The sequence below is a fragment of the Xenopus laevis genome, chromosome 9_10L (genome assembly GCF_017654675.1).
Source record: "Xenopus laevis strain J_2021 chromosome 9_10L, Xenopus_laevis_v10.1, whole genome shotgun sequence".
NCBI classification, from domain to species: domain Eukaryota; kingdom Metazoa; phylum Chordata; class Amphibia; order Anura; family Pipidae; genus Xenopus; species Xenopus laevis.
The window spans coordinates 39,922,999-39,995,087 of NC_054387.1; the positions used below are offsets into that span (position 1 = coordinate 39,922,999).

General features: G+C 40.9%; 2 long non-coding RNA genes and 1 pseudogene across 3 annotated transcripts in view; 2 read left to right on the plus strand and 1 right to left on the minus strand.

Moving 5' to 3' along the window:
• The window catches only part of LOC121398260, a 10,040-nt gene extending 8,648 nt beyond the window's left edge, over nt 1-1,392 (plus strand). The window contains exon 3 of the long non-coding RNA XR_005964213.1: nt 1,005-1,392. This is a non-coding gene — a long non-coding RNA (uncharacterized LOC121398260). The remainder of the gene's footprint in view (nt 1-1,004) is intronic.
• A 29,425-nt stretch (nt 1,393-30,817) lies between these two features.
• LOC121398258 lies at nt 30,818-46,197 on the minus strand. 2 transcript variants are annotated; one of them, XR_005964211.1, is made up of 6 exons: nt 46,062-46,197; nt 36,933-37,082; nt 34,766-34,909; nt 33,187-33,321; nt 31,814-31,944; nt 30,818-31,071 (listed from the first exon to the last, which is right to left on the minus strand). It is a non-coding gene; the product is annotated as an uncharacterized LOC121398258 (long non-coding RNA). The 2 variants fall into 2 exon arrangements; XR_005964210.1 differs by having other exon boundaries at nt 30,819-31,071; nt 34,766-34,912; nt 46,062-46,189.
• Nucleotides 46,198-54,011: 7,814 nt separating this feature from the next.
• On the plus strand, nt 54,012-63,818 carry LOC108705766 (annotated as a pseudogene).
• Nucleotides 63,819-72,089: the final 8,271 nt, after the last annotated feature.

Sequence of the window (72,089 nt, forward strand, 5' to 3'; positions counted from 1 at the left end):
AAAAAGTTTTTGGCAGGTGAATTAACATTTTTTGACTGAGAGACAATTGTGGTTGGTGGGTATAGATAGAAGCAAGACCCCTAGGTCAGTTGGGGATAGAGAATTACTCCTTAAATGAGAAGGAAAGGCATATTTAACTTGGGGTGCCAAAAGTTAAGCACCCCCATGTGATTATATATACCTACCTCACACCCTGGGCCGCTGCACAGATCAGGAGAAAACTGCCCCAGTCCAGGGGTTCTTCTAGCGAGCCCCACAAAGCAATTGGCCTAATTTCTTCAAATTTCCTGGGGCAGGCACAGTAGAACAAAATGGCCGACTTCTTTGCTAAAGTTTGGCACTACTGCGCATGCACACCTGTGCGAAGAAAGCCCGGAAGCCGATCGCTCCATGGTGCTCTCTGGAAGAACCCCCCGGCAGGCCCAGGGTGTGAGGTAAGTATATACAATAATTTTGGCACCCCCAAGTAAAGAACTCCTTTCCTTCTCCTTTAAACAGAGAGATTTTGAATGGGGTTATACATTGGATACTTTAGAGCCTATGGGGTATCAATGGGGTATCCCATTTCTTCTGAAAGATTTCTCCTGGGACTTAACTTATAACCCTTATAACCCCACATTTGTTGTGTATGTACATTTAATTCTGATGTATTTGTTGTTTTTTTGTATTTATGTAGCACGCTCTAAATTTACTGATACTAGAGTGACAAAAATGAACAATTTGGTAAAAGGGGCATTCATCTTCAGTCAGCACATTGAATGTCACCATTCTGAACATATTCATCACTGGATATACTTGAGATATATATATACTTGACGCTCTGCCACTTTAATACTGTTATAAGTTATAAATTCTATATTGTCCTGTCTGTGTAGGATAACTCTGTCCTTCATCTAAAGATGGAATTAGATAAACAAATGTGATTAGAAAAAGAAATCAGATCTAGTTCATATGAAATGGTTAATGTGTTTTCTTATAGGCCTTTGCTTCTTTGTGATTGGCAGGATAAAGTTTACACATGAAATGGCCAATGAAACCCACACTTGGATTCCCAGCTACTATCCTGGTTCACACCTCACATGAAGAAAGGAACAGAGAAACGACCAAAACAAACCAACCCTGGAAACCTGGGCCCCCACTGCACTCGTGTTTTTCTCTTTCTCATACTAACACTGCAGTTTAAAGGGTAATGGATCCTAGACAAGTCCTTCATGCTAAATCTCCTCTTTTGTCGGTGACTAGTTTCCTCTGAATTCTTCCCCACCAGCAATATTGTGAATTGCAGTAAGGAAAACACTTGCGTTGCTTCCGCTTTCTGAAGTTGCCTGAAATTGCCTCTCAAGGATGATACAATAAAGATAAACAATCTAGCAGAAATAAAAAGAAAACAATTCAAGAAAAAATGTAAGAGTTTAGCTAGGAAAAAAAAAATTACTAGTAACCATGCATTGATTTGAATAAGAGACTGGAATATTAATAGGAGAGGCCTGAACAGAAATAAAAGTAAAAAAAAAAATAAGTAATGAAAAGTAGCAGTAACTGTACCTTTGAAGCCTTACAGAGCATTTGAAAGCTTGAAAAGTGTCTGAAGAAGAAGGCAAATAATTTAAATAAAAACTGTAAAAAAGAAAAAATGAAGGTTAATTGAAAGGTTGCTTAGTAGTAGCCATTCTATAACAACATACATGTTAACTTAAAGGTGAACCGCCCCTTTAAGGCGAGAGGTAGGTGTACTAGTATGCTTTCTGCTCTAAACTTGCCAAATTTCTCAAGTATAAGAAGGATAAGGACAAAAAGTTGGTGTGTGACCATTTTTTCGATCAAATTGTTTGATCCACAATTCTGTTGGTTTCTCCATGAGGAAGATCACAAACTTAACCCTCCCTTCAGTGAAATGGTGTCAAAAATCAATACATAAGTGAAAAAACGTGAGATAAAAACAAATATTAATAATACTATGAGTTTATGCCAGCATGGTTTTATGCATAAAAGATATTGCCAGAATAATTTAATTTTTTTTTATGAGAAGGTGAGCAGAGACCTTGATGCTGGGATGGCAGTGGATAGGATCTACTTAGACTTTGCGAAAGCAATTGATATAGTGCCACACAGAAGCTTATTGGTTAAATTAAGGAATGTTGGCCTGGAACATAGTACAGGTATGGACCTGTTATCCAGAATGCTCAGGGCCTATGGGGTATTCCAGTTCAGGGGCTCTTTCCTTAATTTGGATCTCCATACCATATCTGCTTAAAAATCATGTAAACCTTAAATAAACCCAGTAGGATTGCTTCTAATAAGGATTAATTATATCTTAGTTTATACCAGGTACAAGGTACTGTTTTATTTTTACAGAGAAAAGGGAAATCATTATTAACAATTTGAAATATTTGCTTAAAATGGAGACTGGGAGATGGCAATATGACTATGAAGATTTTCATTCATCCAGGTCATGGTATATCTAGTATAAGTAAATGTAAAAACTCAGCAACTCACCAGTTGTTTTTAGATTTACTTATACTAGATATGGGAGATGGCCTTCCCATAATTTGGGGCTTTCTGGATAACTGGGTTTCTGGATAATGGAGCCCATAACTCTATTTGTACTTGGGTAGAGAACTGGCTAAAAGATAGATTACAAAGAGTTATGGTAAATAGAACAGTTTCTAATTGGATCAGTGTTAGTGGAATATCGCAGGGCTCTGCAGAACTATAGGTTCCATGCAGGATGCTGCCACTTTGCAGAGTGGTCAAAATTGGAAAACTGGGCAGCAAACTGGAAAATAAGGTTCAATGTTGATAAATGCAAGGTTATGCACTTTGGCAAAAATAATATACATGCCAGTTATACACAAAATGGCAGTGTGTTGGGGGGGGTGGCCTTAACTGAGAAGGGTCTCGAGTTTTGTAGATGTTATCTAAAGCCGGGCAGTGTTATTCTGTGGCTACTCAAGCAAATAAAGTACTTTCTTCAATAAAAAAAGGTCATGAACTCAAGAGATGAAAACATAATTCTGCATTTTTATAGGTCCCTGGTAAGGTCTCACCTGTCACCTGGAGCATGTGGTGCAGTTTTGGACCCCAGTCCTTAAGGTTATTAATGAGCTGGAGAAAGAGCAGAGATATACAACCAAACTGCTGCAAACAATGGAAGAATTGATCTATGAGGAAAGCCTGCCAAGGTTGGGGTTGTTTTTTCTGGAAAACTTGTAAGGGGACCTGATTACACTTCACATGTACATTAGAGGACATTATAGACAAATAGCAGGGGACCTTTTTACCCATAAAGTGGATCACCGTACCAGAGGCCTCCCCTTCAGACTAGAAGAAAAGAACTTTCATTTGAAGCAACGTAGAGGGTTCTTCACAGTCAGGACAGTGAGGTTGTGGAATGAACTGCCGGGTGATGTGATGGCTGATTCAGTTAATGCCTTTAAGAATGGCTTGGGTGATTTCTTCTTGGACAGACATAATATCAAAATCTATTGTGATACAAAAAATCTACAATTAATATAGATTTTGGTTTATGTTAATGTGTGGTGGGGTCGGAGTGTGTGTATGTTTGGATGCTGGGTTTCATTTAGGGGGGGGGTTTGGACTTGATGGACTTTGGGCTTTCTTCAATCTGTTTTTACTATGTAGTTATCACATCAGAGTTGTGTAACTTAAGATAGCATATCATGCAAACCAAAATGTGGTGCTAGCTAAAACAATGGCAGTTAATGCATGGGTAAGGAATGGCAGGTTGCACCAGGTTCACAGATGCATTATAGTGTACACATAACATAAATGGGGGACCACAGGTGCCTACTCATGATTAGGTAGAGCTGGGTTTAGAACTGGAAAAGTTGTCTGCTAATTTGAAAGTCTAAATAGTAAACATACAGTATCAAGGGTCTGGATGCAAACAATGCACCACTCGTGCAGCAGATGCCTGGTGCAAGGAGATAACCTCCAGTTCATGACTCTGACAATAGACCAGAGTGCAACACCTACAGCACATCAACAGAAACATCAGAAACAATATTTATATAGTGTACATTTGGTATACAGTGATTGATATACCAAATGTAAAGATGTATGGAATGTGGACTTGCGGCAACACACGGTATTCCCCAAAGTATGGACCAATACTAAATAGAGTAATCATACAGTATGTTAAACACACACACATTTCAAATAACTCGCCCAAGACTGCAACACTTACTGAGTCATTGATTCCAATCTTCACTAAATACATAGCATAAATGGCCTATATTAGGACACTGTATTAAAGCAGTAAATGTATATAATAAGGCAATGGGTCACTAGTATGTGCTGCTATCTTGCAGGTCTTGGCTTCTGAATGTTATTCCCATTGTGTAAAGGTCTGTCTAACCATGTTTTCTCTATATCAGTGATCCCCAACCAATGGCTCTTGAGCAACATGTTGCTCTCTGACCCCTTGGATGTTGCTCCCAGTAAGCAGGTGCTTATTTTTGAATTCCCGATTTAAAGGCAGGTTTTGGTTGGATAAAAACCATGTGTACTGCCAAACAGACCCTCCTGTTGGCTTTTAGTCCACATAGGAGCTACCAATACCCAAGCACAACTTTTATTTGGAAGCCCCAGGAACTTTTTGCATGCTTCTGTTGCTCTCCGACATTATTTTATACTTGAATGTGGCTCACAAGTAAAAAAGGTTGGGGACCCCTGTATATAAATGTGTTTTGAATGTTCATCAAAGGTAGAGTGACACAATGGCTTGCTGTTTTTGATCCTTGGTGTAATTCCAACCTCAGCACTCATTGGAGTGAGGATTTTAGCATTATTTGTATGTGGATACTCTGCACACGTGTATAACGCTTAATCCCTTCAATTAGATAACTCTAACATTATATATATTACATATCTATAGTAAAGCTTTTTTACTTAATCTGTGGGGTAGTTCACTTCTGGCATCCAACGGAGGTTAGTATTGAACTTTGGACTTTGGCAATGCAAGGCAGCAGCCCTAACAATCACACCATTGTGTCGCTGCCTGTGCTTTGCGTAATCTTTTTCAAGCTCTATTTAAGCAAATTAACTCTAGATGTCTGTATAAAATAAGCAGCTTTTTGACATCAGAAAAAATTCAGGACACAGGGGTTGTAATACAATGACATTTACCTCTACACCATTACATTACTCCATCTTCTGTCATTATTATCTATATATATATATATATATTAGATCAAATAATGTTAACATGCTGAGAAGGGAATCAAACTCTGGACACAGAAGCTGAAAAGCTGAAAGGCAGGAGTGCTAACCACCAAGCCATCACTCTCACTTCCATCTCTGTTACCTCAGCAGCTTCCTTTGTATCCAGCAGCTGGTGAACTTGTTGCTGTATTCATTCTGAAAACCAGTCAGTACAGGCTAAGAGGGAGGCTTGAGTTTCTGTTGGTGGATCAGGGCTTAGAGCGTCTGTGTTAGAATGCTGGGGTCTGGAGTTCAATTCCCGTGTTGGCATAGTTTGAATGCATGTTTTATGTTCTAAATGAACTCGTGATACTCTATAGATAAAGGATTACAACTAAAGTCTGCGCAGCTGGGTGGCGCATTGGATAGCGCTGCTGCGTAGTAGTCATTGAGTCCTGAGTTCAATTCCAGTCTGAGCACTATCTGCGAGTTGTGCGATACATGGGTTAGGCTTGAGTTCATTCCACAAACCAAATAACAGCTGGTTGCTGTGTGATGCGGTGCCTTAATCAGGTAGCAGGGCTTGGTTTCCGATCTGAGCCCTCTACCTGCCAGGAGTTTGCATGTTCTCCGTGTGTGTGTGGGTGGGCTCCGGCCCACCCTCCAAAAACATGCTTTCTAATTGGCCCCGCCCCCCTCATTTGAGAAAAAAAACCATTGCAGATCATGCTCAGGTTAGAATTGAACTCAGGACCCAGTGCTGCAGTTAGGGCCTTATACACCTGGCCCTGACATAAGCATGGGCAATACTAAAGACAACAAACCCTGACATGAGCATGGGCAATACTAAAGGCAACTAACCCTGACATGAGCTTGGGCAATACTAAAGGCAACTAACCCTGACATGAGCTTGGGCAATACAACAGACCCTGACATGAGCATGGGCAATACGAAAGACAACAGACCCCTGACATGAACTTGGGCAATCCTAAAGGCAACTGACCCCTAAGAAGAAAGAAGAAATTTTTTTTTTAAGAATTTTTTTTTTCGAAAGATTCTCAAGAATCTTTCTTAAGAAAGAAAGATTCTTAAGAATCTTTTGAAAGATTCTTTAAGAATCTTTTTTCTAGATTCTTTCTTTGAAAGATTCTTTAAGAATCTTTTCTAGATTCTTTCTTTGAAAGAATCTAGAAAAAAGATTCTTAAGAATCTTTTCTAGATTCTTTCTTTGAAAGAATCTTAAAGAATCTTTTTCTAGATTCTTTCTTTGAAAGAATCTAGAAAAAAGATTCTTAAGAATCTTTCTTTCTTAAGAAAGATTCTTAAGATCTTTCTTTCTTAAGAAAGAAAGATTCTTAAGAATCTTTCTTTCTTAAGAATCTTTCTTTCTTAAAAAAGATTCTTAAGAATCTTCTTTCTTAAAAAAGATTCTTAAGAATCTTTCGAAAAAAAATTTCTTAAAAAAAAAAAAAATAATAATTTTTTTTCTTTCTTCTTAGGGGTCAGTTGCCTTTAGGATTGCCCAAGTTCATGTCAGGGTTTGTTGTCTTTTTTTTTTTGCCCATGCCAGGGTTTGTTGTCTTTCGTATTGCCCATGCTCATGTCAGGGTTTGTTGCCTTTAGTATTGCCCATGCTCATGTCAGGGTTTGTTGCCTTTAGTATTGCCCATGCTCATGTCAGGGTTTGTTGCCTTTAGTATTGCCCATGCTCATGTCAGGGTTTGTTGTCTTTAGTATTGCCCATGCTCATGTCAGGGCCAGGTGTATAAGGCCCTAACTGCAGCACTGGGTCCTGAGTTCAATTCTAACCTGAGCATGATCTGCAATGGTTTTTTTTCTCAAATGAGGGGGGCGGGCCAATTAGAAAGCATGTTTTTGGAGGGTGGGCCGGAGCCCACCCACCACACACGGAGAACATGCAACTCCTGGCAGGTAGAGGGCTCAGAGCGGAATCCAAGCCCTGCTACCTGATTGAGGCACCGCATTACACAGCATCCAGCTGTTATTGTTTTTGGAACAATCACTGCCAACCCATGGACCGCACAACTTTAAGCAACTTGCAGATAGTGCTCAGACTGGAATTGAACTCAGGACTCAATGACTACTACGCAGCAGCGCTATCCAATGCGCCACCCAGCTGCGCAGGTTTTAGGTGTAATCCTTTATCTATAGAGTATCAACGAGTTCATTTAGAACATAAAACATGCATTCAAACCATGCCAACACAGGAATTGAACTCCAGACCCCAGCATTCTAACACTGGTGGCTCTAAGCCCTGATCCACCACAGAACTCAAGCCTCCCTCCTAGCCTGTAACTGACTGGTTTTCAGAATGAATACAGCCAACAAGTTCACCAGCTGCCTGATAGAAAGGGGAGCTGCTGAGGTAACAGAGATGGAAGTGAGACTGATGGCTTGTGGTTAGCACTCCTGCTGTTCAGCTTTTGTGTCCAGAGTTCGATTCTCTCCTCAGCACTATGTTAACATTATTTATCTAATATATATACTGTGTGTGTATATGTGTGTGTGTGTGTGTATATATATATATATATATATATATATATATATATATATATATATATATATTTTATATATATATATATATATATATATATATATATATATATATATATATATATATATATATATATATATATATATATAAAAATAATGACAGAAGATGGAGGAATGTAATGGTGTAGAGGTAATTGTCATTGAATGTCCTGAATTTGATTCTGATGTCAAATTTGATTCTGAGCTGCATAATCTTTTTCAGGCTCTGTTTAAGCAAGTTAACACACTAGATGTCTGTATAAAATAAGCAAAGCACAGGCAGAGACACAATGGCGTGATTGTTAGGGCTGCTGCCTTGCATTGCCAAGGGCGCAAATTCAATACTGACTCCAGTTGGATGCAAGGAGTGAATTACCCCTCAGATTAATCAAAGAGATTAATATTACATATCTATATAGAAAGAGTTATATATGTGTGCAGGGAACCCATGCAAATAGTGCTAAAATACTAACTCCAACTTTAAAAAGAGATAACTCTTAACTGTTTGTACAGTGCAAGGAAAACAGCAAGCCATTGCAAACCTCTTGTTGAACATTCTACGCATATTTATAAAGTAGTAACATGCTTACACAGACCTTAAAGAACGGGCATCAAACTCAAACCTGCACGATAGCAAGCACTTACTAGTGACCCATTGCCCTTATTATACTGTATACATTTACTGCTTTAATGCAGTGGCTAGATCACTTATCCTTTGTGTATGATGGAGATTGGAATCAGACCTACCCAAGACAGCAATATTTATAAAGCCATTGGCTTACTCTATAATTCTATATATAATATATATATATATATATATATATATATATATAAATATATTAGTGATGGACGGGCAGACATGACACCTATAGTGACCCGACACCCCACTCAAGACCTTCCTGTTCTGGCTTTTGACACTAGTGTGTGCCTTTTATAGAATTTCCACCTGCTTGACCCGGCCCCTTCAGTGACATCACAGCAGGGCACAGATTTATAAAGTCAGACTCACGCCAGGGTAAGGTTGGGTGTGGGTGGAGGAGCAGCGGATTAGGGTTGGGTGCGGGTTGAGGTTTTTCTCGACCCACACATCACTAATACTGTATATATAAATTGTTTACATGTTCTGTCCTTTCCCAAGTTTCTAATCTACAATAGTTACACACTGTCTCTTGAATGCCTGTCCTGTCCCTAGCACAGACTACATTCTATACTCACTGCGCCACACTCTCCAAACTTCTGTCCTTATCCCTCTCTTACACTTGGGGTAGGAGGAGGGAAAGCAGCATTGTTGGGGAGCAAACAGTGTGCTTTCTGCTCTAAACTTGCCAACTTTTTCTAACTGCCAGACTGTCCAAAGCTCCGCCTCTTCTTGTTACCTTTATCCCCAAACTTGTGGAGTAGAATAAATGGAGGAGAATTGTGCTCAGAATGGAATCCATCAACAGTTTGCATGACTGTTTTGTTGACAGCCCCCCCATACCACCCCCCATTGTGCTGCACCATACAATGTTTGTAAGTTTGGAGCAGAACCAATTGACTAAGGAGAAGGAAAGCACTTGCTGGCAGCAAGAGAAAATAGTGCAGGAAACAGGGAAGGGACTGAATGGCAGATATTGGTTTGTTGCTGGAAGAAATGCATCACAAGGTGGCTAGAGATGAAAATGTAGAATTACAATAGATGGAGGAGCAGAGATAGAAAATCAATATATGGAGCTGAATATATATGTGACGAATAGGGGTTTGGGCAGGGGAAAATAGAGAGGGGACTCAGGGACTTGGAAGAGAAAGATGTGACTATCAGTTCAAATGGAGGGTGACCGGGAAAAGAAAGTGTCATTCTTTAAACAAAGAGCTTGGATCTTGTTTTTCAAAAACAAATTCGCCTCTAGTATTTATATTGTAAATATTGTAAGAACATCTTTTATTTTGGTTGATTCTGGGGGCTGTAAGGCACTGGAGCCTTTTGAGAATCTGAAGTAATCCATAGGAGAGAGGGGGCTTTACTACTCCCAGGGTGAGTTGTACAAATCTGTGGAGGGTCTGTTTAATGGATAAAAGCTGAATGGATACCCTCTCGTTCACTAGGATCTATTGTGGAGTAACACATTATTATTATTATTATTGTATATGTACGATAGATGGGTATATACACTGAAACATACAAAAACATATCAAATGCCACACCTGTGAGTCAAAAACAACAGTGTATGGGGAAAGGGTCCTTATAGAAATTCATGTACACTGGAAGATGGAAAACTATGAAAAATATAACTGTATTCACCAGCACTCAGTCTGCACTGCCACAGCCTTCTTGATCTCCCATCTCATCCATTCGCTCACTCCCTTTCCCGTCAATGCCCCCCTCCCCAAATCAACTGCACCCAAAGTATGTGCCTTGTTTGCCCTTCTTCTGGTCTCGTAGTCCAGCAAAGCAATGCACCCCCTATACAGGAAAATATGTTGCAAATGCAATCTCTTGCTGTTGATATAACCTCAAGGGTCCGTTGCGCAGGGTGATCCTGGCCCCTCCGCCGCCTGAGGCAGCAGCAGTTGCTGCCGGCCCTCCCGTCGCTAACCTTTCAGGGCAGCAGAGAGGGCAGTGCAACTAGCGGAGAAGCCTAGAACTTGTGCTCTCGTGCGCTAGAAGAGCGCGAATTTCCGGTTTGAAAATTTTGGCGCTCTTAAAGTACCAGGAGCACTGCATTTTTGCCTCCCGCTGGTACCTAGTGGGTGCTGCGCCTGGGCCACAGTCCTCAAGTTGCCTCATTGGTGAGACGACCATCTGCCGGTGGCGGTAGAACATACATTGTGAGCCCAGTTAGGTTAAATAAACTGGTGCCGTGATTTTGGCCATAGGAAGAGGCAGCTGCTACCTATAATCTCTATCAGTGGAGGAGAAGCAGGTAAGTGGCACTCGATCCTGTAAGTAGAGAGCTAAGTGTCCCTGGTAGACCTGTAGGATGAGTATTTTGCAGGAGTGGACCTATGAAGTGCAGGCATGTTCCTTCCCTTTGAGCTCTAGTTGAAGTCCTGAGACGAAACAAGAGAGGAAAGAGGTGAAATGCAGGATTTACATTAATCCCTGCCGTACTTTTTCCGCAGTCGTGACACAGCAACAGATGGGCCCAAAACCTAATATGTTCTATCTATAGCAAATAAAAGTTTTTCCATGCGTTACCGTTCCTTAAATTGCAAAGTGTTAGGAGCGCAAAAGATGTTGCTTGAGAGCTCCGAAATATCCAGCTGCATTATCCTGCTAAAGATCAAGGTGTAGGTAGTAAATAGATTTCCAAGATAATAAAGCATGGTGTTACTTCTGGATAAGTAAACGGTTGTAAAAGTATGATGTCTCTTAGTCCGTCAGTTCATGCTAGGGGTTTATGTGGAAATTGCCGTTAATTCAACTACACTCCTTCCTGCCCATGTTGGGTCCATTGCTTCTTATGGAAGTTATTGCTGTTGATAATAATCTGTCTTTGATGCCATCTAAACTGGTGCAGTATTAAGTGTTCATTTTAAATAGTAACTAAATTGTATTTGCTAATTTCAGTTGTTAAGCATTGGGGGTTCAGTATAAACAGTTAGAAAATAAATGTGCAAATAAGTCAGCCAGGGTATTGGGGGCACTGGAATTTACCGTAAATATTTCAGAAGTTCAGTGGCCTGCACCTGTTAAGTGTCTATGCATGTGTCTTTTGCTTCATACGAACAATTTACTTAAGTTTCTCTAGGCAATGGGAAAGTTAACTAATTGGCCAAAAGTTTTTGAATGTAACTTTATGCATAACCTTTGTGACGTGGCCCGGGATATCAGGTAAGCTTTTAGAAGCAGTAGGGGTCAGAGTGCGGACTGGAACTTGGAGGCCCACCGGGGCTGAAAAGGAAGGGCCCTGCTGGAGTACCATGGGGCCCACTCCTGACACTCATATAATTTCCCATCCCCAAGATGCAACATATGGTGAAAAGAAGACAGTGTGCACAATGCCACAGAGCTTTTTTGGGGCAGCCAAGTCTGGGCCAGCCCGATTCTTTTCCAGGTGTCAGGTCCAGCGCCAGTCTGATATCGTCGCAGGGGGTGCCCTAATATTTGATGTGATTTTAACTTTTAGATTTCTCTTTAATGCAATAAGTTGGTAAAAGTAACTACTTACCTGCTAACCAATATTAAGGTATCAAGTGATAATCCAAGAGCACAGCCTGGCACAGCAAATACAGAATATGTTGACTGCAGCAGACTAGGGTTTAGAGCATTAAACCTGCACATAAAAATATTTATATTTCTGTCCAAATGAGAGTTTTGGCTGTGTCAGGTTGAATAAGTACTATATACAAGGTAGCAGTAGAAACCAATGCTTATAAATCTCTACACTGCCCTATAGTTTAGGCCGTGGTAGCATTTTTCCACAATGTTACAACCGAGCCCACGTGCGATTAATGACTGAGTAGTCGCAGATCTGGTGGAAGATCTTCTGAATCATCAATTGACTGCTCTCAGTTGAAACATTTTGCTAGAGGAACATTCATTTTTTCAATCATTTTTTTATTGTGCATTTTAATAACTAAAACAACAGAGCGAAGGAACATCACAACTCAGTGTAAATGGTTGGCACACATTGATATAGAGTATACAGTATATAGACTACAGAGTAATCTGAAGGTTGCAGGTTACCAGGACAGGTTCATTCTGTGTGGATTCAATTTAGAATGTTCATATAATTTAGAACACTGGCAATATTATTTCAAAGAGGGGTTGTCAGTGAAGTACAGGGCCTCTTGGAAACGTTTGATCTTTGTACTCTGCACCAATAAAATATTGGAGATTTTTTGGGTAGCAAACAAGTCTATCCGCACTCGAATTGGATGAGCGGCATGTTCTTTTTTTCTACATTTTTGGTTTCTCTCACGTTGAGATCACGTGACCAAAGGTAAAGCGTCGTCAAGGAAGTGTTTAAGTTTTGACACCAAACCAAAGTGTATTGACTCCGCATTCTCTAGCCAGATGAAGTTAATAGACTGTTTGGGGAGTTTCCCGATGGTGCAGTTCTGAGGGGAATAGTGAGGCTGTGGAGGGAATTTGTATATGTTCTCCTGTAAGGCTTAAACAGATGCTTATTTTTACTTTTGGTTTTTGGAAATCCGATCCCCCTTCCTTTAACAGAACAGACAGTCACGACAAAGCAGCCTAACGGCGAAGAAAAGGAATGGAGCTGACAGCAGCAAGGAACCTAGCTTCATTATTGACCTGCTGCTTCCCCAGTAAATTTCTGTAAAAATATTTTACTCAAGTTCAAATAGTGATCACAATGGGAATCTGGGGTATATTTACATGGAAATTTATCCACTATTATCATTTTGGCTAATGCACTTTTCTAGGGGTATTATACATGAAACTGCATGTTGTCATTTTCTATGAGTTCTGGGGGTAGTGTACATGAAATTAGATACGATAGGAGCCGGTACATGGCCGAAAGAGGGGCATGCCTGCAAGTAAAGGGGGAAAGAAGGCAGGAAGTACAGTTTAGGAAAGAGGTAATGGGAAAGTAGCAGGCTAGTGAGGACTTATCTTATAATACACAAAAAGCCTGAATATCCTGTAAATTAATATCCTTATAAACGGTGAGTTCTGATGTCATCAGTTATAAACGGTGAGTTCGATGTACATTTCTGTCACATGATCAATTGAAAATTTGTGTATTTAATAAATAAGTAATCCCATTGCAAATAATGAGGATATTAGAAGTTACCGTCTGAGTCCATGACCTGTATAAAACACTGCGGCCTTCGGCGGACGCTCGTGTTTTATATGGTCATGAAACTACTCGGTAACTTATAATAATCCACTTATATTTTACAAGAGGGGGTATCTTTATTCACTATATTCTATCTATCTATATATATATATAAATAATATATATATATATATATATATATAAAATCCAAAAAAGTGAGGTGCACATGGGAATATTTGTTTAGTTTAAAAAAGTTCATTTTATTAAATATAAAGTTAAAAAATAGGTTCAACACGTTTCGGTTCTGGTTCCTGAGACTTTATGCAAAGACCATTTAACAAGCCTTATGAGTCATGGCCATGTAAAAATATTGTCCATAAATAAGTAAAACCAATTAGCACTGCACCACAACCGCCGTATCGCCCCCTTGGGAACATGTGATGTGTAGTCTGGCCCCTCGTAGGGGTTAAACCTGTCACCAATACTGAACCACATAAAAAGAAAGAAACAAGATTCAATACAAATTGTCATTAATAACTAATATAGGCTAAATCGCAGAATTTTTACTCTCACACCAGGAATATATTGCACTGTAACAAGAAGAAGTGTAACAGTGTAACCCCTAAAGAGAGCAATACTCATTAAGCATCAAGCACAAACCCTGCTGGTGCTAAAGTTGTTTCAATTTCTTGATCCAAAATTACTCAACAAGTTGTAGCATTTTAGATCTATCGCACCCCTTGCTAGGAGAGGGGAGATATGAATCAAGTCGAATAAGTATTTAAAAGTGGTACCTATGACCAACGTCAGAAATGATTAGCCACCGGTTTATTAGTATCTGTGCCATCACGAAATGCTGTACTTATTTGCAGAAACGATGTCCGTCCATCATCGCACGTAAGTTTTTGATGGTTTTGCCCACATAATGATAACCCACACGGCAGTAATGCATAATAGAATTACATGGGGTTGTGGTAACATGTAATGTGATGTCTTATTCAATCGTTTTACGGCTGTTTGCGGATGTAGGAAGCTGCTGCCTGGTGTCATTAAATCTACATGAACAGTAAAGCAGGGGCACTGTAAAACAACCTGGTTTGTTTTGTTACTCACACACAACCGATGTATCTATTGGCGTGTTGATAACATTTTTACTGGAATGACTTTTTGACCAAGGAAGGTCTTCAGGTTTTGGTGAACCTCTCTGATAACAGATTCAATAAGGTCTTTAGAACACCTTACTAAGAGAATCAATCAGCCTGGATAATAGCCCCAGTGGTTTCTAAATAGTCTATTCGTAAATTGGACCATGAGGTAAATTTAAGTGCTATAGACAAAATGGGACTTTTTAAATGTCACAATAGGGACTGTCACGATGTCTAGCTGACTCTAATGCCCTTTCAAAGTCACATAGTCCGGATAGCCTCGTTCCGTTTAATCTATCCTACATCTCAGTAGCTGATTCTCTGCCACTAGATGTCATTTGAGTTGTTCCTTAAAAACTCCTACAAGAACTGTGAAATGGTAGTGATTTAATCCTAGTACTTTCGGATGGCAACTATTATAAGGAAGAAGAACATTTTTGTCCGTCTTTTTTACGGTAGCAACAAGTGAAATCAATATGTTCATTTTCTTTCTTCAAAAGTTCCACATCCAAAAAAAATAGTAGCATTCAGTGTGAATTTCATAATTAATTTTAACAGGGCTCGTCAAGTGTATTCAATAACTTGACCAATCAAAGTGGAACTCTTCCTCCGTACCCACACACAAACGATAAATGATATTGTCACGATAGTAAGCGACGGAAGAAAGAGTATATTACTGCCATATACCTGAAGGCATAATTTGCGGTCTGTTCAAACTGGTGCATAAACAGTTAGCGTATTGAAGGTGCATGGCTGCCCCCATTCGGCCAGTCCCTGCAACCGTAGAAAATAATTATTTTCAAACGAAAATAATTCAGTTGTTTAAAGGACAGTGATTAAAGAATTTCCATATAAATGCAATCGGTGGGTCCCTCCATACGAATCACACAGCTTCCAGGAGCGTTTTGATCGCTTCTTTAAATGTTAGTGAGGTGGATGTGGCTGCTTTGCTACCTTGTGCTGAGTAACTCGTAGCACACCCCACTAGAAGGTGTGTAATACATTCATAACATTGGTTTGTGTCGGATTAGTGTACGCAAAATAAAAAAAAGGGGATCTAAAGTAGGGTGATAGATAACTTAGACGAGGTAGTCAGGATGATATCATGTAATGTAGGTGTTCCTTTATTTTTGGTTGTTTTAAACATTGTTATCCCGTGGCATGTATGCAACTTACTGGCGTGCCTGGTCAACACTGATATGGTCCTGATCATGTTTAGTTAGTGGGGTGATACCTTTAAGATAGGCGGGATGGGTATTATAGATAGTCAATTGGAGGGGATTGAGTGGGGCTATGAGTTCATAAGATATCCCGTGGAATATAGAGAATCTTAGGTCATAGTAAGGAGCAATAGAGATAAGTGATGGAGAGATAGGGGGGTGTCTCGCGCATGTGTACTAAATATGAAGGGTAGATTACTAATGTGGGCCCTTGTACGTCTTCTCAAATTCGAGATCGTAGAGAGATATGAGAGAAACTAAGAAGTGAAACAGAGTACTATCTGCTTACGCCATCCCGCTTCATGTAAGGGATGCGCTAAGTAGTGATCAATTAACACTTTTCCATTACAGAGTAGGCGGAAATGACTCTTTTGAGATCGCTAAATAGTTATTGTGCAGTAAAAATGGACACATGCATATCTGTGATAAGGATGCTATTTATGAAGGATTTAGTGTTGTAGCCATAGCGTGCTTTAGCACCTTTAGCGGGCTTCGAGCACTTATTAATTTGCTTGACCTACCTTACTGAGGTGATAGTGTTTTGTCGTCCTAGAGAGAAACGATCTATAATAGGCAAATAAGGTCCACCACATATAATACATACGACTGACTAGCATGTATGATTGAATGTTAGAGCCTACATTCGAGTACACTACGCAGTGGCTAATAACATGTGTGTATGGGCCCTAGAGGGGACAAGGTGTATATGTATCAACTACCTATGTGACCCTGTATTCGATGACTGACCTAGAAAGTCCTGTAAAGCGGTTTATTGTGTCCTTTAGAGTAGAATTCAAATGAAATGGGGAGATGAAATAGCGAAGTGGCTTCCGCCTGAAGTCCACGTCAAATTTACAGATAGAGATAGCATGCAGCACTTATAGTTTAAAAAAAACAAAAACCTGAGCATGCATCCACGCAGACCACAGCAATCTTAACTATTTAGTGACAGGAACTCCAATTAACATGTCTTTCTGTTCTTGCACTATCATAGAGATAACAAAATAAATTACAAAGAATCACCCCTGGAACAGACCTTTTTGAAACACTTAGGTGGCAGAACGCAGCACGTGCGCGTGGAATAGGTCTTGTGTCTCAACTCCATTATAGTTCGAAACATTAACCTCGGCAGGTTATGAACTGCATGGGCACAACTCCAGTGAGATTTGTGCGTTCGCATCGTCTACATAGTGTTAATAGATGGCTGAAGGTGTTGTGTCTTGAGAGTAACCTCGTTCGTCCGTTTATTTTTGAGTTCGCTCCTGGGATCCTCAGTGGTGTAGTCGATTGCTATAAAGTTCAGATCTGGTGGTTTTCGAATAGCAATACCATTCAGTTGAGTCCTTGTCATTTTCGGTTCCATCATCTGACGCTCATCAGTATCATCGACCTGAAACCATCCAATGCTCGCAATCCATCGACCGCTTTTATAAATCGAACGAACCTCTTCCCAAAGCCATCATCGATAAACGATTGGTAGCAGCATTTCGTATCGAAATGAAAAAGCATATAGATCGAATGAAAAGACATTCGAATCGAAATGAACCAGCGCTGCGGCATCCCACACCCACTCCGCCATGAAAAGCAATCGATGAATGCTTGAATCGTAGTATGAATCGATTCGAATGGAAATCCTTTGATCGAATTATTAAAATCTCGATTTCGGTCAGATCGACATCGAGAATATTTAAGCGGTGTTCGAGAAAGTTCGCCGAACACCAATCGGCAGTATCGCTACATCGCCTAGTGTTTCTAATAGGGCTTGTATGAGTAAATACAATTAGGTATAAATAGATAGATATGGGGGAGAGACTGGGATAGGCAGAGTAAAAGAAAGAAATATTTAGAGGCGCATATTGGGGGGGAAACGGCCCACATATTACGGGGATTCTTTTCTCTCTTCTTTTCCATTATTATAAATTGCTTGGCCTTTATAGTATTACTAATAACGTAATATCTGAAATAGTATACTAGATAGCATTACGAAATTGAATACAACTGTGGGGTGGAAATCCACCTCACACCACTGCCACCCCCGTGTACCCTCGACCACTTTAGTGCGGCGAGTAGTAGTACTTTTCTATTGAACATGCTGCAGTGCGACGCATCAACAGTAAGGTGGCAGCGCCGTGCGTGCATGGTTGTGTGCAATGTACATCGATGAAACGGACTGGGCAGCGGAGAGAGCGCAGCAGTGTTGGTGATAGGGCCTCTACACCAAAGACGCCCAAAATTGTAGAGGCAGAGAAAATGCCTGGAGCTAGTTTTTTCTGACATTCGGCTGACAACAAGGTAAAGATGGGGAATACGATGTCTCGATGGAGCTTGCTGGCAAGGTACTATGGGGGGGGGCGTAGTATGATGGCTTAACTGGGCCTATCCGGCTGGTCAACACGATGGGGAGTAGTGATGCTACTGGGCTTGCCTGGCAGCAGGCGGGGCAGTTGATGGAGTTATCTGGGCTTGTGCTGATTCAGGGGGGGCAGTATGGAATTGTGGTATGGGTAGGGGGCAGTATAGATGACTACTGGGGCTTGCTGCACAGGCGACAGGGGGGCAGTATGATGGCTACTGGCTTGCTGATACAGGGGCGAGTATGATGGGCTACCTATGGGCTTGCTAGGCACAGGTAACAGGGGGGCAAGTATGCAATGATCTGGGATTGCTGGCGACAGGGTATAGAAGGGAGAGTTAGATGGCTACTGGCGGGCTTGCTGTATACAGGGGGGGAGTATGATGGCTAGCTGGGTATTGCTTGCACCGGTACAGGGAGGGCAGTATCATGGCTACTAGGGATGTCTGGGCACAGGTACAGGCGGGGCAGTATGATGGCTTCGGGCTTGGCTGGCACAAGTAAGGGCAGTATGCATGGTTACTGGGTTGTGGACAGGCACAGGCAGGGCATTATGAATGGTACATGGGATTTAGTTGGCACAGGTACAGGGTGGCGGTATTATGGCTTCTGGGCTTCGCTTGGTTTACGGTAGGGAGGGCAAGTATGATGGCTATGGGATGCTGAGTACAGGGGGGAGGGCAGTATGATGCTACTGGGATTTGGTTGGCGACAGGTACAAGGGTGAGGGCGGTAATGATGGCTTTTTGGGGCTTGCGTGGTCTTAGGCGGGGATGCAGTATAAATGGCCTTTCTCGGGCTTCGCTGGTACAAAGGGTGGCAGTATGATGGCTACTGCGGTTGTTGGAACAGAGTACAAGGGTGGCAGTATGGATGGCTACTGGCTGTGCTGGACAGGGAGGCGCAAAGTATGATGGACTGGGGATTGTTGGGCACGGTACGACGGGGGGGGGGCAATATGATGGATATAGGACCTTGCTGCACAGGTAATGGGGCAGCCATGATGGCTTACTGGCTTGCTGGACAGTACAGTATGATGCTTACTGGGCTTGCTGGACAGGTAACACAGGGGGGGGCAATATTGATTTACTAAGGGCTTGCCTGCACAGGTACAAGGGGGCAGCATGTGATGGCTATGGGCTTCGCTGGACAGACAGTATGATTGCTACTGGGCTGGCTGGCAAAGGTTACAGAGGGGCAGTATGGTGGCTACTGGCTTGGCTGGCACAGGTCACAAGATTGGGGGATATTGATGGTACTGGGCTTGCTGGAAGGTACGAATGGGGGCAATATGATGACTGCTTCGCACAGTTACATGAAGGCTGCAATATGGTGGCTTATGCACATGTACAAGATTGGGGGCACATATGGAGGGGCTGGTGCTGGCCATAAGGGAAACAGATTTGGGCGGTAATGAGGTTGGATGCGGTTGTCATGCTGGCGACTTACAGGGTTTACCGCAAGATTGACATGGGGACAAAAATGAATAAGATTTGTGGCTGCTGCGACAGCCTGGAACAGATAGCAAGGTTTGGGGGCAATATGAGGGATTGGCTCTGTTTAGGGCATAGATACAGATGGGGGCAATATGAGTTGCTAGCCACTGGTATAATGGGGCAATGAAGAGGAGGGGAGCTATTTTTATGTGGGCTAAATGAATGGCCAGTTCATGACATGTTGGTGGACCGCATATCCGATATGGTGTTAAAGATGAAGCCTTTATCCTACTGAAAATGGGGTGGTTTTGATTGTTTTTACAGTTTTTATTGAGTACCTTATTTTGTTTGCTTAACATTACAATTTATTTATATAAATGAAACTTTCATTCATTGTCTTGATAAGTATTTCTTTATTAAAATGGAACTTAATGGTTGTGGGGAAATGGTAACCGCTGAACGGGGGGATGGGAGGCTGATTGCAAGCCATTTGCCTAGGGTGCCGAAATACCCTTGGCCAGGCCCTGTGTTCTAGGAGGGCTGTTAGGGAGTAAGATTTTATTTGAGGGCTCGTGATTGTGTTAGATAAAAGGATCGTGATTGTATTATTTGAGGGGGGTGTGTTTATAACGAGTGGTTATAAATGGGGGTTGAACTTAGTCTGACATGAAAAAGTATTCTGAACAGAATTGTGGTATTGGTTTTCTATTTTCTCTTTTTCCGTGGTTATTAGAATATTTTAAAAAACGCCATTGCTCTCATCGTTCTTGTATTTTTTTCAAAACATAATTGTTCCCACACGGGAATACGAAATGGTCCTGTTATGTTCCTGGGTTTATTAAAACGGACATTGTAAAATAATAAAAAAACATTTAATGGAGGCTTAAAGTTAAGATCTCTTCCTATTCTTCATAACCTCCTGACTCAAACCAGACCAAAGTCCTGAAATTTAAAGATTGGCCTAAAGCTAACAGGTTGTCTTTTTCGCACTATTAAAGGTATGATGGGCAGAAAACTGAAATAATGATAACAGAATATATATCGTGCTGGATTTAATGTCTGCAGTAAGCACAGGCTTACAGCTGATGCAAATACAACAGTAAATTAGTCCACTTAAACATCATTTGAGTGTATTGCTGCTATCGGTCAGTATACCGAGAATGCAAGGAAATATCTACTAATATACAGATTCTAATGGAATGATAGGGAATACCTTCTAGTACGTGTAGATTCCGTTAAAAGTGTGAACAGGAACTAGGTGATACATTTACAGATTGGCAGCTCGGACTCGGGTATAAATAAAGCGTAAATACTCTTGTGCAAATTTCAAGAACTAACTTTAAGATAACTTTCAACATTGATATAGAGTTCCATCGTTTCTGCGTAAAATGAAGGAGAATACAAACAGATAATTGTCTGGGAGATGCCACCTCATGCAGAGGAGGAGCCGAAGAGTGGTATAAGTTTGCTCATTGGCAATTGTTTATGGGGTCAGTGCCACATAGAACCAAGGTCTTATTGGGCTTGGAACTACAATGTTTTACTTAAACAAATTTAGGATATGGCATGAGGAATGCATCTGCTTTTTTTTTGCATAAAATACATTGACTAGACAGCTATACAAAACAAACTGGTGGCATCTATTTCTTATCGAATGCAGCCACAGAATCCTTCATCTCGCAAAATACTGGAAATCTCCAATATTTCAACATTAGAGATATGGCTACTTAAGTACAGGCAAAAGATTGCCAGTTTTGTAAAAGCACGTTAAAAAACAGTAAAGTACATCGGAACCGATCACAACAATGACTACCAGTTCTCACTGCCGTAAAATGGCCCATCATGGTCTCCGTTTTTATGCATTTACACAATGAGGATATCATAATTATTACATACCGTAATTAGTAGCTTCCTTAGGCACACATCTTGCCCTAGGTTTAATCATGAAGAGCTCATTGTGGGACATGTCAATCATTTGATGTGTTAACTTGTTCTTGAGTTATGATATTTTGTAAGAGAATATTAGCGAAGTCACCTGAATGTTCTTAAAATTGGAAGCTTTTAAATGAATTAAAAAAACAAAAAAAAAAAGATTCTCGTCAAAAGTGAACAACCCTTTTAAGTAAGATGGTTGGAAAGTGGGGAACGTAGTTTTGATATCATTGATACGACTTTTTGCAAACGCAATTTTGATAAGTGCCCTACAAACGACTTGCTTTCTAATCTAAAGGCTTAATGAAAGTTGTTTGCAATGGATAGGAAACCTGGCTAGCAGGCTAGGTACAGAGGGGGTTGTTATGGAGGACATTCTCGGAGCACTTGGAGTAAGTTCTTCAGTTAGGGGTCGCCTCAGGTCTCTGTATTGGGTCCATTTTGCTAATTTAATATTGTTCATTAATGACTTAAGAGAAGGGTATTGAAAGTAAATGTATTAAGTACTACAACAATTCCAAATGGCTAACAACAACCTACCAAGGCTCACGTTCCAGCATGTATCACAGGGCAGCAGGAATACTGGACACAGGGATAATTAGGGCAGGCAGAAGTTGGCACACAAGGGAACACAGAAAGCATAGGAAAGGAAAATACAGTAGGCAAGAAAAAACAGGGTAACATATAGGACCACTCTAAGATGAACGTTCGATCATGAGCTACAATACCGTGACATCTGGTGCCCTGCTATCAGTTTGTATGAGTGTGGAAAGGTGAACAGTGCTGGGCACTTTCAAGTCTAGGTCTGAGATGTGAACAGTACAGGCACTTTAGGGTGTGAACAGCAGAAGTGTGACAGGTGTGATCAGTGCAGGTGGGATAGCCAGATACCAATGTTGAACACTGCAACAATGCAAGGGCCAGTTACTCTCAGTACTGATATATGTTAAAGTTTACACCAAGGTAAGGGGGGCCTCACAAGGTGGGGCTTGGCAGGCCACAAGTTGGATGGCTTTGATATATATTTTGTTATATATTGTTTTGTGTGAGTGTATGAGGGTCAAGTGTCAGTGTGATGTGTCCTGTGGCTGGGTTTTCATTGGAGGGTTGAACTTGTTGGTCTTCTTTACTACCAATATGATGAAGTTGGAGAGCAGTTCTATGCTCACCAAGGAGTGTGAAGTTAAATTCTTGAGGGTAATTGCCAAGAGTAAAGGGCTCAATTGATAAGAGACCAAGGTTATATTTATTGACAGGAGGTCTTCCATGGACGGTGACCAGTACAGAGCTAATCATACCTGTACGAGAGACTACACTTCCATCTTGCTTCCAACAGTCAAATTACTTTGCTGGATCCATGTTTTTGCCTCATCAGCATTGGATACTACACGAAGGATTTTTCCTTTCATTTGTTGGAGTTCAAAAAAAACCGTCACCTAAGAACTGCCGTCATTTTCTTCTATATTTCTACTAGCACAGTATCAAAAGTCAGTTGAGAAAGAGGGGTCACAAAGCAACAATGAACTGCTGATCAGAGTGGGGTGTGGTCAAAGTAGAAAAACATTTGAAGGCCCCTTTTATCAGGTATCTCAGGACAGTGGGAGTATGGTATGGTAAAGCAGTATATAAAAGCAATGGAATTGCCTGAGCAAGAGCCGTAATAGCATGGTTAGGAGCATTTTGAGAAAAAACAAGTACATAAGCAAGTTTCTTACCTTTTACAGAAGGCAGGTAGGTTTGTTCCACATTATGTCGCGAGCATTGATCCTTAGGCGCAATTCGCTGTCTGAGGTGCAAGAATCAGACTAGAACGTGATGGACGAACGTGGTATCAGGGAGACAGGTGCCGGCCTTTCTAATCAGTATACACATAGAGAGGAGACGTGTTAGTGATTTGGGGAAGGTTACATTCACTGTCTCTATCATAGAGAGTTCACACAAACTGTACGCTGCAAATTTGATTACATACTGGAGAGTGACAAGTTGCTGTCTTATTCGCTATATGAGTAGACTCCCATGTAATGAATGCAACCGGTCTGAGACATGTCGAGACTCAAGGTGTTTACTGCCCACTGTGTTCGGGGCTAATTAGAGAGCAGAAGGCTCTGTGGCCATCAGTTGCAGAATGTATGTGCAAAGTGCACACATGAATCCAGTCATATGTGAATGAACCCCAATAGATGATTGACCGACACTAGTTTTCTCTTTTAAGTTGTTTAAGTCAAAATTGACCACATTAGTCATATATGTCCTTCCCTTGATGCTGGGGGAAAAATATATTGATGTGCCTGGTGTAGCCAAGAATTCGCATTTCCACAAAAGTCTTTGCACCTTCTATGATTCCATTGCACATATCTCTGTACTCATGCACAGTAAAAAACATCATTCTATATGTAGAGTGCTCTACAGGTGTAACCTGTCATAGATTGCGTTGTGGGTAAATCCCCTAATGCCATCATAGACAGATCATTAAGCAAACGCTTTTCAGAACTTAAAGAGTTGTGAGTCAGTGTGACTGTACTAAACCTGGGTGACAGTCTTGTAATACAAAGACAAAAATGTAAACCTCAGAGTCTGTTGGATCCCAGAGATCTTAAAGGGGAACTCCACAAAAACATAAGCCTTTTTGAAAATAAACAATTTCAGGCAACTTTGGCAATATATATATCATTTAAAAATATGCTGACTTTTCATGATTTTTAATGGGCGTCTGACCATTCCCTAAGCCTAGCCTGCTCTTCTGCTGATCACTCTGACTACCTTTTCCGAGTTGGCTTGACTACCGTTACTTGTATCACAGCCAGCTGTCCTCAGCCTGCATCCTCCAAACCCCACAATTCCCTGCACACAGTTACACAGTTAAATCAGGTTGGAAAAAAGACAAAGTCCATCAAGTTACAACCCCTCCAAATCAAAACCCAGCATCCATACACACACCCTCCTACTTTCACACAAATTATATATACCATACCTATACTCACTATAGAGTTTAGTATCACAATAGCCTTGATATTATGTGTCAAGAAATCATACGTTGCTTGTATAGTAGAATCAGCTCCCAGACTTTGTTATTTGTGGGTCCTGGTGCACGTACCCTGACTGGCCACATTCCAATCCTTTCACAAGTATTGATTGAAGTACAGCACACAAGCTTGGAAAACGGCTCTGTGTAGCCTGAAACGTCGCTTATCCAGGTCCTGCCAGTATTCCAATAAAGGCATTTTATCTATAGAAAAATTTTTTGGGTGCTGTACTTCAATCAATACTTGTCCAAGAAATCATCCAAGCATTCTTAAAGGCATTAATTGAATCAGCATCACAAACATCACCCGGCATGGCATTCCACACCTCACGTCCCCCCCCCCTGACTGAAGAACCCCCTACGTTGCTTCAAATTAAAGTTCTTTTCTTCTAGTCGAAAGGGGTGACCTCTGGTACAGTGAACCACTTTATGGGTAAAAGGTCCCCTGCATTTGTCTATAATATCCTCTAATGTACTTGTAAATGTAATCATGTCCCTCGCAAGCGCCTTTTTTCCCCCAGAGAAACAACCCCACCTTGACTAGTCTACGCTCATAATTTAAGTAATTCCGTCCCTCTAACCAGTTTAGTTGCACTTAGTCTCTGCACTCTCTCCAGCTCATTTATATCCCTCTTAAGGACTGGTGATTTCAATAAGGAAAGGAACATCACAGTGCAACATACTTTTGGATTATGTAGTTCCTGCATGCTGTCTGTAAGCTGTGGAGTACAAGTTGTTACCGTGTTTTAGTCCCCCTGCCAGGATTTCAAATGATGTCGAAAGAGAATAAAGCTCCCCCATAGACGGCAAAGATTTCTCTTGCCGAACGACCGATTTTAGCTGGCCGGCCAATCCTCGAAATTATCGTGTGGTTAGTGGGATTCGACGATCGACATCTTACTATTTTTTGGCCGACATCAGTCAGGAAATTGATCGACCAGGTTAAAAAAATCTTTGTCGGCCCCAGTGCAATCTATCTATGTTTGCAGGGCTAAGCAGGCAACTCCCCTTTGTTTTCCTGGCAAATTGGTCTTTTTAGTTGATAACTAGACAAATCGTACGATCGTTCCGAGATAATCAGTCTCACGATGATCGGATCTTTTAAAAATCTCAACATCTATGGCCATCTTAACTGTTAAACAGCTGGATTCAGCATAGAAAATGGCATTTGTTTATACTTTTTGAAGAAACAGGTAACTGATGGATATATTAGGGGTTTGTGTGGTTATGTGGGCCTCCTCAAATCACATGATAAGAATAGTCTAATGCAATCGCATTGGCATGACCAGGTATTTAACACAATACATTCCTCAAGAAGCATCCTTGACTGCACCTTTGAGAATGCTCCTTTATAAAGATATTGTGTGACAATGGGGGCCAGAGCAGGACAAAGCCCTAAATTCACTAAAGAGCAGCCTGACACAAGCTCCAGCTCTCACCTACTTTGATCCAGCCAAACAACTGGAAATAAAAGCTAATGCATCAAAAGATGGACTCGAAACCAGTCATTTATGCTACGAGAGCACTATCATATGAAGAACAAAATTATGCACAAATTGAAAAAGAACTGCAAGCAATTGTGCTTGCAACAAAGAAATGTCATTAGTACATCTATGGGGCCAATGTGAAAGTAGTCAGATCACAAGCCTCTGCAAGCCATTCTCTCAAGGTCTATAGGATAAGTATGTTACTGCAGTTGTAAAAATATAACATATCTGTATCATACACTAGGAAAACTGATGGCTATTGCTGATACACTATTCAGAGTTGTGATATCAAAAGGCTCTCGAGCAGAAATGCTAAAACAACTTTATAGTGCTCACCAAGACATACAACACTCCAAAGCAAGAATGATAATGTGTTGGCCCAGTATGTCCAAGGTCATTGAAAAGATGGTGGAAAACTGTGCAGTCTGTCAAGAAAATAGACCACCCAACTACAAAGAGACTATTATAACATGAATATACCAGAACTTCCATGGCTAAAACTAGCAGTTGACATTTTTGACTATAGAGGTCAAGCATTTTTTTTTTTGAATGTGGACTTCTTTCCCGAATATCCAGAAATCCTAAAACTTCTGGATAAAACTTCACACTCCATCATTGCAAAACTTAAATCTGTGTTTGCCAGACATGACATCCCAAGGGAGATGGTTTCAGACAACATGCCTTTCTCCAGCAGAGAGATAGATAATTTTGCATCCCAGTGGGGAATTCAACTGACTCACTCTAGTCCTGGACATCTAAAGGTCAAGCTGAGATATTGTTTTACTTTTCAAAAAATCGTTCAGGCACTGGAGCTGATCCACATTGAGCACTTCTATATTTAAGGAATACTCCTATCTCAGGTACCAACATCACTCCTGCTCAACTACTAATGGGAAAAGTCCCGGAGAAAGCTCACAAAAATGAAGCTACAAAAATCTCAAGGACAATACAATAACAGAAATGCTAAAGATTTACCAATCTTTCAGAGGGGAGAGTGAGGATTCAGACTTCCTAAGGATGGAAACCGACAGCAGAATCAAGATCATATACGGTAATGACACCAGGCGAAGTTCGATTCCGCAGAAATAGACATCATTTGAGAGGTGACACTACTATTCCAATAGCTGAAGATGAGGTGCATCTACCGGCAGATATGAACAATACATTTGCCATAAATCCAGTGGAATCTCCAATAGCACCAACTGTGACTGATGACTCTACAGCTAATGAGCCAATCTCATCAGGTCACCAGCCAACAGGAGAACAAAGAAGCACTTGCTTTGGAAGGACTGTAATAAAGCCTGCTAAGTTACAGGACTATTTTCTGAGTTAGAGTTCCCTAGCAAAGTCCTTTACAACAATCATTTTATAATAAAGACATAGATTGTATTCTCACATGTTCTCTCTTCTTCCTCTTCCTGTACTGAGAGTGTGTTGAAGACTAAGCCACCATTTTGCAGTGTGCAGTTATATGTTGCTGCGTTAACCCTTAGTAAAAGTTATTCTCTACAAGACCAGTTCATGTGTGTGCCTGTGCTCTGGTTCACGGTCTTATCCACATGCTTCAGAGTTTCCTGCAAAGCCAGTGTAAGGAGCCTGAACAGATTTAATGAGGGACAAGACATAGAAGAAAGAAGCCGGCCTCTTACTCTACTGCGCATGCACTATAGTTCTGCCGCGGGTCAGGTCCCCGCGGGATACCTGCAAAAACCTGTGGAACCACACGATTTTTACTCCTGTTTTCTGATCACACCTACTTCCGATGATGTCACTTCTTGATGGTCAGCGAGTCGCAGATAAGGTACTTGCAGGTTGGGTCGGGTAGCAGGTCCAAGTGGGTAAAAATGCGGATTGTGGGTCCGGGTTGCGGATTACAGGTTGTGGGTTCCAAAAAAATGGACCCGCACAGGACTCTAGCAAGCACACTGGCCAGGGGCCAAACCCAAGGCCTAAGAAAACAAGATCAAGATGTGGCATTCCTATAGAAGTATCTAAACCAGTGCAGTTTTCAGCTATCAAGAGCACCAGCCCGGAGTCTCATATGTGATTATAATCACTGGGGAGTGCCTAACATTTTAGCACCTCACAGCAATTATAACTATTATGTAATGTCTATTTATCAGTAGCAAAGTTATGTTTTCTCTCTATTGATATTTATCTTAGCATTGAACATAAGCATCTAGCTCCTGGCCCAGGCTGGTTGTACATACCTGGTACTGATGTGATTAATACAGCTGTGCAGAGCAGCAGCCCAAAAACACAGATTTGTCCTGTGATCATCAGGAGATCAGTCTGTGCTGCACTAGGATGGTTCAACTTAATTTATATCCTGGTTCTAAACAGTACATTAGGCAAGAGCTATGAATTTTAATATACACCCAGGCCTAACTTCACTCCACAGGGTGCTAGTGCCTGCCAACTTCAAGCGCAATGCCCTGCCCCCCCCCCCAGGATTGTGTGCATGCTTAGAATGAGCTTCTGATGAAGTGGCAGGACGCCACGAAACACATTAAGCGGGCAGCATAGGCTCACTGCTGCTGTAATTTGTTTTTATATGTATACTAAATAAAATTTCATTTTTTATACTTTTACTGGACTCCACAGTGCTCCGCTGTTTTTGCTTTTTCTTGGAATGAATTGACCGCATGGGATGGCGGCAGGGTGTGCAGCACGATGAGTCCAGTGTCCGGTAAGTGCTCCCACTAAAGTACAACAATTTTTCTGGAATGCTTAGAATGTGGCTGGACAGCATGCTGCCCCTACAGTCTTGCTGCCATAGGCCCAGGCCTTTGTGGCATCACCACAAATCCCAGCCTGTATACGCCAAAAACAATCATAAAGCTTGTACCAAAATAAAAATTCCAAGGTTGCATCTTTATTGACTGGTTTTAAAGGACTTTCAAACTAAAATTTGATAAAGAGGCAACACAACACAGACACCCCTAATATACCCATCACAATGTTTCGTCAAAAAGTAAGAATAAATGCAATTTTTCTATGCTGAAAACAGTTCTTCTCTTTCTGCATCATTTGAAATCCTGGCAGGGAATGAGAGACTAAGACACTGATGTTATAAATTGGAACAACTACTCAACAGCTTACAGACAGCATGCAGGAACTACACAATGCATTGCACTGTGATGGTTCAATCCTTGTTGAAATCACGTGTGAAAGGAATTGTGGGGTTTGGAGGATGCAGTCTAAGGACAGCTGGCTGTTGATACAAAGTAACAGTAGTCAGTCAGCTCAGCAAAGTAGTCAGAGAGATCAGCAGGAGAGCAGGAGGCTAGTCTTAACTGTCAGAAACCATTAAAAATCATGAAAAATCTGCATATTTTTTGATTGATGTATGTTGCATGTATGTTGCAAAGTTGCTTGAAATTATGTTTACTTTTAAAAAAGCCTAAGTTATGTTTTTGTGGCATTTCCCTTTAAGCAATCTCAGGTAAATCAGCAACCTACTGCTTTGAAGTCACCTGGTGAATGCAAGAAAAGGACAGGAGCATCCAATTTTGAATTTGGAAATCTAATTGCTCCCTAATGGGACCAAACATCTGTGTTTTATAATATTGTAGCAGTCATATCTTTAATTGTGTTAGCTTATTCTTCCCTACAGCTGATATTAATAGGGGCTGTTTGTGTTAGCAGTAGATTTTAAAGTGGTTCCCAAACTATCCAGGCCATTGCTCAGTGAATCAAGGCTAAATGCCTAGGTAGAAGATATTTTGGCAAATGTATATTTTTTGTATATTTTCTCACTAGGACATGTCTTTCCATGGGATGCATCAGCTTTTTTCCGCATGGGGACACCGGTAAACATATGGTGATTCATTGCGATGCCATGGGTACAGGCATAGTAGAAAAGAATTGGTTGTATTGACTCCTGTGTTTATTTGTGGTGGAATGCAAAAAAAAATAAGCCACCAAGCAGGAAACACATGAAATAACGTGTGTGTAAGAGCTCATAGATACTTGCATGTATATTTGCAAATTTTCTTGGAACTATAACTGAACAGCTGAAAACATGTCTGTGAGATGAATTAAAGGAAAACTATACCCCCAAATTAATACTTAAGCAACAGATCATATCATATTATTATAGATCTATGATCTTTACAGCATACTCTTTTATGCAATATCTACTATTTATATGGTAAAATGTAAAGGGGAAACAATTTCCATTGGCACTGGTTATTCTCCATCTCTGGTTTCTTCTCTCTTTACACTTTGGCTTTTGTTCTGCTGGGGGGGGAGTTATGGTGAGACAGGGAGTGCTGGTTGGCCAATGTACTTTGCCAGACCCAATATGACCGACTTGTGATGTCACAGACTGTAGATCATAATATTTGTATATCGTTAAACTCCCATGTTCCACATTTTATTTGTGCAAGTGGGTACTATTCATACTAGCTGAAGATGAGGTACACTAAACCTTTCCCTTTAAATTTATCTGCCTGGTGGAAGATTGCCTTCATTGAGTGCCTGCTTCCTAAAAGTTTTTCTGGTTTGTCCGCTCCCCGTGCTGAGGGCTCAGGGAGGTGCACCTGGGCCTCTTCCACAGTGTGGTGAGTAATCAATTTCTACTTGCAGACCCTAAACTACAGATTTACTATAAAAATTAAAACTTTAAAGTTATCTGCTCTGGAAATTTGTCACCTTTGTTGGGGCATGTGACCAATAATGTATAAATGTTTTTAAATTTGTTTAAGAACTGAAGTGGGACCCTAACATTTTTTCTATTTCTACTTTACAGAGTACAAAATATTTTGTTTTTCACATAATAAGCCAGAGAACTTATTGTTTACACTTCAGAACTTTATTTTTCATTGACGTACCCCAAACGCAGAATAATACATATGGGGACTGTAAGTTTACCCAGAAACCCACAGAAGCAAGAACTTTACAACATGTAAATGCACCCACAGAAACATCCTTTATATGTGATCAGTGACATGATTCTTATTACAGGAACTAGATCATGTTCTAGAGGCAAGTAAAAAGATGGATATTCTGGTGTTATTATACCGCTTTCTAGAAGGAAAAGAAAGAAAAGAACACAATAATGAACATCTACATATTTCTTTGTAGTATGCGTCTAGGTAATAAGAGATATACTTCCTTTACATAAATGACATCTTATTCCTATTACATTTACACCATGACTACTGCCAAAGTTAGCCTTATTTATCCTTTTATTGTCCTCTGGATTTTTGATCTGGGGCACAAATGCTTGATAAGGGAGCACTAAAGGGTGAGTGCTTAAATCCCAGGGAATGAAAAATTACCTCTGTATCCTTAAAAGTTGGAGCTCAGACATATTCTTTAATAAACTGACAACAAGTGCTATTTTCCATATATTTTGTAATACTGTATAGCTGATTAACTGTACCCTTGTTGGTGTTCTTGTCAGGACTTCTTTACAAACACAAAAGTATGCCATCCCATATTTCTAACACTGTGTATCATAGACTTTTGTGGAATGCCAGGAGGTGACGCTAGTATACAGACAACAGGTGTAGTTCTGTGTGCCACTCTCATTTCTATAATGGTTACTCTACCACTGGTAGGCATTATTATACATATAACCCTATCCTGCACATTATCTAACAGCAGTAAGGTCTAGTCTGGGTTAGAGGAGGCAAAATTAATACACCGAGTGATGTGCCATCATGGCATGCTGCACAACATTTATATATGAGCCCCTACGTTTCCTATATGATCTTTACTGAAGTATGCATTCACTTTATTTTATTCTTCCATCTGAACTACATACCAGGCATTCTCTGTGACATCCAGATGGACAGCATTTATAATCTCCAGGACACGTGGAGTCAGATGTACAAGTGTTCCTCACCGGAACAAAGCAATAGATTATATTTCTAGGAGGACAGGAGCCCATCTTTTCTGCAATACATTAATGGATGTAAGAAAGGCAGTGAATATAAAAGTAATTCAGAGAAGAAGGCATAGCCTATAAAGGGGAATTAACTGAATGATCGCAGATATTTAAATCAATACTGGGACCCTTCAGAGCCTATCTATTATACGTCTATATCTATTTATATAGTAAAACAAAAACCAGCAGCAAGGGTGCTTTGCTATATCAAAAAGCAAAATATTGTTACATACAGTAGTATGTACAACCGACGTTTCAATGGGGAACAACACATCGTTGTACATACTATGTAACAATACATTCTCTTTTTTTGATATAGAAAGACCCTTGGTTCTGGTGTTTATTTTTGTGTACATATATATATATATATATATATATATATATATATATATATATATATATATATATATATATATATATATATATATATATATATATATATATATATATATATATATATATAATAACAAGGGAAAGTTGTGCTCACCACTAATTTTTAAAACCATTAGGCGGGGGTGCAATGAGGCCGTGACCACAAAATACCTATAGACAAATACAAGAGTCCTCTGCACTCAACCCATTATCAATATAAATAAGACAGAGACATTTTGTGCATACTGCTACTGAAAAATGCCTTACCCTTTAAACAAAACAGGGATTGTTTGTCCATATATTGCAATATATTTAAGATGGCCAACTACGTCAAAGTCATCCCATATCTGGCAAGTGCTACTTTCAATTTTCATCTGATTCATTAAGAATTCTATTGCTTCATTATACATTTTACAAAAGGGACTAAGTTTTACCTGCAACTTACAAAAATGGGGGGGGGGGGGGTGTGGAATGGACTGTATAATGGAAGTGCTAGTTTTAATGCACATTTCCTGGTCCCCTGTCTCAAAAGTAAGTTTACAAAACAGGGGGTTTTAGTTACAAAGTTATGATCATAAAGTTGAAAAGCCAGGGGTTTTTAGTTACAAAGTTATGATCATAAAGTTGAAAAGCCACCATACCACGTCAAAGTAAACCCTTGACGTGGTATTCAAACTTTATGATCGTAACTTTGTAACTAAAAACTCCTGTTTTGTAAACTTGCTTTTGAGACAGGGGACCAGGGAATGTGCACATCCCCCCATTTTTGTACATTACCTGCAACTTACTTGCTGCTTTCATAGTAAAACTCCCACATCTGGTAAGGGCAATTGAGGAGAGACAAACATTTTTGTTTAAAGCATTTTTAGGTTTCTTACCTTTTACAAAAGGCAGACAGGTCTTTCCACCATCATTGAAGCAGCATTTGGATCCATCAGCGCATTCACTGTCTCAGGTACAGAAATCAGTAGCACGTGGCAGATTTGTACCATAGGGACAGGTGCCAGGCCTCTCTGTCAGTTACACATGGACAGTTAGTGACTTTGGGGAAGCTGCACTGGCTGTTTCTGTGACACAGTCATAGAGAATTAATGCAAATTGTACTGCAAATTTAGATTATCACTGACAATGACTAGTTGCTCTTATTCTTATGAGCAGTCTTCCAATGTAATAACACATCTCACACAAGACTGTAATTAATGGGGCATCTACAGCTGACAATTGAGCCCCAGGGCATGCTGCTCTCTGCACCAAGTGGAGAATCAAAAATCCAGTACTGTACAGGTATGGGATGTGTTATCTGGAAACCCATTATCCAGAAAGCTCCACAGTATAGAAAAACTGCCTCCCATAGACTGCATTTTATACAAATTTTTAAAAGTGATTTATTTTTTCTCTGTAATAATAAAACAGCACTGTACCTTATATTTGATCCAAACCAAGATCCAATGAATACTTATTGGAAGCAAAGCCAGCCTATTGGATGTAATAATACATGATTGTCTAGTAGACTTAAGGCATGAAGACACAAATTATGGAAAAAACCTTATCTGGCAAATTCCAGGTCCCGACCATTTTGGATAACGGGTCCCATACCTGTACAATCTTCTGCAGAGAGCAGCATTAGGAGTTACAGCACAGCTTTGTCCTTATAGAAGGAGAGGGCCCTGGTAGGTTGTGTCACATGAAGCTCCACAAATTGCATGTCAAAATGGAGCACAGTTAAGTGTGCATGTAGTGCATTGGCAGCAGCAGGAGAGGGGGGCTACATGCAAGGCTCAGTTTCCCACAATGGCTTGCAGCAAGACGCAATTTCCCACAATGGCTTGCACACTTCTGTGACTCCTGTTGTCACAAGTGCTGTACTCACAGAACATGCTTAGTAATATGGAAATTGTAATCTTCTCTGGAGTGATGCCGACTAGCGCTACATTGTTCCATTGGTACATGTGGTCAGGAACAGCAATGGAAAAAACCTATACTGTATTCAACAGAAGTAACATTTGGTTTAAATGCTAGACAGGAATATAAACCTATGGTCTACTTTTTAGGGTCAATGATAATAGCAACCATGTACCAGTTTGAATATGACTAATGCACATCATCTAATAATGTATCTCAGGCTGCAGAAGCTCTTCTGGTCCCAAAGCAGTAAAAACTCTTATAATCCTAGCCACAGGTGGCTGCTTTGATTTCTTTAAAGCCATAAAAAGAGGTCCATAGCAAACAGTCTCTAGATAAAGTGAAGAAACCTCTACAATACGGACGGATACATTTTTATCGTGCCACGGTTCTCAGTAGTTGGAAACTCCCTGCAAATTTTCCAAAGTTAGTTATTCCTGAGCAAGCCTCTAAGAAGAAAAAAAATCAGGGGGACATGTCTGTAGGTCCAGCAGGTGAAGAAAAGATGTACTGCAGGAAAATTCCCCCAAGACTTTCTATATGCCACAAACTTACCTTGTGCTGGAGATTTGCAGAATTTATCACCATTGTCCATGCAACATTTCTGCTTTCCCTCACAATTACTATCAGATTCACATATTTTACCGAAAAAATATGTTTCTGCCAAGAACCTCTCAGGTGGGCAATGTCCTGGTTTACCTGCTGTTACAAATGTAAATATTATTATAAATGCACCATGAATGCTCTGTAAAATATATTTTTGGTGCTGTCTAAACTGTGCTTAGTAAGGTCACCAAGGTCAGTAATGCACTTGAATTCCAATATCTCTGTATTTTAATCTTCAAATTTTATGAGCACCTCAATAACACCACCACCACATTTTGATAGCAGTCTAATGGTGTTTGCCAACGTCCACTTATTTTATACTTCATCTCTTTTCTCTATCAAATATATGCATCTTCCACCCAGGCTGGTGGTACATACCTGCTACTGATGTGCTTAATACAGCTGTGCAGAGCAGCAGCAGCCAAAAAACAGATTTGTCCTGTGATTATCATGAGATCAGTCTGTGCTGCTCTGGAAAGGTTGTTAATTTATATCCTGGTTCTAACCAGTACAGTGGGTAAGAGCTGTACATTTCGAAATCCACCTAAGGGAAATCGTAAAACTTGCGTGAATGTAATAATTTCCAGGCTACACCTTATTTAAAGGTTTTAGGTAAAGTTCATACTAAACTATGAAATCTTAGTGTAAGCTATTATTTTGTAGTCACCTGGTGATTGCATCAAAAAAGACAGGCACATCCAGTTTTGTGTTGTAGAAAATCAAATTACTCCCTAAAAGGAACCCCCACTTTTATGTTTGATAAAGTTTTTTAGTCTTTCCACTTTAACATCACCCTCACCTAATCGAAGGTAGGCCCTGTTAGATTAAGAAAACCAACCCAAGGTTCAGATAACCAATCCCTTTAGCAAGATCGGTAGGCAAGCTGCCGAGAGATGGATGTCCTGCCAGATTGGCTGATGGTAATTACTAGTCTGGCAAGACTGAACACAGCATAGGACAGGCAGAGTATGGCACAAACATGGAGCACAGGGCAGGCAGAATAGGGCACACACAGGGAACATAGGGCAGACAGAGTATGTAACACACAGGGAGCATAGGAAAGGTAGAATATGGTACACACTAGGAGCATAGAGAAGGCAGAATACAGCAGGAGACAGGGAAACCTATCAGGACCACTCTAAGATGAACATTTCATACTGCACTTCATAGAGTGACACAATGCTGGTGTCCCTCCAACAGTTTGTTTGAGGTGTGAACAGGTGAACAATGTGGGCACTTTCAGTCTGGGTATGAGATGTCAACAGTACAGGGCTTTAGGGTTGTGAACAATAGAGGTGTTACAGGTGTGAACAATACAGGGGGCTTACAGTTTGAATTTGAGGTTTAAACATAACATTTTACATAAGGAAAGAAAATGGTTTTCTAAGTAACTTTCCATGAAAATGGAAGGGAATGCCAAACAACTTTCCAATATACATACATTTTTTTTTATTGATTTTAAAATAATTAGTAAACAGAATTGCAATTGAAAGCAGTAAATACATGTATACCTGCTGGTCCTTAGTACATATATGGATGCCCTCAAGCCAAGATTACATTTCCCACAAAGTCTTGCACACTTACGTCATCACACATACTTTACTCACATGAACTGCACAGTAATGTGGGAATTGTAGACTTCTCTGGAGGGATGCCAACTAGTTCAGATGGTACATAGTTGCATAGGGCAAGGATACCAGACACACGATGGCTAGTGAAGCGGGGATAACCCCTGCGTGTTTATTGCGTCAAATGTAACGTTTAGAACATGCAGGGGTTATCCCCGCTTCACTAGCCATCGTGTGTCTGGTATCCTTGCTGTATTCAAGTAGGAGAGGCGCCGACCGCTCCAACCAACACCGGGCTGTTACTTTAAAAGAGAGGTGTGGAAAGAGGATCATTGTGTAACATAGTTGCATAGGTACATGTAGTCAGAAACAGCAGTGCGGTGAAGTACAAAGGACAGACCATGTGCTGCATTCAGCAGTACTGCAACACAACATTGTTGTTGTACCATAGGAGGCAGTACATGGACAGCTTTCCCAGTTCAAGCAGATGAAGAAGAGATGCACTGCAGGAAAAGACCCCCAAGACTTTCTATATGCCCCAAACTCACCTTGCGCTGGAGGTTTGCAGATTTTTTTGCCATTGTCCATGCAACATTTCTTGTTTCCCTCACAATTATAGTCAGATTCACATCTTTTAGATTTGGAGAAATCATTATGTGCCAATAACCTCTCAGGTGGGCATTTTCCTGGTCTGCCTGCTGTTACAAATACACAATATATATTATTATAAAAGCACCATAAACATCTTGTAAAAAATGTTCTTTGTCGTGTCTTAAGTTCAAAACGGTGCCATGTGAGTGTTACGATTTAACACCACACTTTAAAATTTGAAGTAAATAGAAGAAATTTGTATTTTCCTAGCAAGTCTATACCACCAATACCATGTTTGTTTGTTTGTTTGTTTTTTACATTTTAATAAGAAGCAATATACATTATAATAGTTTGCGTTTCAAAAATCTGTTTTGAATTGCTATTAAAAGACAGATTGCTACAATAATATACATTCAAGATGAAGTGATAGGAGATCCATGTGCATTACAGTTAGATTCCAATTAAATGTAAAGAAAGTGGGGTTTGTTTAAGAAGACAGAAAGGGCATATCAGTGGGGGTGCCAAAATGTTAGTTACATTGCAATAATTACAATTCTTTAATTGATATCCCTAGACCCTTCTGTTCACCAAAATGGCACCAGCCCTAGGAACTACTACAAGAGCTCCAGGCCACTATCTTCATTTTCTTCTGTTCTGGTCCGGGTGCTCATTTGCCATAGAGAGGAAAGAAGCCGGCTTCATACTCTACTGCGCATGGGCACTGGTCTGGGGCCAAAGGCAAGATCTAAGAAAACAAATAAGATCACTATGTGACGCTCCTAAAGAACTATCCCAAACCAGTTTTCAGCTCTCGAGAGATGGTGCTGGTGCCTGGGGTCTCAGATATGTGATTATAATCAGTGGGGATTGCCTAACATTTTGGCACCTCCCAGTAATAATACATTTTCTTTAATGTCTATATCAGTAGCAACATAATCAAATCAGTAAAGGTGCCACACTTACACTGGATCGCCTTTTGCAGTGTCGGGTGCACAGCTGTGTTCCTCTCTGCCAAGGAATAACTCCACTGTAAAGCAATAAATCCAGCAGCACTCCGATATGTGAATCAATGATTAGCAGAGCGACGTTTTGGGCTATTCCAGCCCTTTATCAAGCTTGATAAAGGGCTGGAATAGCCCGAAACGTCGCTCTGCTAATGGCATGAATAGATAATCATTGATTCACATATCAGAGTTAGAGATGTCGCGAACTGTTCGCCGGCGAACTTGTTCGCGCGAACATCGGGTGTTCGCGCTCGCCGGAAGTTCGCGAACGTCGCGCGACGTTCGCCATTTTGGGTTCGCCATTGTTGGCGCTTTTTTTTGCCCTCTCACCCCAGACCAGCAGGTACATGGCAGCCAATCAGGAAGCTCTCCCCTGGACCACTCCCCTTCCCTATAAAAACCGAAGCCCTGCAGCGTTTTTTCACTCTGCCTGTGTGTGCTGAAGAGATAGTGTAGGGAGAGAGCTGCTGCCTGTTAGTGATTTCAGGGACAGTTGAAAGTTTGCTGGCTAGTAATCGTTTTGATACTGCTCTGTTATTGGAGGGACAGAAGTCTGCAGGGGTTTGAGGGACATTTAAGCTTAGGTAGCTTTGCTGGCTAGTAATCTACCTTCTACTGCAGTGCTCTGTATGTAGCTGCAGTGGGCAGCTGTCCTGCTTCTGATCTCATCTGCTGACTGCTGCAATAACAGTAGTCCTTGTAAGGACTGCTTTTATTTATTTTTTTGTTGTTTTACTACTACTACTACTACTACTACTATAAGAGCCCAGTGCTATTAGTCTAGCAGTGTTGGGGAGTGGGACTGGTGTGCTAATCTGCTGCTCCTAGTAGTTCAGCAGCACCAACTTTAATTTTTTTTTTTTAATATTCATTTTTTTTTTATTTTACTTTTTTTATTTTACTACCGCTGTAGTAGTGTATAAGTTGACCTTTTAGGCATTATTTGCCCTGTAGGCATTATTTGCACACTGTTTTCTTCAACCCGCCATCGAGCTGTGTGACCTTGTTCACATTCTGTCTAAATATCCATAATATTACCGTCTCCAGAAAAACACCGGAGTCACTTTTTTCAAGCAGCCATAATATATTTTACGTAATCCGTATCCACCGCTGTAGTAGTGTATACGTTGGCCTTGTAGGCATTATTTGCACACTGTTTTCTTCAACCCGCCATCGAGCTGTGTGACCTTGTTCCCATTCTGTCTAAATATCCATAATATTACCGTCTCCAGAAAAAACACCGGAGTCACTTTTTTCAAGCAGCATTCATATATTTTACGTAATCCGTATCCACCGCTGTAGTAGTGTATACGTTGGCCTTGTAGGCATTATTTGCACACTGTTTTCTTCAACCCGCCATCGAGCTGTGTGACCTTGTTCCCATTCTGTCTAAATATCCATAATATTACCGTCTCCAGAAAAAACACCGGAGTCACTTTTTCAAGCAGCATTCATATATTTTACGTAATCCGTATCCACCGCTGTAGTAGTGTATACGTTGGCCTTGTAGGCATTATTTGCACACTGTTTTCTTCAACCCGCCATCGAGCTGTGTGACCTTGTTCCCATTCTGTCTAAATATCCATAATATTACCGTCTCCAGAAAAAACACCGGAGTCACTTTTTTCAAGCAGCATTCATATATTTTACGTAATCCGTATCCACCGCTGTAGTAGTGTATACGTTGGCCTTGTAGGCATTATTTGCACAGTGTTTTCTTCAACCCGCCATCGAGCTGTGTGAGCTTGTTCACATTTTGTCTAAATATTGATAATATTATCGTCTCTAGAAAAACCACTTGAGTTACTTTTTTTCAAGCAGCATTCATATATTTTACGTAATCCGTATCCACCGCTGTAGTAGTGTATACGTTGACCTTGTAGGCATTATTTGCACACTGTTTTCTTCAACCCGCCATCGAGCTGTGTGACCTTGTTCCCATTCTGTCTAAATATCCATAATATTACCGTCTCCAGAAAAAACACCGGAGTCACTTTTTTCAAGCAGCATTCATATATTTTACGTAATCCGTATCCACCGCTGTAGTAGTGTATACGTTGGCCTTGTAGGCATTATTTGCACACTGTTTTCTTCAACCCGCCATCGAGCTGTGTGACCTTGTTCCCATTCTGTCTAAATATCCATAATATTACCGTCTCCAGAAAAAACACCGGAGTCACTTTTTTCAAGCAGCATTCATATATTTTACGTAATCCGTATCCACCGCTGTAGTAGTGTATACGTTGGCCTTGTAGGCATTATTTGCACACTGTTTTCTTCAACCCGCCATCGAGCTGTGTGACCTTGTTCCCATTCTGTCTAAATATCCATAATATTACCGTCTCCAGAAAAAACACCGGAGTCACTTTTTTCAAGCAGCATTCATATATTTTACGTAATCCGTATCCACCGCTGTAGTAGTGTATACGTTGGCCTTGTAGGCATTATTTGCACAGTGTTTTCTTCAACCCGCCATCGAGCTGTGTGAGCTTGTTCACATTTTGTCTAAATATTGATAATATTATCGTCTCTAGAAAAACCACTTGAGTTACTTTTTTTCAAGCAGCATTCATATATTTTACGTAATCCGTATCCACCGCTGTAGTAGTGTATACGTTGACCTTGTAGGCATTATTTGCACACTGTTTTCTTCAACCCGCCATCGAGCTGTGTGAGCTTGTTCACATTTTGTCTAAATATTGATAATATTATCGTCTCTAGAAAAACCACTTGAGTTACTTTTTTTCAAGCAGCATTCATATATTTTACGTAATCCGTATCCACCGCTGTAGTAGTGTATACGTTGACTTTGTAGGCATTATTTGCACAGTGTTTTCTTCAACCCGCCATCTAGCTGTGTGTATTATCGTTTCCAGAAAAACCAACTGAGTTTTTGTTGTTGTTGTTGTTTTTTTAAAAATAATGCCAGGCAAAGGCAGGCCGCCACGCAGAGGCCGTGCTAGGGGCCGTGCTGCTATGCAATCCTGTGGCCCTAGCAAATTGCCCAGTTTTAAAAAGCCAATGACCCTGAACTCCCAAAATGCTGAAGAGGTAGTTGACTGGCTTACACAGCACACCCCATCCTCTACCGTTTCTAACTTTACCACAACATCCTCCTCATCCTCCACTGCTATGGCCACCCCACGTAACACTTCCTCCACCACCGGTGCCCCTTCTTCACTGGGGTCAGAGGAGTTATTTTCCAATGAGTTTCTTGAACTGAGTAATGCGCAACCATTATTGCCAGAAGAAGATGAAGGAGATGAGGACCTTACACCAGATTTAATTCTGGCAGAGAACACGATAGAGATGGACATAATGAGTGATGAGGAGGAGGTCCCCGCTGCTGCTTCCTTCTGTGATGTGTCAGAAGAAATTGATGCATCTGAGGAGAATGATGATGAGGAGATTGATGTTTTGTGGGTGCCTAGTAGAAGAGAGCAAGAGGAGGGTAGTTCAGATGGAGAGACGGAGAGTCAGAGAGGCAGTAGGAGAATAAGACTTAGAAGAAGCAGGGAGGACAGCCCGCAGGGATCAGCAGGGCAACAACATGTATCGGCACCTGTGTTCAGCCGGCCAACGCACCCGCCATTGCCGCCAATACCGCCAACTCCGCCAACTTCTACTGTTACCGCCAGATCGCACACTTCCAAAAAGTCAGCAGTGTGGGATTTTTTTAATGTGTGTGCCTCTGACAAAAGCATTGTAATTTGCAATGAGTGCAGTCAGAAACTGAGCCTTGGTAAGCCCAACAGCCACATAGGCACAACTTCTATGCGAAGGCACATGAGCGGCAAGCACAAAGCACTTTGGGAGCAACACCTCAAAGGCAACAGGCAAACTAAAAGCCACACTCCTTCTGGTCCAGCATCTTACTGCTCTACCTCTGCTCTCCTTGACCCGTCTGAACCACCCTCCACTCCGCCTTCCACCTTGACCACCTGTTCCCATTCCCAGTCATCTGCCACCAGCCAAGTTTCTGTGAAGGCCATGTTTGAGCGTAAGAAGCCAATGTCTGACTGTCACCCCCTTGCCCGGCGTCTGACAGCTGGCTTGTCTGCACTCTTAGCCCGCCAGCTTTTACCATACCAGCTGGTGGACTCTGAGGCCTTCCGCAAATTTGTAGCAATTGGGACACCGCAGTGGAAGGTACCCAGCCGCAATTTTTTTTCTAAAAAGGGAATACCACACCTGTACCAACATGTGCAGAGCCAAGTTACCGCATCTCTGTCACTTAGTGTTGGGCCAAAGGTCCATATGACTACTGACGCATGGTCCTCCAAGCATGGTCAGGGCAGGTATGTCACCTACACTGCCCACTGGGTGAACTTGGTAATGGCTGGGAAGCAGGGAATGGGTAGCTCAACAACAACAGTGGAGTTGGTGTCACCGCCACGGATTGCACGCGGTTCTGCCACCACCTCTACTCCTCCATCGCTCTCTACCTCGTCTTCTTCTTCTTCTTACTCTGCTGCTGGGTCCTCCTTCTCCTCCTCCACACCTGTGCACCCCCAGCTCCCCCTAGGCTATTCGACGTGCCAGGTACGCCGTTGTCACGCTGTCTTGGGGATGACGTGCCTGGAAAGCAAAAACCATACCGGATCTGTACTCCTGTCATCTCTGCAGTCACAGGCCGATCGGTGGCTGACCCCACACCAACTGCAGATCGGAAAAGTGGTGTGTGACAATGGAAGCAATCTGTTGGCAGCGTTGAGACTAGGCAATTTAACACATGTGCCCTGCATGGCACATGTGTTAAATTTAATAGTCCAACGTTTTGTCTCCAAGTACCCAGGATTCCAGGACGTTCTCACCCAGTCCAGAAAGGTGTCGGCCCATTTCAGACGTTCCTACACAGCCATGGCACGCCTTGCTGACATTCAGCAGCGCTACAACATGCCAGTCAGGCGTTTGATTTCTGACAGCCAGACTCGCTGGAATTCAACGCTCCTTATGTTGGAACGTCTGCTGCAGCAACAAAGGGCCGTCAACGAGTACCTTTTTGAACTGAGTGGTAGGACTGGATCTGCACAGCTGGGGATTTTTTTCCCCCGTTACTGGGTGCTTATGCGCGATGCCTGCAGGCTCATGCGACCTTTTGAAGAGGTGACAAATATGGTCAGTCGCACCGAAGGCACCATCAGCGACCTAATACCCTTCGCTTTCTTCCTGGAGCGTGCCGTGCGACGAGTGACAGATGAGGCTGTAGACCAGCGTGACGAGGAGCTGGAAGCGCACGATTTCTGGTCGGAATCACCAGAACGAACCCAGGCACCTGCTGCAACGCAGGGAGAGGTGCCAGAAGTGGAGTCAGAGGAGGAAGGTGGCTTTGTGGAGGAGGAGGAGGAGGACCAACAGGAGCAGGCTTCCCAGGGGGCTAGTGGTGACCTTTTGGGGACCCCTGGTCTTGTACGTGGCTGGGGGGAGGAGACCGTGGATGATGCAGTCCTTGATAATGAGGAAGCGGAGATGGATAGCTCTGCATCCAACCTTGTGAGAATGGGGTCTTTCATGCTGTCATGCCTGTTGAAGGACCCCCGTATCAAGAGGCTTAAGGAGAAGGACCTGTACTGGGTCGCAACGCTACTAGACCCTCGGTACAAGCATAAAGTGTCAGAAATGTTACCAACATACCACAAGTCCGAAAAGATGCGGCATTTACAAACCAGCCTGCAAAACATGTTGTACAATGCTTTTAAGGGTGATGTCACTTCAGGAACTCATCAACATTCCAGGGGCAGAGGTGCCAGTAATCCTGCCACGAGCACACCTGCAAGGACAAAGCCCTTTGGCCAGTCTGTAACGTCAGACATGCAAATGTTTTTCTGTCCAAGGCAGCGCCACAACCCTTCTGGATCCACCCTCAAAGAACGCCTCGACCGGCAGGTAGCGGACTACCTGGCATTAACTGCAGATATCGACACTCTGAGGAGCGATGAACCCCTGGACTACTGGGTGCGCAGGCTTGATCTGTGGCCAGAGCTGTCACAATTTGCCATGAACCTCTTGTCTTGCCCAGCCTCAAGTGTGCTCTCAGAAAGGACCTTCAGTGCAGCAGGAGGGATTGTAACTGAGAAGAGAACTCGCCTAGGTCACAAAAGTGTCGATTACCTGACCTTTATTAAAATGAATGAGGGGTGGATCTCGGAGGGTTACTGCACGCCGGAAGACTTGTTCTGACTTCTATGCAGCTGTCCTTCTCTTCAAGCCTCATGACTCCACACACAGCTGTCCTTTAGCGTCCTCCTCCTCCCTCCGCCACCGTTACAAACTAGGGTGCAAACCCTACTGGTTTAATTTTTTCTGGCCTCTGTGCTTCAGTGGCTGCAACCAAAAAAACTGGGCAAACAATGTCTACAAGGTCAACGTATGGCAAAAAATGACTATTTTCAGCATTTATATGGCATATTTTTTCTGGCAACTGTGCTTCAGTGGCTGCATCCAAAAAAATGCATATTTTCTGCATTTATATGGCATAATTTTTCTGGCCTCTGTGCTTCAGTGGCTGCAACCAAAAAAATGCATATTTTCTGCATTTATATGGCATAATTTTTCTGGCCTCTGTGCTTCAGTGGCTGCAACCAAAAAAATTTATATTTTCAGCATTTATATGGCATAATTTTTCTGGCAACTGTGCTTCAGTGGCTGCGACCAAAAAAATGACTATTTTCAGCATTTATATGGCATATTTTTCTGGCCTCTGTGCTTCAGTGGCTGCGGCCAAAAAAACTGGGCAAACAATGCCTACAAGGTCAACGACGTTGACCTTGTAGGCATTGTTTGCCCAGTTTTTTTGGCCGCAGCCACTGAAGCACAGAGGCCAGAAAAAATATGCCATATAAATGCTGAAAATAGTCATTTTTTGCCATACGTTGACTCAACGTATATGGCAAAAAATGACTATTTTCAGCATTTATATGGCATATTTTTTCTGGCAACTGTGCTTCAGTGGCTGCGACCAAAAAAATGCATATTTTCTGCATTTATATGGCATAATTTTTCTGGCCTCTGTGCTTCAGTGGCTGCAACCAAAAAAATTTATATTTTCAGCATTTATATGGCATAATTTTTCTGTCAACTGTGCTTCAGTGGCTGCGACCAAAAAAATGCATGTTTTCTGCATTTATATGGCATAATTTTTCTGGCCTCTGTGCTTCAGTGGCTGCAACCAAAAAAGTTTATATTTTCAGCATTTATATGGCATAATTTTTCTGTCAACTGTGCTTCAGTGGCTGCGACCAAAAAAATGCATATTTTCTGCATTTATATGGCATAATTTTTCTGGCCTCTGTGCTTCAGTGGCTGCAACCAAAAAAATTTATATTTTCAGCATTTATATGGCATAATTTTTCTGGCAACTGTGCTTCAGTGGCTGCGTCCAAAAAAACTGGGCAAACAATGTCTACAAGGTCAACGTATGGCGAAAAATGACTATTTTCAGCATTTATATGGCATATTTTTTCTGGCAACTGTGCTTCAGTGGCTGCGTCCAAAAAAAACTGGGCAAACAATGCCTACAAGGTCAACGTATGGCAGTTGTTTAAAGAGAACAGTAGATTACTAGCCAGCAAAGCTACCTAAGCTAAAATGTCCCTCAAATCCCTGCAGACTTCTGTCCCTCCAATACAGAGCAGTATCAAGCAGATTACTAGCCAGCAAACTTACTATCATCTGTCCCTGAAATCACTAACAGCTCTCCCCCTACACTATCTCTTCCAAGCACACACAGGCAGATTTTTCAGATACATTTTTGCCCTTGATCCCCCTCTGGCATGCCACTGTCCAGGTCGTTGCACCCTTTAAACAACTTTAAAATCATTTTTCTGGCCAGAAATGTCTTTTCTAGATGTTAAAGTTCGCCTTCCCATTGAAGTCTATGGGGTTCGCGAACCGCTCGCGTTTTTGCGCAAGTTCGCGAATATGTTCGCGAACTTTTTTTCCGACGTTCGCTACATCCCTAATCAGAGTGCGGCTGGATTTATTGCTTTATATCAGTAGCAACGTTATGCTTTCTCTCTATTGATATTTATCTTAGCATTGAACATAAGCATCTAAATCCTGGCCCAGTCTGGTGGTACATACCTGGTACTGATGTGCTTAATACAGCTGTGCAGAGCAGCAGCCCAAAAACACAGATTTGTCCTGCAATCATTATGAGATCAGTCTGTGCTGTACTAGGATGGTTCATCTTAATTTATACCCTGGTTCTAAACAGTACATTGGGCAAGAGCTATCAATTTTACTATACCGCCCAAAGAAAGCATAAAGCTCACACCATAATAAAAATTCCCAGGTTGCATGTTTAATGACTGGTTGTGGAATGTTAGAGCAACCCTTTGCTTTGTAGTCACCTGGTGATTGCAAGAAAGAGACAGAGCATCCAATGCACATAAAAATATGAGTTTAGAAATCGAATTGCTCATTAATGGAACCCACCCTTTGTGTTTCATAATATTGTAGCAGTCATATCTTTAATGGTTTACTCACTCTTCCCAACAGCTGACATTAATAGGGGCTGCTTAAGCTAGCAGTAGATTTTAAAGTAAAGTCCTAGCAGATGTGTCCTTTCATCCATTTAAACTAGTGGTTTCCAAATTGTCCAGGCCAGAACCTTGTCTTGCTTTCTTGCATGTACTGTATATTTGCAAATTTTCTTAGAACTATGACTGAATGGCTGATAACATATGTCCGTAGCTTTGTGATGAATTAAGCAGTTTCTTGGCCTGAAAATATGTGGAAATTGCTGCTTTAAAGGGGTTGTTCATCTTTAAATTAACTTTTAGTATGATGTAAAGAGTGATATCCGAGACAATTTTCAATTCATTTTTATTCAAGTAGCTCTCCAGTTTGCAATTTCAGCAATCTGGTTGCTAGGATCCCAAATTACCCTAACAACCTAGCAAAGATTGCATTGATTTAATAAGAGGAGTAATAAAAAAGCGGCAATACCATGTGTAACGTGTAGCATTACAGAGTATTTGTTTTTAGATGGGGTCAGTGACCCCATTTTTAAGCTGGAAAAGAGTCAGAAGAAATAATTCAATTCCTGTAAAAAAGAAAAAACTGAAGGCCAATTGAAAAGAATGAAATAACATACTAAAAGTTCACAAAAGTGAAACACCCCTTTAACTCTTTAAGTGCCAGCAGAATTTCACACACATTGTTTGAACATTTTGTGCTCTCTCATTTTAGGTACATTTCCTTGGTGGGGCCGGGTGTTAACTAGGAAAACTATACATTGTTTTGTTTTGGGAGAACATGAGCTGTTTGTGTATTTCATATTGTTTCTGGCAACTGTGCTTCAGTTGGCTGCGACCAAAAAAAATGCATATTTTCTGCATTTATATGGCATAATTTTTCTGGCCTCTGTGCTTCAGTGGCTGCAACCCAAAAAAATTTTATTTTCTGCATTTATATGGCATAATTTTTCTGTCAACTGTGCTTCAGTGGCTGCGACCAAAAAAATGCATGTTTTTCTGCATTTATATGGCATAATTTTTCTGGCCTCTGTGCTTCAGTGGCTGCAACCAAAAAAGTTTATATTTTCAGCATTTATTATGGCATAATTTTTCTGTCAACTGTGCTTCAGTGGCTGCGACCAAATAAATGCATATTTTCTGCATTTATATGGCCATAATTTTTCTGGCCTCTGTGCTTCAGTGGCTGCAACCAAAAAATTTATATTTTCAGCATTTATATGGCATAATTTTTCTGGCAACTGTGCTTCAGTGGCTGCGTCCAAAAAAACTGGGCAAACAATGTCTACAAGGTCAACGTATGGCGAAAAATGACTATTTTCAGCATTTATATGGCATATTTTTTCTGGCAACTGTGCTTCAGTGGCTGCGTCCAAAAAAACTGGGCAAACAATGCCTACCAAGGTCAACGTATGGCAGTTGTTTAAAGAGAACAGTAGATTACTAGCCAGCAAAGCTACCTAAGCTAAAATGTCCCTCAAATCCCTGCAGACTTCTGTCCCTCCAATACAGAGCAGTATCAAGCAGATTACTAGCCAGCAAACTTACTATCATCTGTCCCTGAAATCACTAACAGCTCTCCCCCTACACTATCTCTTCCAAGCACACACAGGCAGATTTTTCAGGTACATTTTTGCCCTTGATCCCCCTCTGGCATGCCACTGTCCAGGTCGTTGCACCCTTTAAACAACTTTAAAATCATTTTTCTGGCCAGAAATGTCTTTTCTAGATGTTAAAGTTCGCCTTCCCATTGAAGTCTATGGGGTTCGCGAACCGTTCGCGAACCGCTCGCGTTTTTGCGCAAGTTCGCGAATATGTTCGCGAACTTTTTTTCCGACGTTCGCTACATCCCTAATATAGACAGAGAGATATAGACAGAGAGATATAGACAGAGAGATATAGACAGAGAGATATAGACAGAGAGATATAGACAGAGAGATATAGACAGAGAGATATAGACAGAGAGATATAGACAGAGAGATAGATAGATAGACAGATGATAGACAGATAGATAGACAGAGAGAGAGAGATATAGATAGACAGAGAGCTAGACAGATAGATGACAGAGAGATAGATAGATATAGACAGAGAGATAGACAGATGATAGAATAGATAGACAGACAGAGAGAGAGAGAGATAGACAGAGAGCTAGACAGACAGATAGACAGATGATAGATAGACAGACAGAGAGAGATATAGATAGACAGACAGACAGACAGAGCGCTAGACAGACAGACAGAGAGAGCGCTAGACAGACAGATAGGTAGACAGATAGAGATATAGACAGACAGACAAACAGATGGATAGACAGATAGATAGACAGACAGATAGACAGACAGAGATAGACAGCGAGATAGATAGACAGACAGAGATAGACAGCCAGACAAATAGATAGAGAGATAGATATAGACAGAGAGATAGATAGAGAGCTAGACAGACAGACATCCAAATAGACAGACAGATAGTGAGATAGACAGATTGATTACAGGAGCAGGCTGCAGAGGCAAAAAGTGTAAACTTGGCAGTGGGAATCGGATCATCAGCAGTGCTAGGAAGAGAACCCTGTCATCCCTGGTGGTAAGCGCAGACAAGCAATATACAGAAGTAGACGGCTGAAAAAATCTAACTGACAGTTTTACTGCAGGCTTGCCCACTTCCCATTTCTCTGCCTGTGCACTTCTGCCCTCCTCCATACTGGCTGCCTGCCAGAGCCAAGGAGCTATTTGTTAATATATGGCCCACCCACTCCCCATCCATCCAATAGGCTGTTGCTTCATTTGGAGCTCTGTAATGACTGGACAGAGCATCTATCAATCATGAAAAACAGCGTGACTGCGCGAGAAAAAAAAAAATGCTCCACTCCGTTCCGGTATTGTTAAACTTTGCATCCCGCCCACAGGGATGGAAACTAGCCCTTTTAAAAAAGTAACGGCATGCCATCCCGCCGCATCCCGCCCCAATTCAAGCACTGCTGTATACATTAACTGTATGTTTTAAATTTTTGTATATTTTTATTTGCTGGTTTACACTTGTCTACTTGTGCACTCACATACATTGGCCCACTTGCACACACTTATACACACAAACATCTTTACAAGTGGACACACATACATATTTTTTACTTTGCCTATATTTTTAATTTTCCAGTTTCTGCCTTGCTTTTGACATAAAAAAACTGTTATTGTACAGTTTTTTTTTTTGTGATTGTATTGAGTTTTCAGTTCTTGTGTTTTCTGTTTTAGTGCATTCTCAGTGATTTTATATCATTTTATATTTTGCATTTATTGCTGTTTGCTTATTCTTGCAGTTTCTTGATTGTTCTTGATTGTAGACGCCATAATCTCTTTTTCTGTTTTATCGCATATTCAGTTATTGCATTACATTTTTAGTTGTCTGTTGCTGTTTATTTATTGGCTTTTGCTTGTTCTGGATTGTTCTTTATCTTGCTTGATATTGATCTCTTGATTGTATTTACTGAATTTTCAGTTCTGTGTGGCTCTTTATTATTTTTTTTTTATTGCTTGCTTTAGTTATATTTCGCTAGTGATCAGCATTTTACAGCATATTCAGTTTGCTATTGCAGTTGATTTTTTTTGCCCATGAAATTGATGTTGCATATTGTGCGTTATACTGATCAGATATTCACAAATCACACTGAATGATCACTGCTCAATCTGTTGGTTTTATATTGAAGTTGTTGGTTGATAAGTTTTATTAGGTAGTGATTGGTGGTTGATAGGAGTTGTATGTAGTATTTATTGTAAGTGCTATAGTGAGATAGGTTTGTGTTCCAGAAAGTTCTAGGGAGTTCAGGGTGTTGGGCTTTTTTTTTTTTCTTTCCCAGAATTGTTTATTTTCATTAGTTCTAGTCTCCGCCTTGCTTGCCTGGGTTACAGTAGTTTTACAAGTGTGTGCATAGCTGTCCGCTACTGACTACACTGAAATCAGTGATTGTCAGCTCTTTGGACTAGTGTGTGTGCGCATATATTTTGTTGGCAGCATGGCCAAAAGGTTTTCTTCTGTTTAAGAGGTGGCTGCTCTTTGCATAGCATCTAGCTCAGAGAAGTTTAGTGACTCTGATTCTAAGTATGTGCCCCCTGCATCAGATAGTGACTAGGGATGGGTGAATTTTTCACCTTGTTTCACAAAATGATGCCCATAGACTTGTATGGCGTTGTGCGTCAAAACATACGAAACAGGCCAAACGATACGAAACAGGTCAAATTCGCCCATCCCTAATAGTGACTGTCTGCGGATGAGTCACTGGGTGGTAGTAGCAACACTCTTACTACCCTTGAGGAGCCCATGGAGCTTGAGCAGGATGTGGATGATCAGGGTGTTGAAGAACAGGAAGCAGGTGATAGGGCTGATGCTGGAGGAGAGCCTACATGGGGGCCTCCTGGTAATTTTCTCCCTGAAATCCCCCCCATTTACTGCAGTCTCAGGTGTAAAAGTGGGCACCAGAAATTTTGACCCAATTTATTTTTTCCAATTATTTATGACTGAGGCCATCCTACAGGATGTGGTCCTCTATACAATTTGTATGCCAAGCAAATATCTTGCCCAAAATCCCCTACCCAGATATGCTCTAGCACATGTATAGCAACCCGCAGATATTAAAAAATGAAGAGGTTTGTGGGCCTTGCTTGTCTTGACTGGGTCTTTTAAAAACAAATTATTTTAAGTCCTACAAACTACGATTACAGTGTTGTCTATCCCTGTTTTTTCAGCCACGATGCCTAGAAACCAGTATCAGCTACTGCTCCAGTTTCTTCATTTTAACAATAATGACACGGCTGTACCGTCTAATGAGCCAGGACATGACCAGCTTCATAAATTGAGGCCTCTTATAGATGGCCTGTCAGAGCGCTTTTGAGAAGTGTACACCCCCTCCAAAAATATTTGTTTAGATGAATCACTTCTCCTTCTCAAAGGGCGCATAAAATTCTGGCAATACATCCCAATCAAATGTGCCTTAAATGGGATCAAATTTTATAAGCACTGCGAAAGCAGCTCAGGGTACACCAGCATTTCCATGATATATGAGGGCAAGGACTCCCAATTAGACCTGGTTGTCCCCTTGATTTGACTTGTCGGTGGCAAAATTGTATGGGAGCTCATCACTCCACTTCTGGGCCAAGGTTACCACTTATATATGGATAACTTTTACGTAAGCATCCCCTTATTCAAAACCTTACATTGTTTGGACACCCCAGCCTGTGGCATCATAAATCATAACCGAAAAGCATTGCCCAGGGATCTTGTAAGCAAAAAATTGAGTAGTGGAAAAATGTATGTCCTGAGACATGATGAGCTCCTTGACATCAAATACTGTGACACAAAAAATGTATTCATGCTAACCTCAATCCACAACGAGTCCGTAATTGCAGTATAGCGACCTGGTAGGCCCCCTTAAAATAAACCTCTGTTGCAAGGAGTACAGTAAGTACATGGGTGATGTTTATAGAACTGACCAACTGTAACAATGCCACCAGGCAAACAAAGGCCTGGTACAAGAAAGTTGGCATTTATTTGATTCAAATGGCCCTTCGAAATTCATATGTTGTATATAAGGCAGCAGTACCAAGCCCCAAATTGTCCTATTATAAATATCAGCTGTAGATTCTCCCTGCCCTGTTGTTTGGTGGCTCTGAGATTCCCTAGATGCTTGCTAGCAACAATTTGGCTTGTTTGATGGGGAACCATTTTATAGACACACTTCCACCCACTCCTGGCAAGCGATTCATCCAAAAAGCTTGCAAAGTGTGCCAAAAAAAAGGGGTGTCAGATGAGCTACACATTACTTTTGCCCAAAGTGCCCTCACAACTCTGGGTTATGTTTCAAACCATGTTTTGAAATATACCACACGCAGCTACACTATTGAAATAGTTTTGTGCACTGATTTGATTTATAAGAATTGGTATCCCGATTTGCAAAATTTATATTGTGCTTATGCTTTATGTGTTCAGGGCAATAATACATTTTTTATGTTAGTGTTTAGTTTGGATTTTTCTTTCCCCGCTGCATTGGGAGGTGTAAGCAATTGAGGTGTAGGTGAAGGACAAAGGCACCTAAAAATCTTGGCGCATTCAGGGTTTGCAGTTGTGCAACGAAAGTTATGGTTTACTGGTAGATTGGGACAGTTTGCATTTCAAACTTTTAGACTAGGTTTAGGATTAGCTTCCTCGATTGCATCTTTACTCTTTACTTAAGCACTTTGTTACATCACTTTTGGAGAGAAATTATACTTACTCTGAAAACTCAATATCTCCGCTTTCTGTGCAGTTACTGACACTATTTTTATTTCTGGGCAATATATATTTTGTTCTTTGTATAGGCATTCAGCTTTTTTTATAGAATTGAGATTGACACAGCTATGATTTTTTTGTTCTTAGACCACAGCCTATCGAGGTAGGTTGCTTTGTGTTGACCATATGAATATTTGGTGGCAAAATATTTTTCCCATAAATGTGCAGATTTTCTATTTAGTGTTCAAAAACTAAAAAAAAAAAATAAGAAAAAGCAGCACTGCCCGAGGACATGAGTGCGGATGAAACAAAAGGGTCCAAAGAAGCTCCACTATACAGATATAGGTAAGTAGAATATTCAGTACGTTTTTACTTGTCTTTGGGGAATTGGCTAGAAATGTAATGTTGAATCTGTTTTTTTCACCTGTTCAGCTTTGGAAACAATTCTTCACAGAAATGCACATTTCCTAAGCGAAGCTCTATATGTTCAGTACTTGTCCAATTTGTGGGTTATTTCACAGGTAAAAGGGGAAAATCTGCAGGGTGTGATCTGAGCCTCAAATGTACCTATTGCACCTGTTTTAGAGTGTTTGGTGGCTGCATCTTTAGGTGCACCCATACATGCAGGGTATCATAGTGTTCTGGAGAATTTGCAGATTGATATTTAGCAGATTTTCTTTAGTTGTCATGGCAATTTTGTGTAGAAATATAACTTTGGAGCTTTTTGTTTCCTTGTTCAGGCCAAACTGCAAATTTCTATGGAGAACTGCGCCCACAGATCTGGATGCAGGAAAGCAAGGATGACGCTGTTGAATAGCTGCAGTTGTGCACTTTCAAGGAATATATCATTTTTGAGGGTATTTCAGGTAAGGGGGTGTTTATACTGAAGAACTGCAAGGTGTGCACCTAGAGCACAGCTCCAAACTTTCCACCTGAAATTTCCCTTATGTATTGCCCCTGCTTTGTGGTGTTTGGGGGCCGCATCTTTAGGTGCACCCATACATGCGGGGTATAGTTTTACTCGGGAGAACTTGTTCTGTCATATTGGGGTTCATTTGAATATTTTTATTGAAGTAATTTTGTCAAATTCACTTCTGACTTTATGACTGTGATATTGTTTCAGAAAAAGAAAATCCCCAAAAATATTGCTGTGTTTTAGGGTGATCTGTATGATGTAAATTAGTAGCAGCAGGCAAACCAGAAGAATGCCCACCTGAGAGGTTCTTGGCAGAGACATTTTTGTCCTACAATAATAGATGTGAATCTGATGAAAATTGTGAGGGAAACAAGAAATGTTGCATGGACAATGGTGAAAAAGTCTGCAAACCTCCAGCACAAGGTGAGTTTGGGGCATATAGAAAGTCTTTGGGGTCTTTTCCTGCAGTGCATCTCTTCTTCACCTGCTGGACCTACAGACATTTGGCAATGTCCCCCTGATTTTTTTCTTCTTAGAGGCCTGGGAGTATTGGTGATTTCCAACTATTGAGAACATTGGCCCGGTAATGTATCGGTCCGTATTGTAGAGGTTTCTTCACTTCCAGAGACTGTTTGCCATGGACCTCTTTTTAGGGCTTTAAAGCAATCACAGCAGCCATCTGTGGCTGGGATTATAAGAGTTTTGGTACTCTAAGAATACACTCATGACATCAGGAGTCACAGAAGTGTGCAAGCCATTGTGAGAAATGTAGTCTTGTTCTAATGCATTGGGGAGGCATGTAAGCCCCCCTCCTGCTGCTGCCTACACCCTACATGTACCCTTAATTGTGCACCATTTTGACATGCAAGTTTATGGAGCATCATAAGGCACAATCTACAACAGGGCCCTCTTCTTCTATAAGGACAAAGCTGTGCTGTGCCCTCTGCAGAAGATTGTACAGGTATGGGACCTATTATACAAAATGGTCCGGACCTGGGGTTTGCCAGATTAGGTTTTTCAACAATTTGAATCTTCATGCCTTAAGTCTACTAGACAATCATGTATTATTACATCCAATAGGCTGGCTTTGCTTCCAATAAGTATTCATTAGATCTTGGTGTGGATGAAGTAATAAAGTATAGTGCTGTTTTATTGGAAAGGAAATCCATTTTAAAAATTTGGAAAAAATCCTATGGGAGTCGGCCTTTCTGGATGATGGGTTTCTGGATAACGGACCCCATACCTGTACAGAACTGGATTTTTGATTTGAGGCTTGGTGCAGAGAGCAGCATGTCTGGGGTGCAAGTGCTAGAGGACCCCCCTTGAATTCTCTGACTGTGTCACAAACAGCCAGTGCAGCTTCCCCAAAGTCACTGTCCATGTGTAACTGACAGAGAGGCCTGGCACCTGTCCCTATGGTACAAATCTGCCACGTGCTACTGATTCCTCAGACAGTGAACGCGGTGATGGATCAAAATGCTCCTTCAATGATGGTGGAAAGACCTGTCTGCCTTAGAAAGAAAACTTAAAATACTTTAAATGCTGTTGTCTCTTCTCAAGTGCCCTTACCCTGTGCTCCATTGTATTCACATACTCCTTTACTTTAAAATATAAAAGGCCTGAATCTCTCTCTCTCTCTCTCTCTCTCTCTCTCTCTCTCTCTCTCTCTCTCTCTCTCTCTCTCTCTCTCTCATATATATATATAAAACTATACATATCTGACATTGGCACGTTCAATACACTTGATGCTTTTCAAATCAGTTAAATTCTTGTGCATAAAATAACATTTCTTTTCTAGAAGTGGAAATACATAAACACGCAGGTAGGTTTAGAAAGCTCATGTTCTCCCAAAACAATGTATATTTTCCTAGGTTAACCCCCCAGGAAATTTACCTAAAATGAGACAGCACAAAATGTTCAAAAAAGTGTGAAATTCTGCTGGCACTTAAAGGGTTAAAGGGGTGTTTCACTTTTGTTAACTTTTAGTATGTTATTTCATTCTTTTCAATTGGCCTTAATTTTTTTCAGGTTTTGAATTTTTTGCCTTCTTCTGACTCTTTCCAGCTTAAAAATGGGGGTCACTGACCCCATCTAAAAACTAATACTCTGTAATGCTACACGTTATACATGGTATTGCTGCTTTTTATTACTCCTCTTTAGGGATGTCGCGGACTGTTCGCCCGCGAACTAATTCGCGCGAACATCGACTATTCGCGTTCGGCGAATGTTCGCGAACGTCGCGCGACGTTCGCCAATTTGGGTTCGCCTTAGCTGGCGCTTATTTTTGCCCTCTCACCCCAGACCAGCAGATACATGGCAGCCAATCAGGAAGCTCTCCCTCCTGGACCACCCCCACACCCCCTGGACCACTCCCCTTCCATATATAAACTGAAGCCTTGCAGCGTTTTTTCATTCTGCCTGTGTGTGCTTGGAAGAGCTAGTGTAGGGAGAGAGCTGTTAGTGATTTGAGGGACAGTTGATAGTAACTTTGCTGGCTAGTAATCTACTTGATACTGCTCTGTATTGTAGGGACAGAACTCTGCAGGGATTTGAGGGACATTTTAGGTTAGGTAGCTTTGCTGGCTAGTAATCTACCTTCTACTGCAGTGCTCTGTATGTAGCTGCTGTGGGCAGCTGTCTGTCCTGCTGCTGATCTCTCATCTGCATCTGTTCTTCAAACAACTGCCACCTAGCTGTCTAAATATCAATAATAATACCGTCTCCAGAAACACCACCCGAGTGACGTTTTTCAAGCAGCAATAATATATTCCGTATCCAACGGCTGTAGTGTATACGTTGACCTTGCAGGCATTATTTGCCCAGTCTTTAACCAAGTGCCACCTAGCTGTGTGAGCTTTTTCACATTCCGTGTCCAGAAACATCACCTGAGTGACGTAGTGTGATTTCTGCCCTTTACAGCACAAAACGCAGCGCTGTGTCAACAATGGATTTTTCAGATACATTTTTGCCCTTGATCCCCCTCTGGCATGCCACTGTCCAGGTCGTTGCACCCTTTAAACAACTTTAAAATCATTTTTCTGGCCAGAAATGTCTTTTCTAGCTTTTAAAATTCGCCTTCCCATTGAAGTCTATGGGGTTCGCGACGTTCGCGAACTATTCGCATGTTTTGTCGCAAGTTCGCGAATATGTTCGCGAACATTTTTTCCGCCGTTCGCTACATCCCTACTCCTCTTATTAAATCAATGCAATCTTTGCTACGTTGCTAGGGTAATTTGGATCCTAGCACCAGATTGCTGAAATTGCAAACTGGAGGTTGATAAAGGAGGTTGCACCTCCGAAACATTTTGTTTGAGATCCACATAAAACACTTATGTTTTAGCACGATTGCAACAGCGTGTGCCATCCTACTTCTTTACTATATGAATAAAAATGAATTGAAAATTGTCTCGGATATCACTCTTTACATCATACTAAAAGTTAATTTAAAGATGAACAACCCCTTTAAAGCAGCAATTTCCACATATTTTCAGGCCAAGACCCCCTCTGAGAAATTTGGCCAAAGAACTGCGTAATTCATCACAAGGCTACGCGGACACATGTTATCAGCCATTCAGTCATAGTTCTAAGAAAATTTGCAAAAAAAAAAACGGTACATGCAAGTAAGTATATAATGGTCTCTTACACACAGGCATGTAAATATGCCCATATCTTAGGTAGAAAACATACAAAAAAATATACATTTGCCCATAATATCTTCTACCAAGGCATTTAGCCTGGACCCACCCAGACAAGGTTCTGGCCTGGACAATTTAGAAAGTACTAGTTTAAATGGATGAAAGGACACACCTGCTGGACATTACTTTAAAATCTACTGCTACCTTAAGCAGCCCCTAGTAATGTCAGCTGCTGGGAAGAGTGAGTAAACCATTAAAGATATGACTGCTACAATATTATGAAACACAAAGGGTGGGTTCCATTAATGAGCAATTAGATTTCTAAACTCATATTTTTATGTGCATTGGATGCTCTGTCTCTTTCTTGCAATCACCAGGTGACTACAAAGCAAAGGGTTGCTCTAACATTCCACGACCAGTCATTAAACATGCAACCTGGGAATTTTTATTATGGTGCGAGCTTTATGCTTTCCTTTGGGCGTATAGAAAATTGATAGCTCTTACCCAATGTACTGTTTAGAACCAGGGTATAAATTAAGATGAACCATCCTAGTACAGCACAGACTGTGCTCATAATGATCACGGGACAAATCTGTGTTTTTGGGCTGCTGCTCTGCATAGCTGTATTAAGCACATCGGTACCAGGTATGTACCACCAGTCTGTAGCATAACCTTGCTACTGATATAGACATTAAAGAAAATTTATAATTACTGGGAAGTGCCAAAATGTTAGGCAATTCCCACTGATTATAATCTCATATCTGAGACCCCAGGCACCAGCACCATCTCTCGATAGCTGAAAACTGGTCTGGGATACTTCTTTAGGAGCACCACATAGTAATCTTATTTGTTTTCTTAGATCTTGCCTTTGGCCCCAGACCAGTGCCCATGCGCAGTAGAGTATGAAGCCGGCTTCTTTCCTCTCTATGGCAAATGAGCACCCGGACCAGAACAGAAGAAGATCAGAAGAAAATGAAGATAGTGGCCTGGAGCTCTTGTAGTAGTTCCTAGGGCTGGTGCCATTTTGGTGAACAGAAACAAAGATATCAATTAAAGAATTGTAATTATTGCAATGTAACTAACATTTTGGCACCACCAGTGATATGCCCTTTCTGTCTTCTTAAACAAACCCCACTTTCTTTACATTTAATTGGAATCTAACTGTAATGCACATGGATCTCCTATCACTTCATCTTGAATGTATATTATTGTAGCAATCTGTCTTTTAGTAATAATTCAAAACAGATTTCTGAAACACAAACTATTGTAATGTATATTGCTTCTTATTAAATGAAAAATAAAACAAACAAACATGGTGATGGTGGTATAGACTTGCTAGGAAAATACAAATTTCTTCTAATTACTTCATATTTTAAAGTGTGCTGTTGAATCGTAACATTCACTCGGCACAGTTTTGAATTTAAGACAAGACAAAGAACATTTTTTACAAGACGTTTATGGTGCTTTTATAATAATATATATTGTGTATTTGTAACCGCAGGCAGACCAGGAAAATGCCCACCTGAGAGGTTATTGGCACATAACGATTTCTACAAATCTAAAAGATGTGAATCTGACTATAATTGTGAGGGAAACAAGAAATGTTGCATGAACAAGGGAAAAAAAATCTGCAAACCTCCAGCACAAGGTGAGTTTGGGGCATATAGAAAGTCTTGGGGGTCTTTTCCTGCAGTGCATCTCTTCTTCACCTGCTTGAACTGGGAAGCTGTCCATGTACTGCCTCCTATGGTACTACTGAATGCAGCACATGGTCTGTCCTTTGTACTTCACTGCTGTTTCTGACTAAATGTACCTATGCAACTATGTATCAACTGAACTAGCTGGCATCCCTCCAGAGAAGTCTACAATTCCCACATTACTGTGCAGGTTATGTGAGTAAAGTGTGTGATGACGTAATGACAGACGTGTGCAAGACTTTGTGGGAAATGTGGGCTAGAGGGCATCCATATATGTACTAAGGACCAGCATATATACATGTATTTACTGCTTTCAATTGCAATTATATTTACTGATTATTTTAAAATCAATAAAAAAAATTAATATATATTGGAAAAATGATTTGGCATTCCATTCCATTTTCATGGAAAGTTACTTAGAAAATCATTTTCTTTCATTATGTAAAATGTTATGTTTAAACTTCAAATTCAAACTGTAAGCCCCCTGTATTGTTCACAACTGTAACACCTCTATTGTTCACACCCCTAAAGCCCTGTACTGTTGACATCTCATACCCAGACTGAAAGTGCCCACATTGTTTACCTGTTCACAACTCAATCAAACTGCTAGAGGGACACCAGCATTGTGTCACTCTATGAAGTGCAGTATGAACTTCATAGAGTGCCTTCTCTATGCTCCTAGTGTGTACCATATTCTACCTTTCCTATGTTCCCTGTGTGTGCCATATTCTGCCTGCCCTATCTCCCTGTGTGTGCCATACTCTGCCTGCCCTGTGCCCCATGTTTGTGCCATACTCTGCCTGCCCTATACTCCTTGTGTGTATCATACTCTGCCTGCCCCGTGCTTCCTGTGTGGGCCATACTCTGCCTGCCCCATGCTTCCTGTGTGGGCCATACTCTGCCTGCGCTATGCTTCATGTGTGGGCCATACTCTGCCTGCCCTATGCTTCATGTGTGTGCCATACTCTGCCTGCCCTATGCTTCATGTGTGGGCCATACTCTGCCTGCCCTATGCTGTGTTCAGTCTTGCCAGACTAGTAATTACCATCAGCCAATCTGGCAGGACACCCATCTCTCGGCAGCTTGCCTACCGATCTTGCTAAAGGGATTGGTTATCTGAACCTTGGGTTGGGTTTCTTAATCTAACAGGGCCTACCTTCGATTAGATGAGGGTGATGTTAAAGTGAAAAGACTAAAAAACTTTATCAAACATATAGTGGGGGTTCCTTTTAGGGAGTAATTTGATTTTCTACAACAGGATGTGCCTGTCTTTTTGATGCAATCACCAGGTGACTACAAAATAATGGCTTACACTAAGATTTCATAGTTTAGTATGAACTTTACCTAAAGCCTTTAAATAAGGTGTAGCCTGGAAATTATTACATTTACGCAAGTTTTACAATTTCCTTTGGGTGGATTTTGAAATGTACAACTCTTACCCCGTGTACTGGTTAGAACCAGGATATAAATTAACAACCATTCTAGAGCAGCACAGACTGATCTCATGATAATCACAGGACAAATCAGTTTTTTGGCTGCTGCTGCTCTGCACAGCTGTATTAAGCACATCAGTAGCAGGTATGTACCACCAGCCTGGGTGCAAGATGCATATATTTGATAGAGAAAAGAGATGAAGTATAAAATAAGTGGATGTGGGCAAACACCATTAGACTGCTATTAAAATGTGGTGGTGGTGGTATTGAGGTGCTCATAAAATACAAAGATTAAAATACGGAGATATTGGAATTCAAGTGCATTATTGACCTTGGTGACCTTACTAAGCACTGTTTAGACAGCACCAAAAATATATTTTACAGAGCATTCATGGTGCATTTAAAATAATATAAATATGTAAATGTGTAACCGCAGGTAAACCAGGACAATGCCCTCCTGAGAGGTTCTTGGCAGAAACATATTTGTCCCACGGTAATAGTTGTGAATCTGAGTAATTGTGAGGGAAACCAGAAATGTTGCATGGACAATGGTGATAAATTCTGCAAATCTCCAGCACAAGGTAAGTTTGTGGCATATAGAAAGTCTTGGGGGAATTATCCTGCAGTGCATCTCTTCTTCATCTGCTGGACCTATAGACATATGGCAATGTCCCCCTGATTTTTTCCTTCTTAGAGGCTTGTTAAGGAATAACACTCAATTTGGGAGATTTGCAGGGAGTATCCAACTACTGAGAACCTTGGCACGATAAAAATGTATCCGTCCATATTGTAGAGGTTTCTTCACTTTATCTAGAGACTGTTTGCTATGGGCCTCTTTTTATGGCTTTATAGCAATCAAAGCAGCCACCTGTGACTAGGATTATAAGAGTTTTTACTGCTTTGGGACCAGAAGAGCTTCTGCAGCCTGAGATCCATTATTAGATGATGTGCATAAGTCATATTCAAACTGGTCCATGGTTGCTATTTTCATTGACCCTAAAAAGTAGACCATAGGTTTATATTCCTGTCTAGCATTTAAACCAAATGTTACTTCTGTTGAATACAGTATAGGTTTTTTCCATTGCTGTTCCTGACCACATGTACCAATGGAACAATGTAGCGCTAGTCAGCATCACTCCAGGGAAGATTCCAATTTCCACATTACTAAGCATGTTCTGTGAGTACAGCACCTGTGACAACAGGAGTCACAGAAGTGTGCAAGCCATTGTGGGAAATTGCGTCTTGCTACAAGCCATTGTGGGAAACTGAGCCTTGCATGTAGCCCCCCTCTCCTGCTGCTGCCAACGCACTACATGTACACTTAACTGTGCTCCATTTTGACATGCAAGTTGTGGAGCTTCATGTGGCACAACCTACAAAGGGCCTCTCCTTCTATAAGGACAAAGCTTTGCTGTAACTCCTAATGCTGCTCTCTGCAGAAGATTGTACAGGTATGGGACCCATTATCCAAAATGGTCGGGACCTGGGGTTTGCCAGATAAGGTTTTTCCATAATTTGGGTCTTCATGCCTTAAGTCTACTAGACAATCATGTATTATTACATCCAATTTTGCTTTGCTTCCAATAAGTATTCATTGGATCTTGGTTTGGATCAAATATAAGGTACAGTGCTGTTTTATTATTACAGAGAAAAAATAAATCACTTTTAAAAATTTGTATAAAAATGGAGTCTATTTGAGACAGTTTTTCTGTACTCTGGAGCTTTCTGGATAATGGGTTTCCAGATAACACATCCCATACCTGTACAGTACTGGATTTTTGATTCTCCACTTGGTGCAGAGAGCAGCATGCCCTGGGGCACAATTGATGGCTGTAGATGCCCCATTAATTACAGTCTCGTGTGAGTTGTGTCATTACATTGGAAGACTGCTCATAAGAATAAGAGCAACTAGTCATTGTCAGTGATAATCTAAATTTGCAGTACAATTTGCATTAATTCTCTATGACTGTGTACAGTGCAGCTTCCCCAAAGTCACTAACTTGTCCATGTGTAACTGACAGAGAGGCCTGGCACCTGTCCCTATGGTACAAATCTGCCACGTGCTACTGATTTCTGTACCTCAGACAGTGAATGCCCTGATGGATCCAAATGCTGCTTCAATGATGGTGGAAAGACTTGTCTGCCTTTTGTAAAAGGTAAGAAACCTAAAAATGTTTTAAATACTTGTTTGTCTCTCCTCAATTGCCCTTACCAGATGTGGGAGTTTTACTATGAAAGCAGCAAGTAAGTTGCAGGTAATGTACAAAAATGGGGGGATGTGCACATTCCCTGGTCCCCTGTCTCAAAAGCAAGTTTACAAAACAGGGGGTTTTAGTTACAAAGTTACGATCATAAAGTTGGAATACCACGTCAAGGGTTTACCTTGACCTGGTATGGTGGCTTTTCAACTTTATGATCATAACTTTGTAACTAAAAACCCCTGTTTTGTAAACTTGCTTTTGAGACAGGGGACCAGGGAATGTGCATTAAAACTAGCACTTCCATTATACTGTCCATTCCACCCCACCCCCCCATTTTTGTAAGTTGCAGGTAAAACTTAGTCCCTTTGTAAAATGTATAATGAAGCAATAGAATTCTTAATGAATCAGATGAAAATTGTATGTAGCACTTGCCAGATATGGGATGACTTTGACGTAGTTGGCCAGCTTAAATATATTGCAATATATGGACAAACAATCCCTGTTTTGTTTAAAGGGTAAGGCATTTTTCAGGAGCAGTATGCACAAAATGTCTGTCTTAAATATATTGATAATGGGTTGAGTGCAGAGGACTCTTGTATTTGTTTATATGTATTTTGTGGTCACACCCTCATTGCACCCCCGCCTAATGATTTTAAAAATTAGTGGTGAGCACAACTTTTCCTTGTTTGTTATATAGACACACGCCCCATGTGCATGGAAATCCAATGTACACAGAAATAAAACACCTATAAACTTTCTATACCAAAAAAAGAGAATGTATTGTTACATAGTATGTACAACTGATGTTTTGTTCCCCATTGAAACGTCGGTTGTACAAGTCATACTATGTAACAATATGTTGCTTTTTGATATAGCAAGCACCCTTGTTGCTGGTTTTTGTTTTACTATATAAATAAATTTAGACGTATAATAGATATATAGGCTCTGAAGGATCCTAGTATTGATTTAAATATCTGCGATCATTCAGTTAATTCCCCTTTATAGGCCATGCCTTCTTCTCTGAATTACTTTGCATTTATATTCACTGCCTTTCTTACATACAATGTATTGCAGAAAAGATGGGCTCCTGTCCTCCTTGAAATATACTCTATTGCTTAGTTGCGGTGAGGGACACTTGTACATCTGACTCCACGTGTCCTGGAGATTATAAATGCTGTCCATCTGGATGTCACAGAGAATGCCTGGTATGTAGTTCAGATGGAAGAATAAAATAAAGTGAATACATACTTCAGTACAGATCATATAGGAAACATAGGGGCTCATATATAAATGTTGTGCAGCATGCCATGATGGCACATCACTCAGTGTATTAATTTTGCCTCCTCTGACCCAGACTAGACCTTACTGCTGTTAGATAATGTGCTGGATAGGGCTATATGTATAATAATGCCTACCAGTGGTAGAGTAACCATTATAGAAATGAGAGCGGCACCCAGAACTACACCTGTTGCCTGTATACTAGCGTCACCACCTGGCATTCCACAAAAGTCTATGATGCACAGTGTTAGAAATATGGGATGGCATACTTTTGTGTTTGTAAAGAAGTCCTGACAAGAACACCAACAAGGGTACGGTTAATCAGCTATACAGTATTACAAAATATATGGAAAATCGCACTTGTTGGTTTATTAAAGAATATGTCTGCTTCCAACTTTTAAGGATTACAGAGGTAATTTTTCATTCCCTGGGATTTAAGCGCACACCCTTTAGTGCTCCCTTATCAAGCATTTGTGCCCCAGATCAAAAATCCAGAGGACAGTAATAGGATAAATAAGGCTAACTTTGGCAGTAGTCACGGTGTATATGTAATAGGAATAAGATGTCATTTATGTAAAGGAAATATATCTCTATTACCTAGACGCATACTACACAGAAATATGTAGATGTTCATTATTGTGTTCTTTTCTTTCTTTTCCTTCTAGAAAGCGATATAATAACACCAGAATATCCATCTTTTTACTTGCCTCTAGAACATGATCTAGTTCCTGCAATATGAATCATGTCACTGATCACATATAAAGGATGTTTTTGTGGGTGCATTTACATGTTGTAAAGTTCTTGCTTCTGTGGGTTTCTGGGTACACTTACAGTCCCCATATGAAATATTCTGCGTTTGGGGTACGTGAATGAAAAATAAAGTTCTGAAGTGTAAACAATAAGTTCTCTGGCTTATTACGTGAAAAACAAAATATTTTATACTCTGTAAAGTAGAAATAGAAAAAATGTTAGGGTCCCACTTCAGTTCTTAAACAAATCTAAAAACATTTATACATTATTGGTCACATGCCCCAACAAAGGTGACAAATTTCCAGACCAGATAACTTTAAAGTTTTAATTTTTATAGTAAATCTGTAGTTTAGGGTCTGCAAGTAGAAATTGATTACTTACCACACTGTGGAAGAGGCCCAGGTGCAGCTCCCTGAGCCCTCAGCACGGGGAGCGGACAAACCAGAAAAACTTTTAGGAAGCAGGCACTCAATGAAGGCAATCTTCCACCAGGCAGATACATTTAAAGTAAAAGGTTTAGTGTACCTCATCTTCAGCTAGTATGAATAGTACCCACTTGCACAAATAAAATGTGGAATATGGGAGTTTAACGATACAAATATTATGATCTACAGTCTGTGACATCACAAGTCGGTCATATTGGGTAAGTACATTGGCCAACCAGCACTCCCTGTCTCACCATAACAACCCCCCCCAGCAGAACAAAAGCCAGAGTGTAAAGAGAGAAGAAACCAGAGATGGAGAATAACCTGTGCCAATGGAAATTGTTTCCCTTTTAAATTTTACCATAAAAATAGTACATATTGCATAAAAGAGTATGCTGTAATGATCATAGATCTACGGTATAATAATATATGATCTGTTGCTTAAGTATTCATTTTGGGGGTATAGTTTTCCTTTAATTCATCTCATAGACATGTTTTCAGCTGTTCAGTTATAGTTCCAAGAAAATTTGCAAATATACATGCAAGTATCTATGAGCTCTTACACACACGTTATTTCACGTGTTTCCTGCTTGGTGGCTTATTTTTTTCTGCATTCCACCACAAAGAAACACACGAGTCAATACAACCAATTCTTTTCTACTATGCCTGTACCCATGGCATCGCAATGAATCACCATATGTTTACCGGTGTCCCCAAGCGGAAAAAAGCTGATGCATCCCATGGAAAGACATGTCCTAGTGAGAAAATATACAAAAAATATACATTTGCCAAAATATTTTCTACCAAGGTATTTAGCCTTGTTTCACCGAGCAATGCCCTGGATAGTTTGGGAACCACTTTAAAATCTACTGCTAACACAAACAGCCCCTATTAATATCAGCTGTAGGGAAGAATAAGCTAACACAATTAAAGATATGACTACTACAATATTATAAAACACAGAGGTTTGGTCCCATTAGGGAGCAATTAGATTTCCAAACTCAAAATTGGATGCTCCTGTCCTTTTCTTGCATTCACCAGGTGACTTCAAAGCTGATTTACCTAAGCTTGCTTAAAGGGAAACGCCACAAAAACATAACTTAGGTTTTTTCAAAAGTAAACATAATTTCAAGCAACTTTGCAACATACATGCAACATACATCAATCAAAAAATATGCAGACTTTTCATGATTTGCCAAAATAAAAAAATATTCAGACTTTTTTTATTGTCGTTTTTCTCTTTTTTTTTTTTACAATACAGTAAAATACAATATAGTAAAATACAATCGTTTCATAGCGTCATTGTAAACATACAGAAAACCAGTAGTATATTTGCATAAAAAAGAAAATACAAAATAATTTGACCGTTATATTTTCACACTTTTAAACTCCAAACTTAATAAATGAACTTTAAACTAAATGAGTGTGCCCATCTTTATTCTTCTCGTCTGGCATTCTTTAAATAAGTGCAGAGTAACTCAACTAGGGAGCAATTTCCAGCTAACATCGAAAAATAATCTTAAAACATAAAAGCACAGAGGTTAGCGCAAGTACCCCAGAGCAGATCATTATTCCAGGCCTTATCAACAGGTTATCAACATAATGTTTACTATTAGTTGTGTCATCTATTACAACATAATAGATATCAATATCAAGCTGAGAGAAGGAACGTATCTAGCCCATGAAAAGTAGCCCGAGGTGCCCAGGGTTGCCAAATTTGTAAAAATTTCTTGTGGGTCCCGGATAAAAGTGAAGTCAATTTCTCATTTATCATAATCTCTGTTATGCGAGCCTTTAATTTCGGAATAGAAAGAAATGTGGTTCGCCATGACTTAGCGATCACCTGTTTGGCTGCCGTAAATATAAATGTAATTAATTTTCTGGAGTTGGCATTAATATTAGGGATCCATTGATTAAATAAGACATCCTTTCTTATATGGATGTGGGTAATAGTCGATTATACCATAAATTCGTGACCAGTACTTTTGCACTATAGGGCAGTGCCACCAAATATGAGCCATCGTTCCTTCTCCACCACAACTCCGAAAACAATCTTTAGATTGAGAAGGAAACATCTTGTTTAACCGCATAGGAGTAAAATACCAACGAGTGAGTATTTTGTAGGAAGTCTCTACTTGATGTAGATTAATAGAGCATTTATTCGTTCCCTCCCAAATACTGTCCCATGCTTTTGGATCAAGAGTTTGGCGTAAATCTTGTTCCCAGGTTTTAATATACGATGGAGGAATTGTGTTGCATTGCATCATTAAGGACTGGTAAAGCAGAGAGATTAAGCCTTTTGTGTAAGGGTAAGTAACACATAATGTTTCAAATGCAGAGCAGGAAGGTAGAACTGGGTTTTTATGAACTGAGTGCAGATAGTGATGGACTTGCAGGAAATGGAATTTTTCCTCAATGGGGGGGATGAAACTTATTTTCAAAATCCTCCCAAGACATTAGGCCTGCAAGTTGATATAAATCTTTAGCATATGTAATGTGGATCGTACGCCACCACCTAAAAGAGGCAGTTCCTAAACCGGTTAAGAATTCAGGGTTAACCCAAAGCAGAGTGGCAGGTTTGTGGGGGGCTATCAAATTAGCTGATCGTTTGACAGAATCCCAAACGGACAGAATATGTTTCATAAAATCTGACATCCCTTTGGAGCGAAGTTCTGCTGCGACCAAAGGGAGGGCTGCAGGGTTAACTGGGTAGATTAATGCTGTCTCTAATTGAACCCATACCGGAGGTGAGGAAAAGTACATTTGGGCAATTGGAGCCAATTGGGCCGCTTGATAATATTTCAATAGGTTGGGAAAGGCAAGACCTCAATTTCTTTTACTTTTCTGTAAAGTGGATCCTGAGATTCTATGAAATCCAAAGGCCCAAACAAAATTAGTAATGTGTTTTTGTAATGTTGCCAGGTCTCTTTTAGGAACAGGTACGGGTAAAGATCTGAAAAGATACAGTAATTTGGGCAGGATCACCATCTTGATTGCGTTAATTCTACCCAACCACAAAATATTATATTTGTTCCATTGTGTTAGGAGGGATTTAATTTTTTGCCACATAGGAATGTAATTACTCTTATAGAGAGTTGAGAAATGAGCTGTAAGATGTATACCTAAATAATTCAAGTGCGAAGTTTTCCAAGAGTATTCAAAGTTTAACTGAATAAGTTTGAGTACATGGGTCGGTAGATTTAAACTTAATGCCTCAGATTTGGCATTATTAACAGAAAGGCCTGAGATTAGTGCAAACTGGTCTAATAGACATGTTAGATGCGGCAAGGAGGTGAGGGGCGTAGTGAGTGTAAGAATTACATCATCTGCGAAAAAACAGGCTTTGTATTGTTTCCCGGAATGAATTATCCCATAAATTTGGGAGTGACTATCAATGAGTCTTGCTAGGGGCTCCAAAGCAAGAGCAAAGAGCACAGGTGATAAAGGACAACCTTGTCTCGTGCCTCTCTCTAGGTGTATATTAGAGGAAGTAAATGGGCCCCATTTAATATACGCTGATGGAGAAGTATAAAGCGCTTTAATTGTATGTTGAAATATTGGGCCAAATCCCCATTTTGACAAGATATAAAATAAGTATTCCCATGATATTGTATCAAATGCCTTTTGGATATCCAGGCTTAAAAGCATTGCAGGGAGTTTTGTTGAATTTGCAATATGGGTTAGGTAAATAACTCGTCTAATATTATCTCCTGTATATCTTTTAGGTATAAAACCAGTTTGATCAAGGTGTATAAGGGTAGGAAGGAAAGTATTGAGTCTAGACACCAATATCTTCCCAAAGATTCGAAGATCCAAGTTGAGGATGGATATCGGGCGATAATTGGCACATTGAGTATTGTCCTTATCTGGTTTTGGGATCACAGCTATTTGTGCTGCCAATGCTTTAGGCCAATAGTGGCCCTGGGCAATGAAATTAAAGGCCTGTACGAGATGTGGACATAAAATCTCAGAAAATTTCTTATAATATTGAGACGAAAATCCGTCAGGGCCAGGAGGACTTTTCATGATTTTTAATGGTTTCTGACAGTTAAGACTAGCCTCCTGCTGATCTCTCTGACTACTTTGCTGTGCTGACTGACTATTGCTACTTTGTATCAACAGCCAGCTGTCCTCAACCTGCATCCTCCAAACCCCACAATTCCTTTCACACGTGATTTCAACAAGGATTGAACCATCACAGTGCAATGCATTGTGGATTATGTAGTTCCTGCATGCTGTTTGTAAGCTGTTGAGTAGTTGTTACAATTTGTATCATTTGTGTCTTAGTCTCTCATTCCCTGCCAGGATTTCAAATGATGCAGAAAGAGAAGAACTGTTTTCAGCATAGAAAAATTGCATTTATTCATACTTTTTGATGAAACATTGTGATGGGTATATTAGGGGTTTCTATGTTATGTGGGCCTCTTTATCAAATTTTAGTTTGAAAGCCCTTTAAAACCAGTCAATAAAGATGCAACCTTGGAATTTTTATTTTGGTACAAGCTTAATGATTGTTTTTGGCGTATACAGGCTGGGATTTGTGGTGAGGCACAAAGGCCTTGGCCTATGGCAGCAAGACTGTAGGGGCAGCATGCTGTCCAGCCACATTCTAAGCATTCCAGAAAAATTGTTGTAGTTTAGAGGGAGCACTTACCGGACACTGGACTCATCGTGCTGCACACTCTGCCTCCATCCCATGCGGTCAATTCATTCCAAGAAAAAGCAAAAACAGCGGAGCACCGTGGAGTCCAGTAAAAGTATAAAAAATGAAATTTTATTTAGTATACATATAAAAACAAATTACAGCAGCAGTGAGCCCTGGCTGCCCGCTTAACGTGTTTCGTGGCGTCCTGCCACTTCATCAGAAGCTCATTCTAAGCATGCACACAATCCTGGGGGGGGGGCAGGGCATTGCGCTAGAAGTTGGCAGGCACTAGGACCCTGTGGAGTGAAGTTAGGCCTGGGCGTATAGTAAAATTCATAGCTCTTGCCTAATGTACTGTTTAGAACCAGGATATAAATAAAGTTGAACCATCCTAGTGCAGGACAGACTGATTTGATGATCACAGGACAAATCTGTGTTTTTTTGGGCTGCTGCTCTGCACAGCTGTATTAAGCACATCAGTACCAGGTTAGGCACTCCCCAGTGATTATAATCACATATGAGACTCCGGGCTGGTGCTCTTGATAGCTGAAAACTGTGCTGGTTTGGATACTTCTATAGGAATGCCACATCTTGATCTTATTTCTTTTCTTAGGCCTTGGGTTTGGCCCCTGGCCAGTGCGCGTGCTAGAGTCCTGCGCGGGTCCATTTTTTGGAACCCGCAACCTGTAATCCACAACCCGCATTTTTACCCGCTACCCGACCCGACCTGCAAGTACCTTATCCGCGACCCACTGACCATGAAGAATCAGCAAGTGCTGTCATTGTAAACCGGAAGTAACATCATCGGAAGTAGGCGTGATCAGAAAACAGGAGTAAAAATCTCTTTTGAGAAGACCCGCAGAACCGCCGACCCGCGTCTTTACCCACACCCGGGAACTTCTACATGCAACCCGCGTGGTTCCGCAGGTTTTTGCAGGTATCCCGTGGGGACCCGACCAGCTGCAGGACTATAGGGCATGCGCAATAGAGTAAGAGGCCAGGTTCTTTCTTCTATGTCTTGTCCCTCATTAAATCTGTTCAGGCTCCTTACACTGGCTTCTCATAATGTTGAGGGGGGGGGCCCTGGCCACCAATTTTTTTTCCTCATGTGGGGTCCTAGCCACCAATATTTTTTAATGGGGGGGGCCTGGCCACAAATGTTTTTTTATGGGGGCCCTGACCACCAATATCTTTTTATTTTTTATTAACATGTGGGAACCCTAGCCACTAATGTTTTTTTTGTTTTTTTTACTGTGTGGTGGGGGGTGGACCTGTGGGGTGGGAAGGGTGGACCTCTAGGTGGGGCTTGCAGTGGGTGCAGCCCCGGGGGCCCAGGAAATTTTGTCATATGGAGCCCTGCGATTTCTGATGGTGGTTCTGCCTGAGATAGGAGTATTCCTTAAATATAGAAGTGGTAAATGTGGATCAGCTCCAGTGCTGAACGATTTTTTTGAAACGTAAAACAGTTTCTCAGCTCTCAGCTTGACCTTTAGATGTCCATGACTAGAGTGAGTCAGTTGAATTCCCCACTGGGATGCAAAATTATGTATCTCTCCGCTGGAGAAAGGCATGTTGTCTGAAACCATCTCCCTTGGGATGCCATGTCTGGCAAACACAGATTTCAGTTTTGCAATGATGGAGTGTGAAGTTTTATCCAGAAGATTTAGGATTTCTGGATATTCGGGAAAGTAGTCCACATTCAAAAAAAAAAAAATGCATGACCTCTATCGTCAAAAATGTCAACTATTTTAGTCATGGAAGTTCTGGTATATCATTTGATAACTAGATGGTGTCGTTTCTGAAGAAACCACAAGATGTTGGCTTTGAAACGCAAGAGGTGTTGGGGCCAGTCGCCCCTGGTGCATAGAGAGTACACAAAGTTGGTAGAATCTGGTTTAAAACGGTGAAAATTGAAGCAGATCAAATTGTACCATTAAAATCAATCCAAAAACCTGATTGGCTGTTTTTGCTCCACCCACTTTTAAAATTTGAATCCCAGTCCCCCTGTGACCGACTGTGCCAAGTTTGATGTCCCTGCCATTAACTGTGAAAGAATGGCAGCAGCTTATATATTGACATTGATTAGCAATAGGTAACATTTGATTGGCTGTTTTAAGCTCCACCCAGTTTTCCGAATTTTAACCCCAGTCACCCAGTCATGGTCTGTACCAAGTTTGGGGCCTCTGGCTTTAAAACTGTGAGTGGCAGTATTTGAAACTGTTACATTGAAGTCAATAGGTAAAATCGGATTGGCTGTTATTGGCACCGCCCACTTTTCCCAGATTTTGACCACAGTCACCCAGTGAGTAATTGTGCGGAGTTTGGGACACTTGGCATGTACGCCGTAATAATAGCAGCAATTTGGCGGTTTTCATTAAAGTCAATGGCTGAAATCCGATTGGCT